This window comes from Colius striatus, chromosome 4 (genome assembly GCF_028858725.1).
Source record: "Colius striatus isolate bColStr4 chromosome 4, bColStr4.1.hap1, whole genome shotgun sequence".
NCBI lineage: Eukaryota > Metazoa > Chordata > Aves > Coliiformes > Coliidae > Colius > Colius striatus.
Window position 1 is genome coordinate 36,125,674 of NC_084762.1, and position 71,887 is coordinate 36,197,560.

The following is a 71,887-nucleotide window of genomic DNA, read 5'->3' on the forward strand; positions in this document are numbered from 1 at the left end:
ACAAAAATCAGTTCCGTTGTAAAGCAAGTGATCAACCCATCTGGCTCTCTTCTCACATGCAGGTGCACTTTGGCTCCGTGGAGCCTCTCTCTGCACACACTCAGAGGATGATCAAAACCATCCATTTTGTGGAAATCCATGCAGATCTCTCTGCTACCCAAAAGGTCCCCAGCGCAGACTGTCCCCTTGCAGCCTCACTTTGTGAAGCACGTCTGGCAAACCCGATGGCACACCTGGAACTCTGCTCATTGCCTTTGTGGCAAACACTCAGCTGGCAAGCAGAGCATAGGCCTGCAAGGCACCAGTTCTGTGCTACCTATTTCACAGCGATATAGTTCATACCTTGATAAAGTCATTTTGATGTACATCAATGTACTGGAAGATCTCCGCCTCCAGTGCTAAAGAGGATGAAGAGGACATTACTGTGTCACAGAGCAGTACAGGGCTGAGATGGATGCTGCATGAAATTTAAGGATAAAATTCAACGTTAGAGACATCCTGCAATATGCACTTTTCAGGCCTAGAAAACGTAGATAATGGCAAACTGCTGAGGCTATTTAAGTGTGATTTAAGTTCTTCAAGCCAGGACAAAATATACTTGAATTATTTTATCACATAAAACCTTCAAACAATTCAAAGTCAAGCTTCTGGAAGGAAAAAAAAAAGAAGAAGAAAAATGAAGTGACTAGGGAGCAGCTTTACAGTTTCTGGTTTATAAGTGAATTAGGGGTAGCATTTTCTAAAGAAACATCCATTGCATTGATTTTCAATGCAAAAATGCCAAATTATATGTATGACAATCCCAGGGGAAGACTTGCAAACACTACCACATATCAATGGCCCAGAGGACTTATCTTTCTTTTTCTTCATTTCCAGAAGGGACAAAACTGGATTCACTGACAAGAGTTGGGTATTTTACTTGAATAAGGGGGAATAATCCTGACACCAGAAAGTATTAGATAATAAACAACTTTTTGTGGCTGAATAAGAATAGTGTCGGTACTGAAACACTTGATAAATGCAGAAGTCATTTAGTACTTACAAACCTCTCTGCCATCTTGTTTTTGACAAGTGAAGATTTAAGAACTGTAACATTTTAAAAAGTGGGTTTTTTTCCTTCCTGCAATTTTCCCTTCCTGTTTCCTTGAAGTTCTTGCTGTTATTTCTTGAACTGGTGTTAGCAAAGTAATATTTGGACAGCTAAATATTTGGCTGGGCTAAATTCAGAGTATTTACTGTATCAATTTGTGCAATAGGATGGGCTCCAGGGTCAAAACCCAACATTTTGATTCTAAAAATATTCTATACTGATAACAAAAGTTGCTGGTCCACCCATAATTAACTTTGATCCACTGCTAAGGTAATACGCTAGAGAAATAATAACAATAATTTAATTATCTTCTTCTGACAGAGAAGAAAGATTGAAGACTCAAGCATAATGAACAAGAGGATGAAAACATTGCTCATTTTGATTGGAGAACCTGTCTGTATGTGAGATGGACCTCATTTTCTAGCTTTCCCTTAGAAGCAAGGTGGTATCCACATTGTGACACAGGTCACTCTCTGAAGGAAAGCTCTGAGAAGGCCTGTGACACCAGATGTCATCCCCAGCATGCAGTTTTGCCAATTTTCCAGGACAAGGAAGCTGCAAAGTGCCGCTACAGAGATGACTCGTTAAATGAGACCAGGTGTAAATTTGGGTGGGATTTTTGGGATGGGTAGATTAAATGTAGGCATATTATTTAAATGCTAACGATTGCTGGGAAGAAAACTCTAAAGTGATGATCAAAATACCATTATCTTCTCACATTGTTTTCTCCATAGAAAGGTAAGCCCTGCCCTCTGAGAGGAGACTCTAATCAACCATTCTTTTTTTTTATACATTCACATCACTAGTCACAACAGCAGAAGCAACTTGACCTAAACTAAAAGGGATTATTACAGGAATTTTTGAAGCAAGCATGAAAAAAAAATGAGGACATTTCAGAAGAGATAAAGCAACTTCTGGGAATTAGCAACAAAGATGTGCTGGAGAATGAGATCTTGGAATTTGGTAGCTAGTGCTATGGTCGTCTTTGGATAGTGCTTCAGCAGGTAAGGCAGGGGTTTTGCAATAAGCATCCCAAACTTAAAATTCCCAGTCCGGCTATTTCCTTCAGCCTTGGACTATGCAAGTGGCTGCAAATATTTGGCACCCAGAATCCATTTTATGGGTGCCATAGGGCAATCACAGACAGTGGTTGGGAAGACATTCCAGGCTGCACAAGACAGACAAGACAAGCAGTCTCAGTCTAGGGTGATGGTAACTGTTTCCTGATGAACATTTTGTTGACAAAGACAAGATGCTGGTACTTGCTAGGATGGTGCTCAGGTAGATAACAGGAGGACATTTGAGCTGAGGCACTAAAGGGTCATGTCTGAAAGGGGCGCAAGGTACAGGGAGATGATCTGTATTAAGTAAAAGCTTAGCATTGATACTATTTATGTTGTTTACTTCTCTTTTTGTTACCGTGTGCTTTTCAGGGACGAGGCAGCACCTTTGCTTGTGTGATGTGGCTCAGTCTTGCTTTAGACAGCAGTGGGGCCCAGTAGAGCAAATTTAACCTTTGCACTAGTCCTTATTACAGATATGACATCTTCTACCTCTGAGTTGAGTCTCACAAGGGATAGCTGGTTCTCACACAGTCTGAAGAGAAGACAGGACCTTAGATGCATATATTTATGAAGGGCTCCAAAAAAGTGCAAGGCACTGCTTCTCCAGAAGAGAGTGATAGAAACAGGCATTGTACAGTGTGGGCATTCATCCAAGAGTATGATTAATCCTGGACTTGCCGTGAGCATCGCCAACAGACAGATCAAGAGATCCCAGCATGTGACGATTTTAATCAGTCTAGAGAATCTAAATATTCATCTGGAGAGACTTTAGGACTCTTACCTTCATTTACCACAAAGCATGCTAGATGCCTCATTTTCACACGTATATCATTCATTCTTTCTACCTTGCCATTTTCAAAGCTCAGTTTGGAAAATATTTTCAACAGAGGCCACTGAAGACACTGTCATTTAATCTTAACATAAAAAACCAGATGGGCTTCTCCAGGTTCACTTACTTACAAAATATACCTTTTGGGTATGCCACACTTGAACAATGATAACCATAAGACAGGTCAGGATATGGCTGCTTGAGTAGCCAAGCTCATGCAATAGGTAAGTATCAGTGTCTCTATCATATATGATTTTCCCTCTTTCTGATCAACTATTACATTTTGCTGAATTCTATGCATTTTCACTGTAAAAAAACCCAACATGTATATATATAGTTGACACTTTATAGTGACTTAAAGAAACACATGTTTTAATATTACATGAAGGTTAGAATCACAAAAGGGCTGCTTATAGAGGGGACCTGTACTCTGGTGGTAGTATCTTGCTCTTTTTATTCGTGGTACATATAAATGACCTGGAAAGATACAGAAGAGAGACATATGTCTTCAAGTCATGTTTCATTAGTTTTTAACTGTTTAACAAAATGAACCAAGGAAACTGAAATGCTGTGAAGGAAAAAAACCCAAAGCATTCAAACAAACAAAACATCCTAGGAATATGTGAAATAATTCTGTGATATTTTCAAAACAGAGTTTAAGTGTATAGAGTAATACAAAACTACTTTATTTCATTAAAAAGAAAAAGCACGAACAGTGGCAAGGTTGGAAAAATTAAATTGAGGAGATACTTACCCAGTCCTGTAGATTACCAGAGTGCACCAAATACTAATAATTCAAACAAGAAATTAGAAAGCAGCTATGTTGTGCTGTACTTGATGGAAGGGAGTAGCAGATGGAACTACATGTTAATGCATTGCTAATACATAGCCAATGCTGCTCAAAAGCATTTGGATTGTAACTGAGAAAGCTTGTGTAGAAAAGGGAGTCAGTTTAATAACGCAGTAGAAAGATTTCAGGCATAGTTAAGATGGCTCAGTGTTACAAGAAAAATTATTTGAAAGGATGATAAAGCCTGAGGGAGGGGAACATCAAACAAAGACTTCTGTGTTCAATTTGAAGTATATTTTATTTGATCCCATTTTAAAGAGCAGTTGCTGCTTTATGGAAAAGTGGAGTATGACTATTTTTAGAAACGATATGTGACAGGCAGTTTCTATTCCTTCATTCCTTAGTAGTAAGAACATTTTGTGTCTCACTTCCTCTCATCTCGTTAACTACTGTTAAAAGAAAACTCTGTGTTCTTAGGTGATGATTTAACAGGAAATTCAAGTTAAAGAAATAACTAAGGTAACTCTTTGATAAAATATCAACCTAACTTACAAACGTTTGAGATGCAGCTCCTGAACATGTTTTGATGTCCTCCTGGCCCTTCCTGAAGTGTATGTCTCGTGTTTTCCTCCCTTCAATGCTGCATTTGAGGTGTGTGAGTGGGGAGGGGTACCAATGAAAGCTGAACGTTTTGCAACCATCCCAGAGAAAAACAAAGTCAGAAGTTGCCTAGTTTGCAAATAATATAAAGAACATTTGACATGAAAGGAGATGAAGATGTGTGTGGCAGTGGGAGCTAATTTACCAAAACAACAGTGGTCTCTGTGGAAGGGAACATTATCTCTAAGCAATCGCTATCAAGGAAGATTACTGAGATAATAGGGTTGTTATTTAACTTCCTTCAACAACATTCACTGGTAAGTGGCCTACCTTTGGTGGAAGCAGGCAGCCAAGCCTCAGTCACTGCTCCAGATCCCCGTAAGAGGAGGACGACTCTTCACATAACAGTTCTCAAGCACAGCCCTGACCACTTGCAGACCCTGTTGTAATGACCAGGAGCTTCAGAAGTCACGGGGATAATGCACACTCACAGAGCCTGACTGCTGTTCAAGGTGATTAAAGAAGAGGCATCAAATCCAATAAACTCTGAAACAGCAACAAAAACATTTGATGGAAAGTACAGGTAAGATGTGGCACTTGCTGGCAGGTTAACACTGCAAAGCCCAGCGCTGTTTCCAGCAGTCAGCTCTTAAAAAGTGTTGCAATATGAGCTGCCTTAAGGGTTTTTCAGAGAACTGCAATGACTAGCCCTGCCTTTGCTCAAGCCAACTCCTTAGTGAAGAAAATGAGACCCTGTTTATGAGTTCTGCTTTGCTGTAATACAGAGGATATTTTAAAAAAACAAACAAACAAACAAAAAAGTCCTTACCTATTTGTGCTCTTGTACCACCTTTACAGCTGATGATGAGAACTTGAACTGTAAAGATCTCCTCTTTCACCTGCAGAACAAGGATTTTTTTTTCTCCCTTGACTGGTATGTTCTGCAAGTATGAAGGGTTACTTTTAAATTAAAGATTAACTTTTGTTTTGGATGCTTAAGTCTGCTTCTCTATCATCTAATAATCCAAGCAGAGTAACCAAATCACTAACATAACAAGCCATGAGAAATTTTCCCACCTCTTTTTCTTCCTGAAAGTCCCAGATCCCAGCATCAGAAAGCACTTCAGTGTTGCTATTAAGTATTACTGCTTTACAATAGTGGTTTTGAGGACTTAGAAGCAGCAGCTTTTTTGTTGCTTTGATTTGAAAACTGGAAAATTTCTGTTAAGAAGAATTTCTCCCAGAAAATAGTATTTCATTCTGTTCCCACTAAGAAGTAATTAATTAGTTAACCTAAGAAAATTTTCTGAGCTTGACTGCTCATTGGTTTGTAATAAGATAAATCCTGGTATAAAAACACCCTTCTTGGAACAACACTATGCTATCTGTTGTGCTTTTAATTGAAAAAAAAAAATACTAATTGGAAAGAACCCTGGGAGGTACAGCAAAGTACCAAACTACATGTACTAATATGTAAGGCCAAGCTACCCCTCTGGCTCACAATGCCCTTAAAATGCTGTGGGATCTAAAAGGAAAAGTAGAATACATATGAAAAATATTGGCTACATTCTTGCTGGGATAGCATTTGCTTGGGATAGCATTTGACATCCATATCTAAGTGTGTTGTACTCTTAGATGTGGATAGCCTCACCATCTTCCTGCTACCAGTTCTTCCATAGCAGAGGGTCTCTGACCTAGTAGCAAATTTTAAGTGTTTATATTTGCATACAAGATGCTTTCCTTATGGTCTTCTGTCTATTTTGAAAAAACCTCTGTTTACGTGATCGGATTCAATAATAAGCTTAATCTTCAAAGAGAGGTGAAGGTCCCATCTTAGAGCTTTACAAAGATTTTTTTCTTGAAGTAATGGTTCTTCATTTAATATATGAAAGCTTGTTTGCAAAAGAAAAGCAGAATTTTGGGGGCAAATTAAATGTTTATTTGCATTTATTTAAATTAGCTCATTTTTACATGAATTCTGCCTTCCTTTAGCCTAACTTTGAATGTTTCACACTGGAGTTACTCCTGAATTATGATAATATAAGTGAAATTACAAACAGGTTTACTAAATTGAGTCATTCAACTATTTGCTTATCAATCACTTTATACTACTAAGAAACTGTACTATGGTGGAGAAAAAAAAACAGCAAAATTATTACTTTGTAACTTAGTATTTCTTTGCTAACTGCTCCTTATTTTATAACCTATAATTTGGAACAAGGTTTAGAGTCCACACTGCAAGAGATTTTTTTGTCATGGTCATTATTCCATTTATAGAGTGTCATAAACACAACCAACATGTAATTTTAAATGCAGACAGCTTTATTTCCTTAATAAAAACACTCCCTGATGGTAGCTTATTAACTATGCAACATTAAAGAACGAACTTGAATAATTTGGCTGAGTGCTGGCATGGACAACTCCTCTTTGGAATACAGCAAGCGTTTAAGCAGAAGGAAACAGATTAATTACAAGAAAATAAAAGCAGCACTAAAGGAACAGGATAAAGGAAAAAAAGGACCAATGTCTTTGTTTCTCTCATTCTTTTAAAATGTAAGCTGTCCGGGACAGGAGTCTCATGCTTTCTGTTACTACATCAAGGCAGCAGCCTCATTTGGTTACAAAGTGATGATATAAATAAGAGTACATTCATTTCATTGGCACTTCAGCAGAATTATCACGTCTTAATTGTTACCTTAATTAAAAAGGCATCTTAAGTAATTATAGTATTAAGTTTGAGTGAGCAAATGTGTAAGAAATCTGCTGTTAGTAGCAATATTTCACTGACAGAGAAACGATATGACGGTTTTCATCGCTACCTTGTCACTCTATAAGCAACTACCTCTAGCTCAAGCTGGCTAGTTTTCAATTCTGGAAGGCAGTGCAGCAAAATGAGAATGATTTTGTAACGTCATAATCAGTGGTACCTGTTATTATTGCAGCTTACTGTCATTTGTCAATATCCTGCCCTCATGTAATTTATCATTGTCTGCTAGAAGTGTAAGTGTGGAATGACAGGGCCCCTTCACACAGTTCTAAAACTATCTCTCTCCTACAAGGATTTCTACTTCTGCTCCCTGTGCAGCAGCAGCAAGCCCTTCCATCTCGTCACTCCTTCCCGCTTGACACTGCAGATTTGCTAGACATCATCTTGTAAGATAATCATAATTGATGTCAAAACCTGGGGCCACAAGTTAGGCAATATGACCCATTGCAAGAGCTTGTCAGAGAGTGTCATGAGATCGCACTGAGATAGGTAGACACCCAAGACCCTGAGTTAGTAGTCGTTACCTGAATGCCAATAATCACACTTGGGATGTCAGTGGAAACAGACTAGTTTAGAAAAGACTCTCTTATGCAGGCAAAAGATTGCACAAGCACTTCACAAGGGCTGGTGCCTACAGACTGTCGTCTGTATTGAGCAATGATGCTCAGCACCTTCCAGGAGCCCGGCCACAAAGGCTGCAAGGAAAAACAGTACATGAAGCTTTCTCACTGCCTAGTGGCTAATTCAGCAAGTCTGTGCACAGAGATCTCACAGTGAGCAGGCTTCAAGTGATGCACACTGGAGAGGAATGAGGAAGTTCTTGTCCAGCAGCTTTTCCGGTACACTGCACTGAATGCTAAAGTAGGAGACTCTCCTAGTTTTCCAAGAGCAAGCTTGTAAATTCATTTTACTTAATGATTAAGCAAAACTATTTTCAGATATTAATCACACTGAAGAGATGGCAAGAGGTTATTCCCACCTTGGTATCCTTCAGACAGCTTTGCTCAGACAAACAACAGCAGTATTCCCTTAAGGGAGATTAATGCTGTCCATGAAGGTAAGGTTTTTATCCAGCTAATAATTCATGATCATTCCCAAGCAGATATCAGAGACAGGCTTTATGAAGTCACGGGGTAAAACTGATACTAACCATGTAGTATTTTGTTTATGCAGCTCTTCACACTGCCTTCTCCCAACTTTCTGTGAGGTCCAGGAATCAGCAGAGGCAGGGCACAAGTCACCGAGGTGGTGGTGTGCATGGTGTTTCTCAACATAAATGTCTGGACTACCACAAAGTTAACTAAGTTTGACACTTTGCTGACTTCTTCATCTCAGCTGGTTGTCCCAGGAGCAGCAGCTTCCCACGAAAGGCTTGTAAGTATTTTTCTATTGCAGCCCTCTGGTTGCTACTTGGGAGAAGGCCGATAAAGCAGAGAGATTCTTCTCTTGACAAATACAGTTGCCCTTAAAGAGCTTAAAAATAAAGGAATCTCCTGTTTATACATATATGCATATCTATACATAAACTACACACACACACAATACTGTTGGTAACATGTGGCATATTGCCTTGCAAGGTCTTTGTGACAGTGACCTCCTTAATGAGGAGTGTGAGATCTCACAGCACACTTCTATCAAAGTTACACTGGCTGTATCAAGAGTAAAGCACATACTTCAAGATCCCAGAGCAGATGCCAAGGCTTAAACTGAGGATTCACACATTTCACAGGCTGTGCAACTCATGCTATCAACAGGATATTTTGTGAAAGATGTGAGGGCATCTCAAAGCCAGAGGCAGAGGGTTCAGAGGGTTTAGATTTGCAATGCTTTCCCTACATGCAAGTATTTTTCCTCTCTTCCATGAAATCTTTTCAAGTAGAGAAGTTTCTCATTATATTCAAAGACTTTCAAACAAAAGTGTAGCATGTGCTTTGATGTGGCTTAAAAGGCAATGATGACTTTGCATATTTTTGTGATGTGAGAACCCAAACATTTAGGGATAATGTTTTTATGCCTCAACTTCTATGCAAATGACAGTTCTGAAAAATTTTGGATAGAAGTTATTAATCTCACACTTCAAATGTCTAAATCCTTATGTAAGTTATAAAAGTTTGGTTGAAATATTTGAGTTAATTCATGACGATGCATGAAGTCTGTATTCCCTCACTGCACTTGAGGGAACAAGGTTTTACAGTGACTTAAAGAGAAACAGGAAATCCCACTATAACAACATTTTCAAAATGCATTTAAGCCCTGTGTTTCCACACAGCTTCCACCCTGTGTACCTCTTCTCTTGTCTGGAAACCAGCCTTTAAGGGGAACACAGATAGGAGAGGAAGAAAATATCTTCTCCCTATTTGTGATAAACTACCCACCCTTGCATGTTGGATATGCATTGCCTTGACACATACTTGATCTACATGATTCTTGCTCTCAAGTCACAACTAGTATTGATAGTTCATCAGCTTTGGTTTTCAGCTGTCTTTAATGAGGGTTTCCTGCAAAAGACCCTGAACATAAGGTTATAGCTACCTACCTTTGAGAGAGGGTGTTGGGCTCTCCGTCACACCCACTTGAGTGTTAGGCCAGACCTCAGATTGCTCCCTTTGCTTGCAGAGCCATCCAATAGTATGGATCTGTGTCCAGTGCACTGCTATGGGCAATGCTCTCCACCACAGGGCTCCAGGCTCACCCCAAACTCATCATCCAAACCCCTCCCTAGTAGCAGAGCACTGCTGGACACCCTAACCAGCCAGCTCAAGGTTTTTAAAGCCTGACTCAACCACAAATCACACCAGTCTGACATACTGACGGCTTTGGGTTTGCACTTATTTGCATGACCATATCATATTCTTTGTCTGTTTCTGACATGCTGGGACAGACTTAGTCATTGCTACAGCTGGTTATCCTTTATTTCAATCCATGACATGCAATTACATAGAAATTTTCCATAACAAAACACTGAAAATAGAGGTAGCAGGTTTTTTTCCACTTCTCTACATGGAAAAACCTGTGTCTTGTTGCGCCTCCATCAGAATACAAACATTTTGTTTAGCAGTTTTTTTATATTTCTTACATCACAGGTCAATATCTTAGATTACAGAAAAGCACACAGTAAATGGAAAACACTTGTAACGTCCTCTTACTTTCCAGAGCTCCCTCCCTCATTAAGGCTACACAGACTAGCATAGTTTGTTTTCATGTTGATATCCACAGGGGAAACTAGTTGAGCAAGTAGATTGCCACAACAAAAATTTCCCTGAGCAGCGCACATGACAACTTATGTAGGTACTTTAACACAAGAAAATGGGGACTGAAGATAGTGGCATAATGAAACAGATCTGGTTTTCCTGTCACATTTAGAGAAGTATAAATATATTTGTTAGCCTTAGTTCCTCTACTTACAAGTATTCTGCTTTCATCTACCTGATCATATGTTATTGGGGTAAAGGAAAAGTTATTATTAAACATATTGCTAGAGGAAGCATATACCTCCATTTCCAAAGCACAAAGAACTCAGAGAAGAATCTAACTCTGGAACATGATGGATTTAAAGAGTCTGAACTATCCATTTCCTACCTTGTTAGTGTCTTCAGCTGAATACAAAAGTGTTGGATATGTCATATTCTCCACTGGTGTGCAGGCTTCCCAGTTACAAGTAAACACATCTTTTATCTACCAAGACATGCTCTTACTTAGCTGTGAAGAGAGAAAATGCTCTATGGATGTATTAGATAATTCAGCTCTCACAGATGAGGCTTTAGGTGAATCCTGCAAGCAAAGGCAAAAAAAAAAAGTGCTTTTTTTCCCCCTCTCCTAGTCAGCTTTCAAAGAGCCACATTTCAAGCAAATAAAAAAGTTTCAGCCTGAAGTAATATGACTGATTCCTTTTGAATTATCTCAGCATGGTGTCATCTTATCTGAAGATTTCATTTGTTCCTGTGACTAGTAATTGGGCCTCAAACCTGCAAACAGATTTAGCGGGATCAAGCTCTCAAATTCAGAGCACTGCGGAAACATGGAGAGAGTCTTTATCTTTAAACCGAAAGATAAATGGATGTTATCCAGGTGACATGTGCCACTAAGTAATGAAATAAGGGGTTTACAGAGTGGTTTTTTTGGTACTTGGTATGTTCCTCTGCTAACAGCAAGATATACGTCACTCTTTGCCTCTACCAGTCTTGAAAAAGTCTCTGAATATTGATAAATCTGTGGAAAAAAATGAATGACAGGCCAAATTTATGAAGTTATGCATAGTTTGCCAATATAGCTGTCTTGCCTGGAATAACCAATTCTACCTAATCACAGGCTACAGGAAAAGTTTTTATGCCATTTTTCTCTTTGTTAAAGTTGTAGAATAACCTAGTAGGTGTAAAGAACCCGGGATAACCCATTGTCATGGTTTGACATGACAGCCTTTTCTGGTATGGGGGAAGGGGCTGCAAAGATGGCTCCTGCAAGAAGTTGCTCACAACTCTCCCCAGCCCAGAAAAGGCTCACTTCTGGGGCTGAGCCAATTAGACGCCTCCACGATCACTTTTTAAGAAGAAGCCGGAAGGGGAGGTGTCCTCCTCCATCTTCTTTCTTTCTTCTGCCCCTTCTTCTCTTCTTCTGGCTGGTGGTGGTGCAAGGAGTAGGAACGGTGAGAGAAACAACCATGCGGACTCCAAGGTCAGTGATGAAAGGGAGAAGGTGTACTGTAGCAGAGACTCCCCTGCATTCTATGGAGAGAACTGGTGAAGCTGAGATTTATTTTCATTTCTTTAAAGACCCCGCATCAGCGGTACAGACTCATTCTGATAATGAGCCCGCATCAGGGGCAGAAACTCATTTTGCTAAAGCTGACCCCGGACCAGGGGCAGCGATTCACTTCATTAAAGGCCCCGAGCCAGGGACAGTGATTTTGGCCGGAGGAGGCCTTGTCCCGAAGGAGGGGCCCTTTATCACTATGGCCGGAGCAGGCCCTGTCCCGAGGAAGGGACCCAATATCCACAGCTGCAACTGTGGGGAGGAACCCACGACAAAGCAGCTCATTAAACTTATGCCCAGAAGAGGCCTTGTCCCAAGAGAGGGACCCTGTAACTGCAGAAACTGCAACCGCGGTGAAGAATCCACGCCAGAGATATTCACCAAGGACTGTGTCCCGTGTGAGGGAACCTGTATCGGCAGAAGCCACAGCTGCTGGGAACAACCCACACCAGAGAAGTTTGTTAAGGACTGTGTTCCGGGGGAGGAACCCCGTGTTGGAGCAGGGGAAGAATGCCAGGAGTCATCCTCATCTGAGAAGACAGAAGCGGCAAAGCCCATCTGTGAGAGACTGACCACATCCCCCACTCCCTGCCCCCCTGAGCTGTTGCGGGGGGAGGAGGTAGAGATATCGGGAGCAGTGAGCTGGGCCCGGGAAGAAAGGAGAGATGGGGGAGGGAGATCTTAAAGTGCTGGTTGTAATTTTCTCATCATCCTACTCCCTTTTTGCTTTTATTCCGTTCTGTTTCTTGTAGAATAAACTTTCCTACTTTCCTCTCTAAGTCGAGTACTGGAGTCTGTTTTGCCCAGAACCATAATTGGCAGTGAGCCCTCCCTGCCCTTGTCTCAATCCACAACAATCTTGCTTATCTTTTTACTCCCATTTCACTGGGTCCTCCACCATCTTAACGAGGGTGGGGGTGAATGGGGGCATCGAGCAAGAAACTGTCGTGGTGCTGTTGTGCTAGCTGGGCCAAACCACGACACCCATTAACTTCTATTGCAACAAATAAATCCTTTTTTCAACCAGATTAATTAAAATCTGTATTTTTGTCAAAATCTTACAGAAACTGAAATGAAACTTTACTTGCTTCTTAACAGAAGAAGACAGTTTCTGAATGTTTTATCATTTGAAATCACCATATCCTTTACTTTTCATTTAGATGCAAACTTAAAGCAGGCTCTCAGGTTCACAGACCACTTTGTCATTTTATCACTCTAAGTTCTTACATTCAGTAATTGAAAAGGACTAAGAAACAGCATGCCAGAATGTTCATTTTTTTTTGATGGGTGCAGACTCAGGTGCATACATCTCAGTTTATGAACTGATAACTAAGCACTTCTGCATATATTAACCTCACTTCTGTCTATGAATATAAGTAGATGAAACGACTAATGTATGGCAGTGAAGAAAATATTAAATATTAATGTATTTAATATTAATATTTATGTTGATGACTCAACTACTTGTCATCCTATGGGAACACTTTCAGAGTGGGTAATGTAATACAGTGTAGTTTTCTATTAATTTAATATCCAGTAAATCTGCTGTTCTCATTGTCCATGGCAAAAACATCCCCAGATGTGTTTACTACTTTTCAGTGTATTTCTATATTAAACCAATAAATGCATGGACTTATCTGCAGTTAAATACATTTTATTCTCCCATTTCTCAAATCTCTTCCCCAAAACTCCTATTAACTTTAAAAAATAAGGACTGCTGAACTGGTCTCAAGGTATGTAAATTCCAGCTATGCATGGCAGACAGCTCCAAGTAAAGCTTCCAAAAATTATATATGCAGCTCTACAAACTTGGAGAAGTACATAAGCCAAATTCCATTCAACTCTTGATTTCCAGATCAGTGCAAAGGAACATTACCAGACTAAAACCTCAAAGCTAATTAACTCTGTCTGTCCATACTCTAGGAACAAGTATTTATATATTCATGTATATATTTCTCAAGAAGCTTTTTATTTCAGAAACCTGCTCTCTACCTGTATTTCTCCCCAGTCTCTCCACTTTCTTTCAAGTTATCTTTATTCACATCTCTTGTTGCCAGAATTGTTGTCAGACAGAATATGCCTGAGCTCACGATGCAGTCTTCTACCTTCTTGATTTGTACTTCTAAATCCATCCAGCTGGAATTTCAACTGCCTTAAAATAATCACAAGCAGCACTGTGCTTCCTTGAACAAAGCTTAGGATAGGGCTGACAACACATTACAAGGTATTTCTGAAATACAAACAAGATTCCAAGCTGTGCAGAAATAGATATTTTCTTTTCTATTAATTTTGTTTGGCAACAGATTCTTGAAAATGAGGACATGCAGCCTACATTGTATTTTGAATTTATATTGCATTCTTACAGCTTTGAACTTGAGTTCTCCAGCTAAGTATTCAACACATACAATAGAAAACCTAAAGAGATTCATCTGGAACCATTTGAGTGTCTTTTTGTCCACTGCCTTTAACTTCTAGTATTTCTGCAAACTAAAAAGTGTGTTCCAGAAACAGCTGCTCTTCTGCCAGAATTTTTATAGGTTGCTATTCATCTAGAGGAGGTTAACAAAGAGGGATTTGGAAAGAAAAAGCTACCTTCTCCCACTCCATTTAGTGTTATTATACTGTGGGACCAACTTCCAAAACTGACAATTATTGAATTGGCAACTACATACTACAGTTGAAATTAAAGGTTCATTGCCTACTAGCATTTTCCACATCAGCATTAGAAGTAGTACATTCTTAACACAAAAAGCAGAAGACACTCAGTCAAGTCAACATATAACCGCCACATTGTAAAGTGAAAGCCTGGTCGTATTACTGGAACACTCCATGGGTTCCCCCTTGCAGGATCAGTTCTCCTCATGTGAATGATTGGGCAAAAGAGGAGAAGGAAAGCAGAAAAAGCAACAGTAGAGGAGAAATATGGGAAGCAAAGGCCAGATATTCTGTACTCTGTGTGTACCATCAAAAAAAAGCTACCTGAAGAAATGGAATTTCTGCATGTAAAACGTTTCTAATGATGCACCAGTATACAGCTGATAATGGAGGAAAAAAAGCTGTCAACTCATTACTAATACAGCAAGGTAGTTTAAAACAATACTTTATCAAAGGCACACATAAACAAGTACTATAACAATATTCTAGCTTGCAAGCCTTTTGCAGCTGTTTCACTGCTTTCACACTTGAGTTACATTGTTGGTTTCCTTACTGCAAGTCTAAGGAAGAGTTTAACAGGTTTTCTTCAAATTAAGCAGCAGCATCACAGAATTCTCTCTACTCGTATTTAAAAAGGTCCCTAAGAAGACAACATTTATTCTCAAGTCTGACCTTGACCCCAGTATTCTGTACATGAACATTAAATCCATTAAGCACTTCAGAAGTGCGAAATTTAATCGTATATCTTATCTTGAAATCAGGAATTGGCTACAATTTTGCATATATTAATAGCTCAGAGCAGCAATTCCATTTACCTCTGTCAAAAGGAGCAAGAAAACAGCCCTCCAAAAAGTCTCCTTTACATCAAGACATTTAGCATTTTGATGTAAGCTTTTATTTATCTATACAGACAGTAACAGTAGCTGTAGCGCGGCTTTGCTGCTTATTTATTAAACTGCTTTTATCTCAACCCACGAGACTCCCATCTTATTTTCTCCCCTTCCCTGGCTTGCTGAGGAGGTGGGGGATAAAGCGGTGTGGTGGGCACCTGGCATCCAGCCAGGCTCAAACTACCACAGTAGCCTTCAAAGGGTCCTTCCTTCAACACTACTCATACATATCACCGATGAATGCTTCAAGTTTATTAAGGCTAGTCTTTCAGCATAGATCAGTGGATTGTGACTGACAACTGTAAGGCACACATACTCACAAGGAACAGCTGACAAAGAAGAAGTGCCTCTATACAAAGACTATATTGAGTACCTAATAACTGAATGTATTTCACTTTCAAATAATATTCGGTACTTTGTGCTGTGTGTCAAATTTGTTGGTGTGGGTTATAACTACACAGATACTCCTCAAGTTGTCTTGGCAGAGTTAACTTTTACCTTTCACAAAGAGACCATACATCCTCTGAGGATTCAGGTCTAAGATTCATATGTGCTGCATGCAAGTCGGATGCTTTTCCAAAAGGAAGGCATAGCACAACAAAAAAGTTGTTCAGCTGTATTTGTTATCCCTCTTTTTTCAGTCTGAAGTGCAGAAGAGGTCCACAGGCTGTCTCCATGACTGAGAAGAATATAAGCCTGCCCAGAGAGGAAGACATTGTATACCAATGTATCAGCATCACCTGGTGTATTTCGTTGACATGCATTTTGAGCAGCCCTCCAGAAAACTCAGAATTGCTATGGATATGCAAGATTAATAGAAAGATGAATATTTAAAAGTACAAGAAAAACACATCTTAGCATTCAGAGCTTGTCACAACCTAACATCGTGATGCTGAATGATATGACAAAGCTAGCAAGGGAGTGGAACCAACATTATCCACTACTAAGCTTTCCTCTGTAGCCTCAGCAGACTCTCTGAAGGGTGACTTAAATCCCTTGCATAACTTTGTTAATTATCAGGAAAGTGATTTATTCTGATTGACTCCTCCTAATGCAAAAGCGTATTTAACATGTGAGTCTCTTCCATTTTAATTGAATGAATTCAGAGAATACTGAAGAAGAGTCATGTTTTTAAGCTTTGTCAGCCTGAACAAACTCACATACTTTATCTAGATTAGCTCTACATTATCTCCACTCTTCACATTGCTTCAAAGTCAATATTACAAAAACAATGTTCTTGAACTTAAGACAGTCTATCATGTAGCCTTATGGAAAAACAAGTTTTGATTTAGTTGGTGCATCCAAATTCATTATGCTAAACCAAAGTCTGTGCTCAAACAGAACACGGTGCTCAGTGAGCCTAAAATGGATTGTCAGAATTAAAAATCAGGGCTCCTTTTAATGTGCATGCTATTGCCTCCCAGGAGAGCAAAAACAAAACCCAATACTTTAAAAGGCAGTTAATTTAGGGATAACAGTTTGTAATAACTCCAACTGCTCTTTTTAAATGCACATTCCATATTAAGATGCATTGTCATAGATTCTACTGAAAACACAAGAAATCCAGTTGGCAATGAGGTATTACAAGCCAGAAGGCTGCATTCTCAATTTTGCAGTAGCTTCACCCTATGCACAACTGATTGTAAAATGCACATTGCAGATTTCCCTCTGTTCTTGGAGTGGGAAAACTGGAAGTAGAAGCCCTTTAGAGCTGCAAATAGCAGCATGTCACTAACCAAGAGGTCCCCCAATCTCCCATCAGGAATCAAGCTATTTTTCCACATTAAGAAATGGGACAAAAAAACATCATTTCGGTTTAGCGCATTCAGATATCCTCTCCCTGCCTTTTTTTTTTGCTCTCCCCTTCCCCCCCGCCAGCTGCCTATATACAAAGTAACCTTTCCTTCTGCAAGCAATCTTCCCCAGTCTCCGGAATTAGTTTCCAAGAAACTGCTGCTGCTGACTTAAGTTACTTATGCAAGGGAAAAAGTAACTAAGTTAGGATATACAAATCTTCTCCCATTTTTAATGGAACTCCAGCTTTCATATAAAGCAAAGTTACGCAGTTCCATTTATTCTTGTCTTGAAGGGGATCTGGACAAGAGAAGCAAAATTATCTTGGAGGTGGAGGGCACAGAGAAAATCATAGAATCATAGAATGGTAGGGGTTGGAGGGGACCTTTAGAGATCATCTAGTCCAACCCCCCTGCAGAAGCAGGGTCACCTAGATCAGGTCACACAGGAACATGTCCAGGTGGGTCTTGACCTCCAAGGAAGGAGACTCCACAACACCTCTGGGCAGCCTGTGCCACTGCTCCGTCACTCTCACAGTGAAATAGTTTTTTCTTATGATTAAGTGGACTCTGTTCCCCATGCCCACAGGGTGATGATGGTAAACTCAGAGGGTATAGCAAAACAGACTTTTATTTTTACAGAGTGATATGATTATTGGAATTGGAAATATATTTCAAGTACAGTTTCAATCAGGATCAGAATAAAGTAGGCAATGACTTAGAGGAACACTTACTACATGATATTAGTACTGTAGCTAGTACTTATTACTGTTTGAATGCTCTGTTCAAAGTTAGCTTATTTTATAGAAAATATTTCATAGAGAATGCTGTTACTCACCCATATCTAAGACAGCAGGTGATTCTCTCAGCTCTGGAAGGTAACCTTGAGGGGCATCCTTGCTCAAGGGGGAAGATTTTCAGACACACTCCATAGGAGAGTGTGCAGAAATCCTTTCACTCCACAGAATGGGATTGAGCTTTTATAGAATAAAGTGATTGACTGACAGTTATCTCGGTGTTGAATTTACATCTTTGTAGACCTAGCAAGAACATCTAGTTTCCAGCAACAATGTTATCTCTGAGATGTCTGTTTCACTGCCCACAAGCTCAGGAATTTTATCATCCTCCCAACTTACTCTTGGAGATAGTCAAGTCAGGCTGGTCTGTAACAGCCTTTCCTGCTAGAAAACAGCATGACCTTCATCTTGTATCTTTTCACTAAGGAGAGTGTCCTGCAGGTGTGGTGCTGCCAGGTTCTGTGCTTCACTGGTGTAGTGGAGTTTGTGTTTAGCTCACACTGTCACATCAGGCACTTGTGTTTTACAATAGTGCTGTTACTCAAACAGCTTGAGCTAAGTGAACTCTCTATACAATCAGCAAGCACTCAAAGATGCAGCAAACCAGATCCAAGTTTCCAGATATCATCAAGGAGCCACCTGAAGCAGGCAGCCTACATCCATAAACTGCCACCATTGGTTCTTTTTGCCTGCATTGTTCATTGAGGCCAGGTACTACTGCATTTGTCATCACCTTCGGCAGGGATAAGAGCTTAGAGCTAAAGCAAGCTCTACTGTAGCAAGGTAACAGATATTGATGATTTCCAACTTGAAATACATACATCTGAACAAACCAGATATCCCATTAAGTCTCCTAAATGCCCATTATTTCAGCAGCTTGCTCCTGTATTTTTCTCAGGCCAAAGTCCCATTTTAATGTCCCTTTCACAGTGTCCTAGCACTCACTCCATGCCAATATCCTGTTGTCTATACAACAGGATCTGCTTCCTAGACTCTTCCACAAACCCCTTAACATGCTTTCTTCTGTTTTGGGCACCCTTCACCACTCTGCTGCACTGTACCTAAGACATGCAGGATTTCACATAGCTGTCTCAAGTTCTGCACTGGAGAGGCTAACTCATTCTCAAGAAATTAGTTACAAATGAAATAGGGCAACCACTGAAATGTTCACTTTCTGAACACAGTTCATGGCATTAACAGTTTTACTCCTGCCTAAATAAGCTTTTTCCTTATATTGTGAGAAACTGGCATTATCTCAGTCCAGGAACTAGATTTAAGTTTTGAGACTCTTTCACAGAATTTCAAGGGTTGGAAGGGACCTCAAAAGATCATCTAGTCCAGCCCTCCTGCCAGAGCAGGATCACCTAAAGTAGGTCACATAGGAACTCATTCAGGTGGGTTTAGAATGTCCCCAGAGAAGGAGACTCCACAATCCATCTGGGCAGCCTGTTCCAGTGCTCCAGCACCCTCATAGTGAGGAAGTTTTTCCTTATGTTTCTTTGGAACCTCTTATGTTCCAATTTGTACCTGTTGCCCTATTATTGGACATCATCTCAAACCGATAGGTAGAAAATAAGCAATATGAACCTCACCAAGAGTCAGGGAACTGTGTTTCAGTGTAAAGTTACCTCATTTAGAGATGCCTGAGTTATCAATTCAGTAACTGAGGAAGCTGCTTTAAGCACTAACTGCTAGGACTAGTTACCCTGTATAACCAAATGATCTCAGCATACAGATGATCCTCAAATACTCATTCTTACCCTATGCACAGGCCATGTGTTGTAGCAGAGTAGTTCCACTGTTCCTGAAAGGTGAGATCCTAGTAGCCCTCTGCTGAGTGTTTGTACAGGTGCTTGGTGCTAGCACATACCCACACAGGCACAGCATGGGCCTCAGGGTGTACTCCAGCTGCAGAGTGCAAAGTTTAACAGTATCAGATTATCCTCAGCCATCAACTTCCCCAACAAACTAAAGAAGGCCGAGAAGTCTCAGAAGCTTCACAGTAAGACTTCCCTTCCCCCAGCCATCCACTATTAAGACACTCCAATCAAACAACAGAGAAAAAGTCAGATGAATAAGACATTCCAGCCTTCTGCCCACCAAGAGAGGAAGCATCACATACTGCTCACCTGTTTATCAGGGTGTACAACCACACCATGCTCCCAGACAGTTAGTTCTCAGGTTTCCCACTTGCACTACTTCCCTAGCTTAACCTGCTAGTGAAGGTCAGGCAATTAATAAAGTGAGGCAAATCTAGTTCAGATTAGCACACATTTGTGAGGATTTGTTTTTTGCATACTAGGAGCTGAATGCTTCCAAAAGCTTGACATTGGATGTCAGTCAGTAGTTGCAATCAGTGGTGCTCTTTCCCCACTTATGCCTACAAATTCTACCCCCTCCCTTGCAATATCATCAGTTGTGACAACCTTGTTTAGAACCAAAATAGAGCATTTTCTGAGCAAGATTTAACAATATGTGCTTCACGCCAACAAGCTGTTATGGAAGCAGAACCTAAGTTTGGATTCCTGGGAAGTCCAGTCTGTGTAGTCATGCTGTTCATCCGCCTCTACAGCCATAGAAGAGCTCCTCTCAAGTCACTTGAAGTTGCTTTCCTTCCCAAGTCATTATTTAATCTTTAGATACCAAGAGCCAGACTCTGAAGCATTATTATTTATTGTTCTTTTCAGGGAGTACAAAGGTAGCTGTAAAAAGATGGCCAGCAGTCATTATCACAGCAGTTTGTTAGAATCCAATTCACTGTAAACTGAAACCTGCAGGCAGGTATTAACTGTAAGAGACAAATTGCTCTTCCAAATCACTCAGCAAGACAGCTGTCTCATTACAGCTTGAACACTTTCCAGTATAGCCCCATAATCTGTCACTTTTGACTACTTACTTACAGGACACATCCAGGAATAATAACCTTAAACTTGGCTGACAGTTCTGCAACTGCAAAATCGGCTGCAACTGATGTTGCTTAAATAGTTGAGGGTGAACCATTCCTTCTCCTTTGCAGGAAATGCATATGAATCAGTAAACCACAACTTTGAAGTGATACCAAAGAGACAAAGATGCAGTTCAAGGCTGCTGGCCAGATAAGGAATAGTCTGTGTCATGTGAAGTAAGCATTTAAAGAAATATTTTTGGTATATAACATTAAGTAGAACTGCATGCTTCCCTCTCCCTCACCAAAATGGTGGAGTGCTGGTAGAAAAGGAACCATGTAGGCCTTGGTAATTGACAACACTAAGAAAATTCAGATTCCTGATCCATAAACCAGAAGGTGTCTAATTTAGTCCTTCAGCTGGGAAACTTCATAGAGGTATGCACCAAGCATCTTCACCCCCTGGACGTAGTTGTACCTGGAAAGAAGACAGTTTCCATTAGCATTGCCTTAGTTTGAGCTCTATTTCTAGCAGTAGTACTTTTTGCAAATCAGTCCTGTGCACTCAAGAGCCTACAGGCATTACTCTTACAAGCAACAGGGCACTACTCCCAACCTTCCCACATAACCCTGGGAAGAGAGAAATGCTTTGGGGTGAGGAGTATCCAAGCCTGGAGAACACGCCTGTATAGAACCAGGAGTACTGAGATCAAGATTCAGCTATAGACTAGTTACCAAACAGTCATTCAATCCTCTGGAAGGCCAAGCAGAGACAAGCTCAGTTCTTCTCCATCCTTTTTGTAATACACGCCAAGACCCACAGCAAACTCAGCCCAGTATAGGGATCAATATTCTCTTACCTATTTAGCTTCTCATTTTGAGAGTGGGCACCATCATCTGCAGCTCCAACAGGAAGCAGCATAACATTCTTGCCTGTTGCTTCTTGAAAAGTAAGGGTAACAGGAATGCTTCCTCCTTCCCTTGTCAGGTCTGGCTCCACTCCAAAAACTAGAAGAATGATACTCTGGTCAGTTTGGAGTTGTATTTCTTTTTTCAGGAAATCCTTAGTTCAGCCATCAAGTATAAATCACACCTGTACCAGGTGCTGGCCAAGTCTTGCTGTGTTATAATCATCCAGACTGCACAGGCCACAGAACCCTAGAGCTTCCTACCCCTAGATGGAGGGCTGGAGTACTGTCACCTTCAAAGTTCACTTCAAACAGTTACACAGACAACATTTCATCTGAAAGCCCATTTGTACTCCAACAAGTTAGATTTGTGCTAGTTGCCTTTCACAACATACCATAATAGTGTAAGAGGGATGCCAGGATGACTAAGCTCTGAGGGCTTTGGCTAAGCAAATTATCTGAACTGACAGTTTCATCCTTATGCAGAAGCAACACTATACCAATGGACTTGTTCCCATGTAGAAGGCATGAGCCTGATAAAGTTTTTTTTCCTGCCTGTTATCTCAGACTTGAGGTTAAGGATTGCACATGACGTCCTTCACTACTTAGTGAGCCAAAATTGTAAGAGCAGAACACTAAGTATTCTGCAAACATGACCTCCTCAGTATTTCTTGAAGTGCTGGAACAAGGACTTTAAGTCTTCTCCCAATGCCAAATGGAAAATCCACTGACCTGCCTTCATGGCCCTTCTACCAGCCATGTAGTGGGGATGGTTGAAGTCTGACACCCAGGGTTTTCCACCATGGCCTAGGTATACTCTGAATTTGTTGGGGCTCTGCAACTCTGCAAACTTTTTGCTCAAGTAGGCTTCAACCTATAAGAAAGATTGAACACACATCTACTGTTATCATTTGCATGAATGCTGGTCAAGACCGTACACTACAAGCAGCTGGGGGACTTGCAGGGAAACACCAGCATTCAGCAACACTTCCTATCACTATTACTTTGTATTACCCCCATGTATCTCCTTGAGGCAAGTTAACAGTATACTGTAGAAGTCAGACAACATGTCAAATTGCTGATTTTGAATATACACCCTGGCAATTAAGTGTCCTACAATTAAATTGTCATTTACTCCTGAGCCCTTTTGAGTTGAGAGAATTTGAATAACCAGGCCACAACAGTCCCACATGGGACCATACAGCACCTCCCTCGATTATCTGAGCTGAGGTGCAAGGAAGATGGCAGTAATATAAACAGAACTAACTGCTTTAGAAACCAGAAACACTTTCCCTAAGCCTGGGGAACAGGAGTAGTTTAGAGACACTAGTTGTTTTGATACCATCAAGCCATCTCAACATACATGCTTTGTGACTTCTTCAGGAATCATGTTTGGCACAAGCCTGATGGAGAACTTGCCAATCACTTTCCTAGGAATCACAGTCTTGGCTCCAGGGGCTGAGAAGGCTCCTTCAATTCCATGGAGAGACAAGGAAGGGTATCTCCACCTATGCATAAGAATATCTCTCTGCAGAAGCAAAGGGAAAGAAGCAAGGTCACTACAGGTTTGACAGTTCCTCAAATTAATAATTCCTGCAATCTCATAAAGACTTTGCAAGAAATAGTGCTTTCTCCCACAAAAGAAATGCAGATCATTCATGACCACTCAGTTACACAGAATATGTTACTCCGATTAAGCACACATTGATACAGATAGCTGAGTTCTCAGCACCTTCAGCAGACCCAGTTTGGCTCTCCTAGTTGCGTGGAATTGAGACATAACCATTCTGCTTCTGACAAGGGCACAGATGACATTTATAAGGTCCTCAAACACAGTGTGTTGGGAGTCTATTGTAAGCTCTAGTCCCTACTGTCTCAAATCAGGCAGGTGCCTTCATCACTGAGTTACATACTTACGATCATCACAGACTGAGGCATACAGTACACTCCTATTTGTATTGTCCATTGGATTAAACTGCCTGAACTCCGCGTTGATTAAAGTGAGCACTATTGCCTTTCAGATACACTTCTGCATTTCCTCCTTGCATTGCATTGGACAGTTGTTCAGTACACTGGGTACTAAATTCAACACATCCATGTCTGTATAGACATCTACAGTATCTTAAACCTGATCTTCACTGCAGAAATTCGAGACAGAAATTGTGGTCTTTACATTACAAGACTGTTTTGTTCCAGGCACAACTGCCTCTAATCTTCTCTCAAAGCAAATTTAACTGTCACAGTTAAGTTTTACAAGACAAGACTAAACAAGCATGTCTGTGTGCTCCCAGACAATATAAACCTGAGCATATAAAGATAAGGTTGACTACAAAATTTACTTAGACCTATTTGAGTTGAATCTGAAGCTCCTCCTGACAGCACTAGAACAGAAGACAGACTCACACATATAAACTTGTCTCTTACAACACTTTTGCTTTCAGATAGAAGTATTTATATCTAGGGTTTAATACTTCAAAGTTAGTGTGTAACATACTTTGCAAGTTTCAATGCTATTAAAAGTATTAATTTGGAGAGCTCCCAGGATGAAGATTTGAGAGGTTCAGACATGAGTTTATTGAACTTCAGCCTGTTCAAAGATTTGGGCAGCTGCTCAGTTCATGGCTACAAAACAGTCCTTGCTTGCCAGCTCTAGGAAGATGTTCAATATATCAACCTTAAGTTCATTACAGAAAGATCAAGCTGTTTTCTCACCCAACTGATAAGTTATTTCTATAAAACTATTTCTGATAACCCATTGAACTTCCTACAAATGTAAGAAACCAGGTACTTTGTGTAGATGTAGTATCTGACCTCTGGAAAAGTGCCAGCAGCTCTTATCTAACATTAAGAGAACAGCACTACATAAAGAAAGTTCTGTACAAATTTGAAATGCTACTTCTACATAGACTAAGAAGCAAATTTAAAGTCTAGACTGCTTGCCTCCAACATGGGATAACCAAGTGTCCAAGTACCTAACATTGAGGAACTGCTAGCATTAAGTATGCTGTCAGCTGTATCAGTAGGTGAAGTGATCCTCAAGGCAATCTCATCTTTTTCAAGATATCAGATGAATTTTCTGCCTACTAAAGCATTTGGGAAATGCAAAAGTATCTACAGAAGCTTGTTTGCATCTCCTCTATTAAAACAGGTAATTTAAACATACACAGCTAACCAGGGCAGACAGGGAGGAGTACGGAATACCTTTGAGTCATGCAATAGTTTTGTTGCTCCTACATCTTTTGCATATTCTTCCAGGTCAAAATCAATGTTCTCATACAATGCCAGCTCCTCATCAGTAACAGATGCCACTGCTTCATTAATCCCTGGGATGAGGATTTTTCCTTTCTTGTCTATAAGAGAACCTATAAAACAAGAAATACTTAATATCAGGATTCAATCTGAAGAAACAAGATGTTACTGCTGGGAACACTTTTCATAGGAAACAGAAATCTTAAGAGTTTCCAGAAGGCAAAATATAATGAAATTGACCTCTACCTCTCAGACCTTGTACCAATGAGCATGGAAAGCCCTTATTGAGTTTGCAGCTATCCAAAACGTGCACTTCCCTGCACCTGTACTTAATTGTATTGATACACATTTGGCTGACAAATTGAAGACAGGATTCCCAAGGAGACAGACATAGCATCTACAGCGTGTGCAGAAAAGATCTGATTTAATTAACATACATACCTGCAGCAAGATTTTAAGGGAAGCTAAAGACAGACCACTTCTTGGCAATACCTTTGTCATATTGCTTTAATACCCAAGACAGTGCTTGTCAGGTAAGCAAAGCTCATATTTCATTGGTCATTGCTTTGCTAGTTTTGGCAGCCTTTAGGAATCCCCATCACTGTAAACTGACTACACTTTAATGGCTTTTACTTCCATTTCAGACACATTCAGTGAAATCTGCTTTATCTTACCCATTAGAGTAATGAGATCCGTCATGGCTTCATGTACCGAACCACCATAAACCCCAGAGTGAAGGTCTTTGTCACTACATTCCACCTAGTTTGAAGTGAATCAAGAATCAGGTTAGTTAGCATGAAGATACTGTCAAAAAGCACAGAACAGGCTTCTACCTGAGCTTTTTGCTGCATGTATTATAAGAATGCATCTCGCTTTGAAATCAGACTGCTCAGTTACAGTACAGTAAAGGAGATTGCTTTATCACTCTGCGGAGTACAAGCCCTTAGTACTGACTGCCCCAGCCTTAGGGACTTGAGTGGTGACATCTCTTCCTGCACTCAAGGAAATATCCTGATGAAGAGAATATCTGTGAGATGGTCCTCCAGTGAAGGTGCTGGCCTAACTTGCTTCATACATCTGAGATCTATCCCTCTCTCCCACCCAAGTATCACATAGGGCAGTACAAGGAAGAGATTTAGGAAATGAGTAGAAACTGTTCTACTTTAAGTCAGTTTCACCTCTCCTGAAAAGGTATTTGCATGATAATTAGAGCTACCACCCTTCAGTAGAAAATCCAGTTTAATAGTGGTTTTGCAATGTATTTCAGCACTTACCTCTATGAAGTAGTAGCAGACACCCCTCAAGCCATAGGTGATACAAGGCTTATTCTTGCCCAGCCAGTAGTTGTCAGAAATGCAAACATAATCCACACCTTTGAAGAAAGTATCTCGCTGAGCATAAATCAATTCATCAAGGCCTTCAGATCCTGATTCTTCCATACCTTCCAGGCAGAACTTAACATTTACTGGGAACTCCTTTAAAAACAAAAAACAAGTGATTAAGTATGGGAAAATATTGGACTCCTGCAGCAATCAGTAATGTACAAAGCAGAAAAATGGACATTGGTATGTTAGCTCCATGACAGTAGAATTTGTTAGTTATAGACAAGATATTACAAAGTTTGGACTGCTGAGGGCACTTCACCACCCTTCATTTGATGGAATTGAAACTCCTCAATTTTAACTAAGATCTAGAACTTCTTGTTCCAAATCCACCTAACTGTGGGAACACAGCAGAAATCTGTTGCCAAAAGTCAGTCACAGGGCTAGGAAAATTAATATTAACTGCATGCCACAGTAGGAGTCAGGGCCACCTTATCTATCCTGTCTACCATATTCTATTCCTAGACAGCATTTAAGAACTGGTAATTCTTCTCACAAGTAACAGCAACTTGTCTTGCAAAACTAAGGAGACACCCTCAACTACTTCTCATTGCACTTTTACATGAACAAATCACAAAGTTTATTGTTACTAAGATAATGTTAGAGCTCAGTGGCAGTAAGACATTAAGCTTTGCCAAGCTAATTTGACATCCTTACATGAAAGTGATCACACTTGATTATTCTTCCTGCTCCAGGTACTTGCATATGCATTTTCCTTCTCAGACATTTCATTAAATCAAAAATGCTTAAAATGCAACCAAAGCATCTACAAGACTAACTTGTCAGCAAGTCAACTCAACCCTACTGGGACATCAGAGGATTTGCAGGACTATTGCATCACTCTTCCAACCAGCTGAATAAGCATCCTTGCCTCACAAGGGTTTGTGGCTTGGATAACATTTATTTCCAGACTCAGCTGTATGTAAAAAAAGCAGGCTGAGTTTTGGGCAAATACCTGGTTAGTTTGTTGATAAGCCTCCAAGGCATTCAGCCAAGCAAGCACCGGACCTTTGTCATCTGTTGATCCTCGCCCATACAGTTTCCCTGTAGAAACAAGATATAAATTAACCAGTGTGGAGAAAAGTTAAGATAAAACTTCAGTCCTCTTGCCTGCAGGTGAAATCTTGGGTAAGCTTTTTAGCACTGCTCACGCCAACTTTTAGTTCCGATTCCTCTGAAGTGGCAGTTTTACATCCTACTTCATACACACCAGTAAGTGGGATAGGTACAGGACTGCAACAGCTCTCCCACTTAGCACTACCTCACCTCTCTGCCTATGCTGCATCCTGGATAGGAGCTGAACATCAGCCCAGAAAAGATGGAACTGTCTTGGGCTATGTTATTCCCATATCTTTCACTATGTCACTCTCTACAAACACAGCAGTAAGAGTAGAGAAACAAGCTACCTTCTTTCAACAGAAACCTATCCAATATCAGCACCAATTCAAGAATTCTTTGTTTGAAGAGCAAGAATTCAGTAGTCAGTGGCCAGTCACTTCTCCAGGTTGTTCAGATAAGAGTTCATCTCCCCAGAACGGCCTTTAGTTAGAGACAAGTTTTACAGGCTAGAGGGAGGTCACAGGAGATGTTGCGCATGGGATCACAGTAGACACATATAGTGCTGCAACTCAGACCTGTGGCTACAATCCCTAAGCACCAGATGTAACCAGTGACTGAACAGGTCAGACAGCTTGAAAGTAAAGACCCATAGGTAAAAAATGCCTCTTAAGTTGTCAGGCTGCACAGAGATAAGCCATAGCCTGAGGCAAGTCTAGCTCCTGCTATCAGAGGAGATAATCCAGTTTAGTAACTTGGACTCTGCTATCTATGACCAAGTGCCCAAGTAGAAACACTAGCTACCACAGAGACTTCTTTTCTTGGCAATGATTAATGCTTGTGCAACAACATGTCCTCCTGCTCATATGACCTTTGACAGTCATCATTGAGCAAATGAAACAAGGAAGAGGCTTGTTGGTGGTACTAGCTTTAAACAGCAAAGAAAGGTTTAGCTTCCTCTTGGCTCTGGCCATGTGTTGTTTCAACAGGAGTTTCAGCACAATTTCTTCATCCCCATTTATGGGAAAGGGACATTTGTCTGAGCACTAACACTGCAGGATACAGCTTCTGCAGGACTCAGTGTAGCACAGTATGCAAACACAAGGCAACCTGCAGAGGCTATGGTACCACTCCCATCTCCAGGCATTAAGCAGATGTGTTGAGTTGAGGGGTTCAAAACCCCTGCAGTATGAAATGACCTAAAAGGCTGAGAGTTGCAAACAGCACCAGAAATTAGTTCTAGAAAGCCTTCTGGTAAACAAGGTGTTAGCATGCAAGGCAACAGTTAAGACTGCTGTAGCTACAAGGAAAATAACATGCAAGTACTACCTGGGCTGTCAGAACAAGAAATGAGCCCCAAGAGCAGCTGAGCCTTTGCAACTCTATTTGTTCACCATGTCCTTTCCTGCATATTTTATCTCAATAGTATTAAAAAAAAATGCACCCATGTCTGTTCTTACTCTCCTTTCCCCTTTCAATCAAGGTTACAACTTCAGAACAGTTGAGAAATATCATACTTGTTAAAGAAAGGCTCATCAGTTCATGAAACCCACTGCTCTTACCTTCTCTTTCTACCAGAGTGAAGGGTTCACTATCCCAGCCATCCTCCAGTGCTGCTGGCTGCACATCCAGATGACCATATACACACACAGTCTTCTTGTGTGGATCTGTGCCAAGTGTTCCCAGAATGATTGGTGGCAGAGGGATCTCTGAGCCATCAGGCAACTAGAAATGGGAGGCAAGAAGTTCTATTCAAGTGTGAAACGTGAGAGGCAGATTTTTATCAGATGGATAAACTCCTTCAACATTGTAGAATTTAAGAGATCAGGAGCACAGATGGACACACAGAACTAAGTTGCTCAAACTGACAGTCAGAAGTGGTATGTCAATGAAGGCATGGCAGCCAGTAAGTTTCCTGACATGACCCAGTTGTAGTCAAAATGTTCCCAGCCACTCAGAACTGCTAGCTGTAAGCTAACAATCCCACATCAGATTTTAGCAGAGCAAGCTGTCTGCATATGGAACTGCCATATCTAATGCTGACCTAAGCATAAATGATAACTGCATTTGATATGGCATTCTGCATTGCTTGGCACTGCACTTTCATCCTATCCACAGGATAGCTCTGGGCAAAAACTTCCTGACAGTGGTGGTGCTGAGTATAACATGTGCCTACACCCAATAAGGTCAGTATAACAGCTGTATTTCTCTGCACCAGCCTATGCTGTTAAGCCAAAGGCAGGATGATAAATTCTGTTCAAGAGCTAACTTGGCTTCATCTGTTGGAATATCCCATAAGCAGTTATCACACACTGTTCTCTGAGAGCATGTATTTCTCTTCAGTGAACATATTCCCAGACAGTGCTCAGCAGATCAAGATCAGCTTTGACTTTTTGCTCATACTGGCTCCAAGCGCAGACTTTTTAATTAACAGGTTGCATGGTCCTTGGTCAGCTGCAGCTCTAAGTGATTAAAGCATTATTGTGAGAATTTATTCTTGCAGTGGCCAGCACTGTACAAACTGCTGTGCTGGAGTCAACTAAGCAAGACCAAACAAGTTTATCAGATGCTTTCCATTGTCCTTTATTGATATAGCAGCAACATACATAATACACAGGCTAGTTTTGTATATGGTTAATATAAAACTAAATACTGAAGTAAACTTTAGTACAGCTGCAAGAGTTTTCTAAATAGAAATGTCACCTGTAATAAGTTCTGTAAAATCAGTTCTAACCCCCAAAAAGTTACACTGGTGAAAGGAACAAGTTTGCCTCTGGATTAATTAAAACTTTTGATAGGACTTCAGGCTGTATGTAGTAGAGCTAGAATTACCCTACAGATTCCCTCCCAAGAGAGCACATGGAAGTTGGCTGCTTCCCCCATGGGATCTGCAGTGCTACAAGTATATTCCAGCCAACAAAAGGAAAAACTGCTCAGATAGATTTCACCCACCAGTCATAAGCACCAGTTACAAAGACAATCTTCTAGAACTGGCAAATGCTCCAGTGCAACAGGACTTAGAATGCCACTATCCAAATGCTAGTCTAACCATTTGGATATGGGTCTTAATTCTGTGAGATGTAGTGACTAGACGCAAAGGAAGAGAACAACAAGTGGATGGATCCCTAGGATGAGATGACCATTAGCATTCTCATAAACACATACATTTCTCAGGTAAAGAAAAGCAGTCCAGATAGGATGAGTCCTATCCTTACTCTTAGCTATTAAGGATCCTTCTGTGTCTGGTAAAGGAGCAGTGCAATCTTGTGACAAATATAACACCTCTGGAAGACTCTAAAAGTCTTCTGGAAGACTTACTGAAACTGCAGTCAGTAGCTTCACAGTCTATGGGTCTAAGGCCCAATATCAGCCTGCTGTTAAAAATGTCTAACACTTGTTTGTAGGTGCTCTTTACATATGCAGACAGAAAAGTATTTAAGATTACATTTAATACACAGTCCAAAATGTAACACATCACACTTAACATACCTAGATCTCAAGGTTTACTATAAACAAAGATTTTAACAGGGAGCTCCAATTGTGTGGCAGGAAGACATGATCCTACACCCCAGCAGGCTACTGCCTTTCTAGGCCACTACCCACAAGACCATTGTCTGGTGATCCTGACCAGAAGGCCATCAGACATCAAGGAATTAGCAGTCTACAGAGCCAGCTTGAGTACAGCCAAGCCTGTGCTGTGCTAGGCTGCACACACAGCTTTGCCTTCCTGCCTGTATGTGCTATGCATGTCCTTGGGCTGCAGGATAAAATTAGCCAGTTGACTATAGCTTGCATGCAGCTCCCACTTGCTACTGGCAATTACAACACCTGTGTGTCCTTGTCTTTATCTAAAAGTGCAGCAAGAAATTCTCTTGTGAATATTCCTCTTGTTTGGGGATGGAACAGAACAGCTTGAATAAATAAAATGAGATAACATTTCCATGAATAGGATCTGCACAGCATGCTGCAGACTGGATGCCCATTTGATTATCCACACTATCCTCCTTTATAGTGGCAGCTTTAAAATGACATCTTAAGCAATACCTTTAAGAGTCTAAGTGCCTTTTTACTGGGATCATGAGAAGCCAGCATGTCCTGGTACAAAACACCTTGTCTTCTACAGAGACTTTTTCTACTAAGCTAACACAGAGATACTCACATACCCTCTGTTTCCCAATGTCCATCAGTTGGGTTGTGCCTCCCAGTCGCTCGATGCCCTTGGCAGCCACCTCCATCATGCGCCTGATCTCTGGCCGCTTCTCAGGCCATGCTGACACACTCTGGATGGCCACCCACTCCGCCAGGCGCTGCAGGAACGGGGCAAACACAAAGGCTTTACTACACAAGTTACACAGACACCACGTCTTTCAGTTCAACTAACACCGTCTTAGTTAAGCTTAAACTTGAGGTAACTCAGTTCTGACCTCTGCTCAATAAAATAATCATTAACACTACACAAAACCTCTCTAAAGCCCCACTTTCCTACAGCTGCCCCTGCAGCATAGCACAAAGTCTACAGATACACACAGTAAGCTTCATAGTATGGCAGCTTGTGCATATTGCACCTTTCTGATTGCTGTTCATCAAGTATCCAGAACTAGCTGGTGTCCTTCAACTTCCCAGAAATACAGTCTTGACTATTCCCCTCAGTGAGATCAATGAGAGCAACTGGTAGAAAAAAAAACAAAAAATCAGGCTGAACACTTGGCATAGTTCTTGCCTGAGAGTTTAAGTGCTATGCCACCAATTCCTTCAAAGGTGAAGGACTGCAATACAAAGTACAATTAAATAGCAAAATACAGAGGCAATCTCTCCCTCTGTACCCCAACATGAACCATCTAAGAAAGCTTTATTCCAGCCTTGTTTATATCTTTCTTCTTCCATCTTAAAAAGGAGAGAGACAACATAAACCTAGTTTGGCATTCGGAACCAGTGTCAAACTTCTTGTACCTCTAAATAAATCACTGCTCACGTGATACAGAAACACAGCATTTCCTAATCAATCTATCACAGAGATTTAAGTCCTTGATCAGAACTACACCTAAACTTAAGAAACAATGCATTCTGGCTTGACTCAAGTCACTCATACCTGCTGCCTGCTCCCCTCTCTCCCCAGTTACTTGGCATTACTCTATTAACGGTCATATTACTATATAGGTGTAAAAAAGCTTGAAGCTGACCACTTAACTTTTCATATCCCGTAGCTGTCTGCTGCAGGACAAAACACAAAGAAAACTTACCTCAATATAGAGGTCCTGGTGTTCATCAATGTATTTAAAGAGAGTTTCAAGCGCAGACATTTTCCGACCTGAGCAGTGATGCTGAAGATTCTGTGACAGAAAAGTAATTTAGCTTTCTCAGGTTTAAGAAACAATAGTCAGTGATCAAGAAGCCACAGAAGACTTTCACCTTTCAGCAGCTAATGCCACACACCAAGCTGTGCCAATGTAAAACCTGAGGCCACTCCTTCCCAAAAAACACAGTGAAGTGGGTAAACAAAAGTAAATCTCATCTCAACACAGCTGTTTCTACCTTTCCCCCCAAACTAACTTTGGAAGTTAAACAGAGCAAGCTTGTCTATAGAGACATGTCAATCAAGTCACATGCTTCTCTTTACTGCAGGATTACAAGCAAAAAAGTTACTCAAAATGCAACTTCAAAGAGTAGATTACATTATAAGAGTGCAAATGAGAGTGTGCCATAGACTTAATGACAGTAGCCAGGGCCAAGAAAGCACCACAATTACTTTGTACACCACAAAGGAGGTTAAAAAGCAGGCAGCTTAAGAATTGTGTTTCCTTCAGCTTTCAAGTCCTAACCTGCCACTCAGCCTTCCTAAAGAAGGTCAGGGCTAAAACAGAAACCAGCCCCAGCAGATGACAAGCAAGTGGTCAGTGACTAGTTCAGTGCTACCACTTCCTCATTTTGTTTCAGTGTCAACTGATGTTCATGTGAGAAAATCCTCTCCAGTTTTCTGGCTTCCTTCCCAGTCCAAGGTCTGCATTAAAAGACATGTTAACCACTTAACCAATAAAATCAACAAAACTTAAGCTTTCTTCAAGTTTTAACTAAAGATACAGCATCTCATCTAAGCCAGGAAAACAATCGGCTTCACAAACATGCCTCTGAAATCTAACTGCCTGGACTATAAGGAAAAACTCCAGCACTTGTGTAATACACTGAACAAGCATGTTCAGCAGCACCAACTGCTCTGACTCAGTGTTTCGTTTAGTCAGCTTTATGCCAGATCCTTTAAGCCTTTCTTCCACTTCTACAGGAAAGTCACAATACAAATGCAGTAGTTGTTAAAAACATTTGACTGTTTGTCTAAGGATTTCTTGAAAAACTTGACCACTCTACATAGCTGAAGTAAGCTGTCCCACACAACACACTGCAACACAAGCACACCCCAATCTACAGAAGGCTCACAGAACACATTTTTTTCAGGCAGAGTTGTACTTAGACAAATCACTTGTTTGACACACAGAAAAACCCTTTCACTCACCAGAAATGGTTTCTAATTAATTTACAGAATCCATCGCTTTTGAATTTGGGTAATGAGTTTCATGCACCAATTAGAACAACTCCAAACCACCAGATAGCTCATGCAGTCTCTTGAATAGCCACAAACGGTGAAAATAAATGCTTTCAAGAGGACTATATACACATAAACAAGTTAAAGTAATGCTTCTCTCTGAAATCTGCTTTCCCTACGAAAGACACCATCCTGACACGCAGTTAGAGCTCAGGCATGATTCACTGAAGTCTATCCCACAAAGCTTCAAACTTGGAAAAGCCCCTGGTGCTTAATGCACAACACAAGGCTGGATATTACTTCCCCTCCTCCCACTAAAAATCAGGGACAGAATTTCCCGTAGGTCCCTCCAGCAGGAGAAACGAATCCTTCCTGTGTGGAAGATACTCCACAACTTTACCTTTCCAATAACACTGTAATAGTGGCATTACAAAACAAGACAACCCGGGGAACTTCCAGTGCACTATCACAACTTTGCTCTCCTTATCCACAGGCAAGATGAGTACCCCAGGTGAGAAAATCTACCCAAGTGAGGTCTGCAGCCATCACAGAGCACTCACCATCCTCTACAAGCCACTACAAGTCGCAGCACACAGCCCCACGTCCACATTACAGCCCAACCCCTTTGAGCTGAGGTTGATTTAAAGGACAAATTCGTGACTTCATAAGGTTTTGCGGCAAAAAAAGGGAAAGATCATCACAGGCCCAGCTCTGCGACTGCAAGAGAGATGAGCCTCACGTCGGGAGCAGGGCACGGCGCAGCTTCCCTATGGACAGGAAAAGGTTCACAGGAAGAGAACAGGCGTGGGGGGAAAGGGCAGGCAGGGAGAGCCGCCCGGGCCAGGGCATGGTGCCGGGCAGGCGCATCCCACCACAGGACTCCGGGTAAGGCCCGGCCCGGAAGCTGCGCGCACGGCATCCGCCGGCGTCTCCGAGCAAGGTCGCGGCGCCGGGGCAGCCTCGCGCACCACGACCAGACGGGACGGAACCGGATCCGATTCGGCTCGGCACCCCGCCGCCACTCACCGTCTGCCCACGCCGCACCGTCCCGCCTCCCCAGCACGGCAGCCAGCTGCCGCCGGGGCCTTTAGATAGCGCCGCGGCGGCCAATCCGCGGGCGAGGAGAGGGCGGCCCGGCGGCGTGACGCGGCCCCGAGGCGGGGCCGGCTGCGGGAGCGGGCGGGGCCGCGGCACGGGCGGCTGCCGCTGCGGGAGAGCCCGCTGCGGGCGGGGGCGTGCGGCCCTTCTGCGGGGGGGACACTCTGGTGGGAGGGCTCTGTGCGGAGGAGTCCCTCTCGGGGGGTTGCCCCTCTGCAGGGAGGGTTCCTGTGCGGGGGAGTCCCTCTGGTGGGGGTCCATCTGCTGGGGGATTCATCTGCGAGGGCCATCACCTTTTCCAGGCAGCCCAGTACCAATGGCCTTCCCACTCCCCAGTGAAACCGTGATGAGAAGGGCACAGAGTACATGACAGAATTATGAGATATAATATGGGAGATAATAAGGACAAATATAGTTTGAGTGAATGTACTGTGGGGAAAATTGGGGGTGTCTTGGACAGAACCTGTGTGGACAACTGAATTATTCCAATCAAAGATGGGTGTATGGTGGTTTAGATGGATTAGATAGATTTAAATGGATTTACACATGGGTTAGGTAGATTAGGAAAGGAAACTGCAATATGAATGGCAAGATGCAAAAGTGAAGATGGCCTCATGAAGATTTTCCTTAGCTCCTAACAGTGTTGGAAAGGCATGGAGCCATTCCACGTGCAGAAAGATAAAGGTTCAGGCAAGGCTTGCTCTCACCCTGCCTCTACCCTAAATCAAGCAAGGCCTTACGAGATGGGAACTGCAGAAGCTGCTCTGTTCATGAGCAGTTGACCAGCTGTGGTATATATAGCTGTTAGCCTGGTGTGGGTTTGGTAACTCCTATTGTTTTATAGAAGTTCCTAAAACAGTTTTCAAAATGGTAGTTGACTACAGACTGTAGTAAAGTATTTGCCACCTGAATTACTGAGGGAGGTTCACCACTCAGTCAAACCTGTCAGGCACTGTGGCTCCCCCTGCCACACATATCAGGAGATGTGCTGATAAAATTTGCTGAAGGCATGAGGCCAGGAGATGGAGTCAGAACAGAGAAGAAAAGTAGAACAATGTGATGACCCAGAGGACTGCAAAAATCCAGGATGAAATTCAGTGACTGGAAGCTCATGAGCTGGAAATGAGCAAGAGGTAATGGGGCTACCAGCACTTGGACTCTGCCTGAGCTACAGCTCCCACTCTGCCACAGCCTGGCCTGGAGGCAGGCCTGAAGCTGGAGATTCCTGGGCTGATACCCAGCCCAGTGTCCCTCCAACCCCAGGGAGCTGCCCGATGGCCTAGGGCTGGGGCTGCCTCGCTCCTGGCTGATGGATCCCCATGGGTAACCCCTGCCACTTCCAGCCCCAAAGAGCAGGACACCTTGGCACTGCTTTGTGTTGGTGGAAGAGTGGTTGGCAAAATCTACTGCACATGGACAAATGGAGCTTAGAAACTGGAATAAAGTTTCTATTCACACTTATATTAAGAAAAACCTTACACAGAAGCTATAGGAAAGAAAAAGATATTTAAAAAAGAAAAGAAACTGCTTTTAAAAAGTAGTTTATTGTGCAGTTTGTTGTGTTTATGAAAGCTATTATGTGACATGACATGTGACAGTTCCTGGTGACCTCCTTCCATTCCTATGTTCCTACATGGAAGTAACTTTTGGTACTCTTTTCCCACGTCTGAAGCAAACTCCACAAACAAAAAATGCAAATCAAGGACACAAGCAGCAAAATAAAGTGTTAGGGAACCACAGAGGGAAAATATTGTGTACTGTATTATCAAAGTATTTTGCAAGCCTGTATAGGTCTAAAATCACAGAAGATTATGTGAAGAAGAAACACAAAAACCTCACAGTGGCTTATCCAAGTGAAAACAACAACAACTTCTTTGAAAGATAACAGGCCCAGTTATTTGCTTTGAGGGTCCTGTAAATTGTCTTTATGGAAATGCAGTTTTGTTTTACAAGGCTGTTGATTTGGAAGTGAAAAGAATATATGCACACATAAAAAAATCCTTTGGGAAAGGAGCAGAAAGGAAAAGGAAAAGACACATTTATCAGAAATGGTTTAAGGACAGAGAGTGACAAAGCAAGGTACATTATAAAGAAAAATGTAAGGATGCTCAGCCTTCGTTGGCCCAGAAGAAGCTATCTAAACATCTAAGCTGCACTATTTCTTTTCTTACTTGTTCTCTTTGAAACAGTTTTGCTCCAAATAAATAATTTGTGAATACTTGTGCCATTGCTTTTGGATCACAGAGGTGCAGTGTGTATGAGGCAGATGAAGTCATAGCACCATAGTAGGTTTCAAGGCCCTGAAACCTAAGCACTGGTCTGAGGAGAGGACAACTATGTGAATCAGCTTTGCAGAACAGCTGCAGGCCGATGAGCCACAGGCTGTGGGAGGCCAAGAGGGATACCATTGCCTTAATAGATATGGTCATCCTCACTAAAAATTCTCTGTGAAGCTATGGACAGCAAGCTTCTATGCATGCTCAAGTAAACACACAAAATCTCACTGTCTTCTGAAATTAATTCAAGCATCAGTTGTGTAGCTATAAACAGGCATATGGTATCTAAAATGCTCACACTATTCAATTTGTTTTCCATTTCTCCTGAATGAGACAAATATACGATAGTTACTTTACTGTATTTCTGAGGGGAAAATATGAAAAAACCCCATAAATAGCTGTAAAATACTTGTTTTCAGCCTCTTTATTGCTTCTTACTATTTCCTGTTCCATCTTTTCCTCTTTATTTTTCATATCTCTGCTTAGGTGTCCAACTCTCTGAACGCCGGGCACTCACACTACATTAGGTGGGCTTGAAAGGAAAGATGATGTATATGGATTTGCAGAACAATGCAGCTTTGTTTGATTTACTTTTTTCTTGCACAAAATAGTTTTTGCACTGGTGACAGTAAATTTAAAGCACTAGCATAGGCAGGTGGCAACAGATATTTAAGGACTTCCTGACTGATTGCTTTAATCCCTTCTAAAGTTGTGTCCTGTTTGTACCACACTCATGTACATGCATCTACATGGACATTTTGACTCCATTAACATTGCTTAGCCTAAATCTGAGCAATGACTTGAAACTTTTAAGACAAAAGGTTTTGCACAGTCTTCCTTACTTTCATAATTTCAAATGCACAAGTAGGCAAAATGTGTTAAATTCTGCAGATTGCACTCATAGGTGTGCAGTAGTCAACCTGACATGTCCAGGGGTTTGACTGAGATTTAGGTTCTCTGTTTTTCTCAGGTGCTTTACAAGATGGGTGGGTGTTTCATACTACCTATCTCTATCACAGGCTGCATGATAGCAATTTAAGATCCCAGACCACCTTTAAGGATAAAAGAGCTTTGAAAAGTATATGTTAACACTCTTCTTTTAGGACTGTGATACCTGGGAATACCTTGTTACTGAGATGTTAAAAAACACCCTTCTCTTCCACTCTTTTGGAGTCCGAAAGCCGTTAACATGTCACCAAGCTCTTTTATTGAATATACAGAATGATTCTGATGTATCTGTAAGATTTACATTCCTCAATACCTTATACTAATCCTTGCTGGGTTTTGTATCCTCTGTGGAAACACACACATTAATGTGTAGACTCTGTGGGAAGAAGTCTGTAATAATCTGAGACACATTAGGTTTTCTTCCAAATTAATTCCTGCCCTTGTCCTGATAACAAGAGAGAGATTAAAGATATTGACAAACTGAAACAAATTAGATATGGATAAATTGGACTGACTGGTGGCAGCAGGCCACCAAGATGATTAGGTGATGATTAGGTGGGCTGGAGAACATGACATATGGAAGTGGCTAAGAGAGACAGTTTGTTCAGCCTGAAGATGAGCTGGCCAAGTGGTATTAAGTGGATGTCTACTATTAACTAAAGGAAGAGTGTAGAGAAGGAGACAGATCACCCTCAGAGGTACACAGTAAAATGACAAGAGGTGATGATCACAAGTTGTGGCAAGAGAAATACTGAGTAGATACAAAGAAAGAAATTGTCAGGGTGGAAGTGGCCAAGCACTGGAACAAGTTGTCCAAGAGGCTGTGGTGTTTCCACCCATGGAGATATTTGGCAGAGGGTAGCTGGGCCCAGATGAGGTGACCTAGTGAGAGTGACCCATCACAGGGACGCAGTCCCACAGAATCTGAAGGAGGCAGTCAGAGCTGGGAGCAGGTCACAGGGTCCTTTGACAAAGACATTGATGGGGTCCAGAAATGTGGCAAATGATGAGCCACCTCCAGTTTCCAGACAATGTCCTGTCAAGAGCAAAAGGAAACGGAGCCAAAGACTGGGCTGAAGGTGCAATGTGGATGCAACATGGGTTCAAAGGCCATGCAGGACACAGGGACAAAGATGGGACTGGAGATGAAAAACAGTGCCCTGAGGCACAGTCAGTCCTGATCAGCTCCAGGGCTCTCAGCCTATGGCCAAGATGTAGGTTTAAGGTCGATCCAGGAGGCAGGGCCAGAGGTTTGGGCAGGATGCTGGACTCAGTGATATCCAAAAATCCCTTCCAACAAAAACTAATTGGTTATTCCAAGAATATACAGCCTGACCAAGCTTGAACAAAAAGGCTTGGAAGAGGTATCAGTCAAAATTTATTTTGGTTTTTTTCAGCTTGTTTGCACTGATACTTGAAGGAAAGCTTGGGGTAAAGGGAGAATCCCAAGTGAAAGCCTGAGGCTAAATTAAATGTTTTGAGAGTTAAAGGTAATTAACTTGAAATTTTTAAAGAGCTATTGCAGCAAGGAAAAAGGATCAATTCTCCAGTGTGAACAGAACAAGAACAGGTTTACATCACACCAATAAAGTTGAAACACAGAATCCAGAAACATTTTCTAACAGCAAGGATTACAAAGCATTATAATGCTAGGTCTGTCTGGGATGGAATTAATGTTCTTCATAACAGTCCATACAGTCCTGTGTTTTTGACTGGTGACTAAAAACAGTGTTGTTAACACACCAGTGTTTTAGCTGTTGCTGATCAGTGCTTGCATAGTAACAAGACTTTCTTTATTTCTTACTCTGCCAGTGTCTTCACAGAGTACCAAAACTTGATTACTCTAAGCCTTCACTAATCAATAGTTGCTTAACTAAGCCAATTCAGGACACCACAGATCTTGAAGTCTCTCATCTTAGGCACTAGATTTATCCGCCAACCATTAGAGTGTAGAATACAAGGATCTTGTTATGCAGTGCTGGATAACTCTTTGCTCCTTTTTTCCCCCTGGCTTTATAGAAGGTGGCTTTGCCCCTCCATATATGTGCTGTTTTGCTAAATCTGTACACTTTGAAATCTCCATTTTCCACATCCTCTTGTCAGGATGCAGTATTGACATGTTGCAAATCTTGCTGTTAGGAACTCAAAATAAACCTGAAGACTGGCTAACTTGTCTGAGGAATGGAGAGATTGACAGTGAGACAAACAAAATGAAACTCTTCTAAATTTAACATGTAGATTGCCCTAATATCAATGTGCTTTTGGCAGCATGTTCCCCCATTGCACTGCCCTAACATTGCCCAGGACCAGGCACTCTTTCTGTTTTGGGGATCTTAGGCTCCAAGAGGGTAGTTATGGTTCCCTCTTCTGATTTTGAGTCATAGATGAAAGAATAGGGGGAGAGGCTGTTGGTAAACTGTTCTTCCTCGGCGTCTTGGAGGATTGACTCGCAGACTGCAGAGCCAGCATATCTTGGAAAGTCATTGAACAGGCATGCCAAATGCTTCCTTGTTTGCTGAAGTGTTAGTTGCGTTGTTCATGTCTACCCCTTGCCTAAAAGTCGCTTGAAGCCCCCTCTGCTTCTCCCTGCTTGTCCTGACACTCTGCATTAATAAGACAAGGTAATGGCCCAAATGGGAATGGTGGGATGCGTGTCACGTAACAAACCAATGTAACAGGCAGGCAAGCAAAGGGTCAACAGCCCAGCTAGATGCGGTCTGACTGCAAGTGAGAACCACAGACCTCAGAGAATGCTTCAGTCCAGCACTTTTCTTTGGAATGACCACAGAGCCCAAATGCCAAAACTTTCATGCTTTTGCAACTTCATCCCAACCGCCCTGTATTTCATCCCAACACCAGGCCTAGTTTATCCATGCTGAAAGCTCACGGGATATTCTGTGTGCATAAGTAGATGTCATTTTCAATTTCTCCTTGAATATATTTTCGAGTGTTAGGAGGCTTAATTTCAGTCTTTATAAGTTGTTGATTTGCCAAAGTGAAAGAGGAATATTAAAGTGACTTGGCCAGCGCGGCACACTCTCTTCAATGAAATGAAACTGAAGTGCTTCTCCAGATGGAATTTTCCTCCAGGGTTCAGCTCTGCAGGACTGCTCTTCAGTGTCTGTTGTGTTTTCCCCGTGGTTGCTTTCCCTATCCTTTGGTGGATCTCCCTTCTTCCCAGACTGAGTATCACATCCAGAATAATGCAATCCTTGCTTTTGATTTTGAGAGACTTGCTATGATTTCTTTGGTAAAAATGTGTGTGTGTGTGTGTGTATCTGTACATGCAGGAAACTGAGTTTCAAAACCAAGGAATTTTAGTATCCTTTAATAATATAATCTCTATGTATTCCTCCTTTTATGTACATTAGTGTAAATAAAAGTAATTCTACTGATACTGGGTCAGGCCTCTTTTTTTTCCTTCAGAAGAAATCTCTTGCTGAGGGTGTGGAACAGGGACTCCTTCTGCAAAACACAAAGTCTTCTGAGGAGAGAGATGACTGACAGATGCTGTTGCTGCTAGATAATTAAAGGCTAAGGATAGACAGGGTAAATAATTGAAGAATAAGGATAACTGAAAAAAATGCAAAAAGGGAAGAAAGTGGGATTATACTAAAGAAAAATGACAAAAAAGGAAGACAGGGAAAGGATTACATCCTTTCAGAAAAAAAAGTAAGAAAAGTAATACCAGTTCTGGAACAAAAGTTCCATTATAGAAAAGCATTTTTCAAGTTTTTATGTAGTTCTGCTTTTAAGATAAATGACAAAATTTTGAATGCACAATTGTAGGTAGGGACAACGGGGTGGCTAAGTTAAATGGGAGTTTTTCCAATCACACATTCTTAAAGCTGGAAGAGAGTTTTACTGCCAAAGCCGATGGAAAACTGTGGGATAATTCTTGCTAAGTGCAGTAGCCATTGGCTCCAGCCCATTACAAATTAAGTTGGTTCAAAGAATAGGTTATTGCTTTGTATAATATTTCTCAGACAATTTAGTTTCTCATCAAAAGACAGCTCACAAAACCCAATGTAGTCTGGTAGGAAGAGTTGTCTATAGCAGAGGAAGAGATAGAGAGGAATGTTATATCTCCTAAAAGACCCATCTTCTGAGTAAACTGTACACACCATCTTGGCTTTGATGAGATGCAAATTCTCCTCTCTGTCCTTTTTGTATGAGGAAGTGCTTTACAAGTAGGGTACAAAGACTGTGCCTGGGGAAGAAGCTGTCTGAAGCAGGAGAGAGTGCCCCTTGTTTATTATATAGACCATTGATGCCTATGTAGCAGTGACCCCCTCATAAATAGGCCTATCCTCCAGAACCATTCACATCTCGGAGGATGCTTCTATGTAACAGGAGGAATATCATGTAGCAGTGGCACTGCTGCTGCTCAGGTAACCGGACAGGTTCCCTCGTGAAGATTTGTTGCTCAGGAGTAGCACAAGGGACTCCGTTATGTAACGGATTCTTAACCTTGTATAATTATAGTTATATAATTATCTGTTTGTTTTAAGTAGTACAGCAACTAAATTATCTTGTCTTCCCTAAACAAATGTCATATGACATTGCTTATGTGCAAATTAACATTACCTAAAGAAGAGCTAATTACTTGCAAAGAGTGATAGAAAATTGAATTTCCTTAATGGATCGCTTTGCAGTTTCCTCCATGCCCAGCCATTCATCACTCACAACAAAACTGCAAAGAACAGCTTCAAGAAAATAACTGAAAGTAATTAAGTTGTACAGATCTGATAATGAAAGTCATCCGTGATCCTACTAAATCCTCATTTCTATTTCAGATTTGGATTTTTACAGGAGAAATCACTTGCAAATGAGCTATGATGTATCATATGTGATGGTTATATTTAATTTGATTTTTAAATATAGAATACTTGACAGCTTTGAGCCAAATGAACAAAGCAAAACATTCAGAAAAACGCTGTAAACGCAGATTGCTTATATGATTGAAGAAAAGCAACACGGATTCTCTCTGCAGGGTCTATTTATAGTTTATAAAACCTTTCATGTGCAATTTCGAAAGTATCCACTTGGTGGTCACTTGTGCCTCCAATGGAGACGCCCTTTTTCATCTCCAAGAAATCAGCTATTTGCTTTTCATTTCTCTTCTGGTAACTGAGGGCGTGCAGACCTCTGGAAACACCTGGGTTATATTTTTAAAGCTACGGCATAAAAAATGCACGTGGGTGGCCCTTGGCTGTCCTTGATCAAACTGACAGCAAAATAAATTTAAAATCAGCCTGGTGCAAATTCCTAACATAAACTTGTTTCAGGGAGTCTGCAGCCATAGAGCTAGACTGATTTTAGACTATATGACAACGTGGTAACTTTTTTGTCAGTATCAGTCGTAGAAGCATCTTCTTAATATACATGAAATATACATTTAGTCATTAGACTAGAAAAGATGACACTTGGCTCTCTTACTCTTTTGAGCTATCACATATCTAAATGAACACAGCCCTGTGAATGCCATTGGCGAATTGTGTTAAATAATTTGCCTGTTTTAATGACTTTAGATCACTTGTGTAAATAACATAATGCAAAAGGCCACAAGGAACTAGCTTGTTAGACGGTGATTTGTTGTTGTTTGGCTGTTTTTTTCCTACATAACCTCAAAATATTTCTGTGATTGCTTCAGACACTCATAAAGGGAGGCTACAAAGAACCAGATTCAGTATTGGCATAATGAGATCACTTGGCCTGAACTTGGTGCAAATAATAGAGTATAGAAAATCTGGAAAAGAATTGCAGCATTTTCCTTTCTTTGTTCTCCATTTCACACACTGGACAGACACACAACAAGCCACACAGAGGCAGATTCTGTTGGAAAGCATCCTCTTTGGCTAGAAAAACTGTTCTCAAGTCATCGACTTCAATCTCAGGCAAAGGCAATTTCACTTACAATTCCACTTACAAACTGATTAAGCTTCATCTTACAGCTAATCAAGCTGGGTTGTTGTTTTTTTTTCCTGTTGGTAACTAGTGGCACGAATCCACAAAGACTGTAGCAGAGAAACAGTAGGCAATGGTGTGTCAGGCATCATTTGTGATATGTGGTCAAAAATTCCAGAATATTTTTACATCTTGATTGTTTCATCTGATTCGAAGAATGGCTAGTAAATGACAATCTGCCACAGTCATTGCCAAGGTATCTCACTGGCTTCTTCAGGCGATGCTGTTTCCAAATGAGAGGGAACAGTTGGCATGAGGTTAATAAAGAGATTAATTGGAAGAGAATATATGAGAAGAGCAGGACAATTAAAATTTGTGGTGCGGAATCTAGAAAGTGGTAAAAGAGAAGGAATGAATAATATCTTCATCTTCGTTGGGCAACAATGCCTAAGAAATATCTGCTGAAAGCAAAAAGCAAACAGGACAAAATATATTGCAAATTCTTTGTTCTCTATATACATGGAAAAGCTTTTTCTGTCTAAACACTTTCCCTTGTTTAAATCAGTGAATTACTCTAGGCTTTTCACTTGTTCCACAAAGCTATAGTCTGTGTTTTATACTGTGCCTTTTTTCTGCTTCTGGTTTGCAATGTGACCCAATACACTCGCTGCACACTGCCGCAGTAAAACTTCTGTGAGTAGTTTGCAACGTATTCTTTTTGATTAATGACATAAATGAGAAAACACATTTGTATTCCTCTGGTACACTCAGTACTCTGCAGGAGAATTTCACTGCCTAAAGGGCATGTTCAAACCTATGTCAAACTTTGTGGTGTGTTTTCAGTAATTCCACTTTGCCAAGGGAAATCACAAAGAAATATTTATACATTAAAATATATTTTCAAGGTAGATTTGAACAGTGCTTTAAAATTTCCTGAGCTTCTGGCATGAGATTCATGTGTGCCCTATGAAACATTAACAGAAATATACCCAATTTCCATTGACAATCTAGTGCTGACGACAAAAGGTGGTGAAATCAATCCAATAGAACAATAATTCCTAATGAACTAGTTTTACATTTCATTAACTTGAGTGCCAAGGTAGTTCCTAATGACTGAGTTTTATTTTTTTTCTTTTCAAGTCTCATAAAGAAGTAACTAAATTAGGAAAATAAGGACTGACAGCCTACTAGAATCTGAGCTGGTGCAATGTAGTTTGTGTCTGAAGACACCATGCAAGGCCCCTCTACCTGACTGTGCCAAGTCATCTCCCTCCTGGCCACTGAAGCCTGTGGCTATTCCAGCTCTGAACTGTCACCTGTGATGCACGATTTTGAGATGTGCCCAACACAGTGATGAAGAGGAGACCAACTAGACGCTGTCACAGTGCTCTAAGCAGTAATTCAAACGTCTTGGCAGTTTCATTGGGTAGGCGCAAATATGGTTAGTCCAGGATTATTCTTACTGCCCTTGATGTCGCTTGCTTTAATTCACCTTCTACTAATACTTTTCCATCAAGCTTAATTCTCAGTTAAAATGATAATAGGAATATAGCTTCCTTTAGGAATACAGGAGTGCAACATGAAATAGTCACATTTTAACATACACGGGAAGAAAAGTTCTTCTGATTCAGAGAAATTTTTTTCAAGGGAAAATTGCTGTGAGACAGAGAGACACTGAGATGCATATTTTACAGATGGTGGACTAGAATTAACTCTGTTAGTCTGAAAAGCCTTGAAGTTTAGGAAAATGTAAAACTAGCTTTGAATTCTGCAGCTAGCACCAGATAGTTATTAAAGGCTAAACCCTCTGATCCTAAAGCACCTAGGCTTTTATCTTTTTACTGAATCCAGGCTTTCTGGGTCAATTCTTGATCTCTTCTGAAGACATCTATGTATATGTGTGCATGTGTACAGGTACATACGTGAAGATATATGTACATACACATATGCTTACTGGACTTGTCCAACTTTTCACTCTCACTAAAGTTGATAGCGTACTTGAAAGTTCAGAGACCGAACAACTAGAGATAAACGTTCCTATCTGAATGCTCTGCTGAAACCTTTTGGGCAGACAGAGCTTTATTCCCTGCAAATGCCTCCAGTGGGATTTAATGCAAAATTAAACTGGTAAAGAGCCTAGTGTGTCATGCAACTTGCATTTGCTTCATTAAGTTCCTCTCACCTTATACTCTTTTGTTATTATTATTTAAACCACTAAAAAATGTATTTAGACTATAATGAAAATGATTATTTTTTCTTATTCCATAACTTCAAAGCAACAGACACGTCTATGTTAAAAGGCAGAAGTGGACTTGTCATATATAGCAGCTGTTCCTTAACCAAAGAGAAGGATGTGAGCTCCTTATACACCCTGAGATCCAGCAGATTTTAGCTGGTAAGTTGAGAGGGAATTAAAATTGTTCTCAGGAACCCACAGGTGCTGCCTACTGGGCTAACTCTCCTAATCCAGCTACCAAGGAAGCAGTGAACATATAGGTCTGGGGTGAAAATGAGGGCAGGACCATTCCTTTCAGCAGGCATTTCCATTCAGATCACCTTATTTGTACTATCGCAGTGCATCCTTAAGGTTCGGACATACAGCTGAGCCAGGAAGACAGCCCTGCCTTCAGCATCCCAGAGTGCCTGGCTCTGCAACGTGCCTCCCTGCAACAGTTCTACTGGCCTGCACGGCAGCAGCCTCAGGATTTTCCAACCTGTCTGAAAATAATCTCAGCAAAGAACAGCTTTACAGTTTTCTGATGCGTCAGTAAGTTGAGTAAACTCACAAGACATGTCTTTTACTGGAGGAAGAGACTGCATTAGGCAGGCAAGACCAAGACAGGGAGGTAATGATGGAGGAGGAGTAAACGTGCTTGTTTCTTTCAGTAGCAATTAGAGCAGCTCAGCCATGACACCTAACCAGACCTGAAGCCTCCATACTTTGTTCCTAGCTCAAAGTCAGGAGTAATTAAGATTTGTTTTCAGAATTATCATTAAAATACAAATGATACATATACTGTATTTCACAGATGTGAAATAATAATACGGAATATTCCAAAGGGAATACTGACGTACAGAGAAGTCAAAATCCACACTTTAAAAAATAAAGTGTAATATATATATATAGTTTTGGCAGTGCATAAACCATTACCCAGAGAGCTTGGGACCAAGCAGTAGGGAGATCTGATGCTATTCTGATGGTATTCACCATCTGAATACCTCCTCCAAGTGGGGGACATCCCCCTCCATCTCAGGATTGTTCCAGACACGACAGGTCTGCAGTTTTTCCTCCGAGGTGGCAGCAGCAGTTGGCGACAGTTGGCGGTGTTCAAGCCTAGCTGGTACTCCTAGAGGAATGGCTAAGCAACTCTCCCTTTTGCTCTTCCCCACTTATATTGTCCTAGAAATTTCCAAATGAACATCCAAAATTGGTCAGAGACAGCTTCTGAAAGTTTTTTTTATCAGGCTGAGAAACGACATTGAAAATTTTCAGTTCCTAGTTGCGTAGTTGGTCTTTGCTGCTCTCTGCATTCCCACGAAACACGGTACCTCAAAAAGAAGCTTTGTCTATGTAAAAGGATCAGGGAAAATAAAGCAGATAGAAAATGGCCATAGACAGCCTCTGCAGGTGAAGGAATGAAATGGTAAAGAGAGAGAACAAAACACACTAATGACAGAAGGTGTGGCTAGTGATATTGATTCTACCTCTGAGACTCTTTGGATATGAAAGAGATTTTGGTCATCTTGTAACCCCTCCCTACTGCCAGTCTCTAGAAAGTTGTGATATTTTAAGCAGTGTTTTTATCTTTTCATTTTCTTTTCTACCATAGTCTGACAACACTTAGAACCTGTATTTCAAGCCCTATCCTGCCTTGCAGGGCAGAATTGTACTGACCTTGCAAAAGGTGTGGATAGCAGCAAGTTTGCTGTTCCTGTGCTCGCCCCCTCACTGTTCTGAGATGTAAAAAATTCCATCATGTCAATAATCATAGTTTTCTTTCTAATAACTTGTACAAGTAGATGTTTTCCACAAAGCTGGATGGGATGGGATGGAACATGTATCCCTAAACGCAGCTCTCCAGCAGTGAGTTTTCCCCTTATTATATTAATTTACTAACAAAATGTGCATCAGAGCAACTTACACAAGTTGCATGTTAGAATACATCAATTGAAACATTCTGCAGTTCTCCATCCCCAGGCCAGATTCTGCTACTCTTACTCATTTGGGTAAATAATTTACTCTCCGAGTGGTTTCATCAACTGCAATTCATCTTCCTTCTATGGCAGTGCAAGTAGCATGAGCTAATCATCCATACAAGGGAAAGAAAACAAAATCAGGTCCTTTTGGGTCATATCTGACAATAAACCTGAACCAGATACCCTTGTTTCATCGGGATGTACTTCAGAATAGGAATTCTCCCACTGAAAACTGTGATGGTGAGATGTTATCAAGTGAGAGTCAAGAGAGAAGCAAGTGAATGCCGTGATCTAAACAGAGGAAGTGAACATCTGCACCTGGACTGAGGAAAGGATGCCAGGATCTTACTTGCCTCACAGGAACAAACATGAGGGTCTTTGACCTCTTTGAAATGTTAACAAAATCAAATAGACTGCTGTCACATGCGGTCGACCCCTCCTCGGAGATCCCTCTCGCAGCCACAGGTACTCTCTCTGCCAGAAAGCGGAGAGACTACTGAATCCTCCCCGGCGCCGCTGGACCCAGCACACCCTGCCCAGCTCCGCTGGCTTTCTCCACTGGCTGCCGGGCGAGCCAGGAGATGACGAGGGTGCCGGGCAGGAGCCAGGAGCCAGCCCGTATCTCCGCCGCCGGGCCGCGGATCGGGCAGGGGAGGCTGTGAATGCTGCTACAGAGTCAAGGGGTGACACTCCATGGGGGAGCTGGAAGGTGTGTTAGTGAATGGGCACCTGAGTCGCTTATCTCTCTATCTCCTTTAGTCCCAGGCGGATAAAACTGGAGAAGTTACTCCAGAATAAACAACTTCTCCCTTCCCCCCTATTTGAAGGGAGGCGAAGCTTTCACCAGAAGGAATCGTCCGTCTCCAGGCTGCCTCTTTCAAAGTGCCGGGCAGCCGTCTGAGTGGGGAAAGGTTCCACTAGCAGCCTTCACCCCCCTTCAAAACCCCTTTTATTCTCGGGTGAGAAACTCAGAGGGGGAAGGAGGAGTGGGAGCGGACAGAAGCCGCCAAGTGACTGCAGGGGCCGCTTGGCACTGGGGAGAGCAGACAAAAGCCGGCGGAACTACGTGGCTTAAATTCAAAAGGAGCGCTCCGGGCTCCGCGAGGGCAGCACCGGACCGGGGAAAAGGGGGAGGGGGCCGGGGGCGGGAGCGGGGCCGGTGCCGCGGTGGGCAGCCTGAAAGGGAGGAGGGCGGGCGGGGGGCGTTTGGCGATGGGCGCCGGCGAGGAGCGGGACGGGCGTGCGAGGGGGGAGCGCGGAGCCCCTGCACGCCGCGACTGCTCGATCGGGGCCGCGGCGGCCGGAGCGACCGCCCGAGCCCTGTCCCGGGAGCGACGATGAGGGGCATCCCGGGCTTTAAGCGGCTGCGGCTCAAAATCTGGCGGCGATGCACCCTGGTGCTCCTCCTCCTCTGGGCTGCCTGCTGGATGGTGGTGAGCGCCTTGCTCTTCCTCCTCCACAGGAGCGTTTTCTCCGAGCGCTGCACCGACGAGAAAAGCCACCGGATCCTGGCGAGGCTGGTACGTGTCCCGGCGGGACGCGGGGCATCCGCTGGGGGCTGCCCGGCGGGATGAGGCGCCGGGGATCCGTGAGGGCTGCCGTTAGCCGAGCACTCGCTTTCGGCCGCTCCGCCGAGGCGCTCACTGCCGGCTCCGTCCCGCCGGAGGGGCCGCGACATCGGCGCGACCCCGCTGTGTCCGCCCGAGCGGACTCGGACCCGGGCGCGGACCTGGCGGGCGGGCGGGCGGCTTCTTCCCTCCCCGATTCCCTCTCTGTCTCCATCTCTGCCTTCTTCTCTGCCTCTCTTCTCGGAGCTGGGGCAGGTGCCTGCAGGCGGCCGGCGCGGGGTTGCGGGTGCGCTTCTCGGGCGCTGTGGGAAGGGCCGCTCGGCATCCTGCACGCTCCGAAGCCGGAGGGAGTGGGCGACGACGCCTCCCTCGGATTGTTTTTTAGTTATTTACTCTAAAAGGTGTTTGCACAGGAGTCTTCTTTCAGAAAGGACACGCAGCATGTAACGCCTCCTTTAAGTCTGGCAGGGGTTGGCATTGAACATGTAGTTATTCAAAAATTCAATAAAGGATTTCCGAATAGTCATTAAAATCTCCTTTAAAAAAAGTAAATAAATGATAAAAACCCGAATTTAGAATTGTGTATGAAACACTTCGAGAAGAGGAGTAGCATGGGTTAATGCTTTGAGTTTAATTCTATTTCTCAGTTGAGGTATTTGTAGTGACAGTGGTTAGATGCAAAGGGAAGAATCCTAATGGAAATTATCTATTCCTGCAGCAAGCAAAAAATTATCATAGATTTCCCCTAAATTCTGTATAATAAAGGTTGAAAAACTATAGGCAGTGATCCTGACTGTGTTTTTAATAGCAGTGAGATCAGTTTCTTTACCACAGCAGTCAGCTTGAGGTACAACTGAGCTGAGGATTGCAGCTGAAGGAATGAATCCTTCCTACTGTCTGAGAAGAACGCAGAGGGATGGAAGTGGAAGGAGCCACCAGGCTCAAGGAGATCCAGACCCTTGCCTACACTCTCATCAGTAAGCAGATGAACAGAGACTTGTTGCAGTCCTTCAGTTTGCAGAGCATTAGGCATGACTTCAAAAGCCCAGGCAGGGGTCATATTTCAGCCACAGGCTTGGAAAGTTGTCTCTATCACCATGTGATAGCTCAGCTTCAGACCCTTCTTCTAGAAAAAGAGTAGCTGGGATTGCTGTGCTCATCTGTTTCCATATGTGAGTCTTCTATAGCATTGTCAAAACTTGTAAGCAACAATTTTCCCAGGTGATGTTAGAAAGGGATGGCATAATTAGCAAATGAGCTTGTCTTCATCAGCCCTGAAATAGATCTTTATGTATCTTCCCAGCATGGCATGAGTTTCAAGTTATACAAAGTGCAGTTACTGTATGAAACAAATAATCTGATCGCCTGAGTCTCACGCCTTTTACTAAGCAAAACTCAACTTCCGAGAAAACCCATTTTACTAGTCATCTGTAATATTTTCAGTAGGAGAAAGGACAAGCGATTTGAAGCAAGTGGGTGAAAACTGCACAGTTGTGCACAATTGCAAGTGGTATTTCTGAAGGTTTATATACTTCTTCTGAGTAAAATGTGCATCTATGCAGATGTATACTGCACGGAGGAGGCTGGAGAAGCACTCGTCATTTTGCAGAGACCAGCTTTTAACTTTCAAAAGGAGCCCCCTTACTCTTTCCTAAGGCAGGTCTCATCGGCACTTACACTGAACACAATAAATCATAGCGATCACTTTCTGGTTTATTCTGGAGAAATCAATTCATTTTGATGCCTTCCAAAACCCTGCTAAATATTGCATTTACATAGGAGGAATACTTGATAACAGGGCATGACCCAGTCTCAGGCCTGGTCTACACAAAAGTGGTGGTGGTACAGTAAGTTATTGAAATGTATACAAATCCTTAGTGAGGTTTACATTAATTTTATCTTTTACATTAATTTAAACCTAGCTTTTTAAACTTACTTTGATAGTTGTACTAAGGATATAAAAAATTACGCAGCCAGTTTTAATCAGACACAGATGAGTGAGTCCAAACCATGCTTATATTTGCATTTTTGTGTACTATAACTGCTTTTCTATAAGGTTTTCGGCTTAGTATCACTTTCATATTTTAGTTTAAAAAATCTGGCACTTAGTGGCATTCAAAGAGCACTCATTAGGTAGATTTAAAACTATCTCATTGACAGATCTCAAAATGCAGTCATTAAGAAGGGGAGGGCAGTGTGGAGGATGATTTCTGGAAGATTCTTTGGGAAACTGATTCTTCTTTTTATCAACATTCATTGTGATGTTATAAAGTCTTGTATGGTGAAGTTTGCTGTTACTGCAAAGGTTTCTGGGTTAGTAAAGAATGAGCAGAGCGTCTTTTCATGGCAGCCCAGTCTGAATCACCTGGTTGAATGTTTTCAGTCCACCAAAATGTGTTTTAATACAGTAAAATGCACACAGGGGAGCACAGGAGTACAAGCTGTACCAATAGAGTGGAAGATTTTCTTGCAAAATTATTTGATTTTGCAAAGCATGTTGGGGTCAAGTAATTGCTTCAACATGGACTACCATTGCAGACTGTGCCTAAAAGGCTGACACAATCTCTGAGTGTCTCCAAAAAGGAGAATTAGGGAAGGGCTGATGGTTGTATTTGCAGCACTGGACAATGGCATTCAGTTCTATGTCTGTCCTTCTAAGGGAGGTGGAGGGGAGAGCAAAGAGAAGAAACAGAAAGGGGATAAAACCACAAGAATCGTCCAAAGGCTAAAAAAAAAATTGGACTGTAGTAGAAGGGCTGGAGAGCTAATCTTACTTAGTGGACTATGCTTATGGCAAACATGAACCACTAGAAGTTGGAATAATGTGGAGGCAGGGTGATAGTAAGGACATGATGGTGCAGTTAGTCTTTACTGACCTCCTAGGTCACAATGAACTGGTAACTGAAGAGAGAAGCCATTGAGTGAGTCACAACTCACTACACTCTGTGAGTAGAGAGAGATACCTTGACGGTTGTTCAAGCTTCTTGATTGTTTCTTTGAGGAAGCCTTTCAGAAATCCTTGCCTGCTTTGGTGACCAGCAGAGAATGTTACTTCTGGAAGGCTAGTCTGTGTTTCATCACTGTGAGGCCAGGAACTCCTTGGTGATGTCCTGTTTCACAGATCCATTTGCAAAACACTGCACAAGTTCAGTGTGAGAAGAATCCAGTTTAGAGACTGTTTGTCAGATGATAGTTTAATAAAGATTTATGGGTCCAACTGGAGCAGTGGACAAGTCCTAAGCAGCAGCCAGGTTAAAAAATGACTCATCTTCCATGTCTGGGAAATGTTAAGTGAGACTGCTTTTTCCACAACTACTTTTTCTCATTACTGTTGTTAAGAATGATGTGATGGCAACACATACAAAAAAAAAAATAAGCTTCATGTTCACATGCTTGGCTGTAGGTCTTCTGGGCATGTGTTTTTCGAGCTGCAAGAGGTCCATGCATACAGACCATCTAAGAGTGAACTTGATGGACCACAGTAAAATTGTTCAGAGGCAAGTGTTTACCTATGTGGCCCCAGTTACAGAACTAAGTCATATATTGTCTCACTGTAGCAGAAGAAGAGTTAGGTTGTGGTCTTTTCTATAGGATAGCAATGGTTTTGAATATGACTATACTTACAGTCTCACAAAATTCCTTCTGTTTGCAGTCTTCATTTTGAAATTGCTGAAAGTTCCAGATGGCAACAACCACTAAACAACTTCGGTAAAGAAAATTAAACTTCCTACTTAAAAAGAGTGAATACATTTGTGTGGCATTCACAGGAGCAGATTTTCAAAAGCAAGAATGTTGACAGCCCAGTCAGCCTGTTTGGCCATGCTGATGTGGATGTGGATGCAGCTGTGTGTGTTTCACACAGGTATATCACTCTGGACTTGGTTTGCCTACCTGGATCTTCTTCCTGACATTGAATGTTCTCATTTGGGCTATAAGAACATCAGAGTATGAATAAATTTTATGCCTGTCTGAACTGCCCTCAGAATGTTGTTTTAGTCAATCTATCATCATTCCTGGATATTTGACTCAATCCTCCACCCATTCCCCAGTGTGTTGTTTAAGGCTGGACTCTGGCTGTTGCCTGGCATCAGGACATATTCCTCTGATACATACCTCGGAGATTGTCCTAAGGAAATACATCACTCAAATTTATGATCATGTTTCTCATGCATGTAACAGCAAGTCACAAATGAGGTGTGGCTCAGGCAGCCATTGCAACTATTCCACTGCCAACTTGTTTAAATGAAAGTTCAAATGCCAGAGAGCAATGATGAAGGCGGACAATGTCGAGCCACCTCCCAGATGTTTGGCTTTCTACACCGCCACAGTCTATTCCCCTTTCACCAGAGACCTCTGATCTCCGCCCCCCTTTACTGTTTCTCCCAAAACAGTCCCTGCAGCTGCACTTCTGAATGCCCATAGGAAAATATTGACTGCCTACACTTTTGGAAATGACGATATGGAAACAATTATGGTTTGAGGGAAGGACTGGTGAGGGAATCCTTGCAATTCTTGTATGAATTTGCAGTGGCCACTTCACTATCAAGCAGCAGTTCCCATGTTTCCACAGGCTGATTTTTTTTACAATTAAAAACTATTATTTATGCTATTAATCTTAAAATATTCCTTCTGATAATTACACAGAAAAAATAAAAAGTTGTTTTGTCTGACAGCATTCACGTTATTAAAAATTCTGAAAGTCCTTGGTCCAAGAGGCGTTGGGTGCAGCCTCTGTGTTTCCTGGTAGTGCAGAAGGAGGTCCTTACAGCTTCATTTGAGGCGTGTTGAGTGCAAGGCTGAAACATGCAGGGCTTTTTTTGGAAGGATGCAGTAATCTAGATACCCACAGATTTTCCTGTAGTTTAAACAGGTATGTCTAAGCTATGCTGCCCTTAGAAGTCCTACATTACACTGGAAGTTCTCTCCTGTGCCTTAGAGCGTTACAGCCCAGAATCTCACATAGTGCAGCCCAGTATGTTCAAAGAGTGTCTCACTGAATTCATATGGGGCAAAAACTTACGTGTAACAAGTTATCTAGTCCATTTCCTTGTCTTCCTTGTCTGTCCTTTACCATCCCAAGAATCCCTGTTTGAAGCAAGAGACCCACGTAGTGAAAGGTCTCTATAGACTTCTGAAAAGCCGTTGAATTGCCCAGGGCTTATAGGAGTTACGTGCTTGTGGCACCAAGCCACAGCCTGCTGCAGGCCTCTTGAGCTTAGGATTTGTTGCTCATTATTTGCTTTCCTTTTACATGGTCCATGGGCTTACGGTCCTGCTATGAATATTCTGCTCTTTCACTCCAGTGTCTTGACTACAGCAGCGGAGCCCTGACTGGCGACCTCTGTGAAGATCTGTGTGTGGCACAGAAGCTGGTGTACAAACACTGCCTTTACTATGACAGAGGTAAGAAGGTCATCCAGGCTGACTGGAGAGGCCAGCCCATCATCCTGAAATCCAAAAAGGAAATCTTCTCCAGCTACCAGCACCTCAGTATGCTAGAGGAGGTGGAAATGCAGGATATTCCTGAAACGGAGCTTCTGCTAATGGTAGCTTTGGAGGTCAAAAATGTCCTGGGGCTAGAACTGTCTAACACTACCATAGGGCCCTTGTGGACAAGGAAGAAGGGACCACATTGGAAAGCACAGGTGGCCAGCATGTGGTCCTTGCTCCAGCAGGAAGAATACATCTACTTCAGTTTGCTGCAGGACTTCAGCAAACACGTGCTGCGAATTATTGGCTCTTGTGGACACTTTTATGCTGTGGAGTATCTCACGGCTGGACATGCCTGGCACAAAACTCTTTTTCCCTTGGAAAACATGGTCAATTCCTCCCTTGCTGGCCACAGAAGCAGGGTGAGAGCCATCATTGACATTGCACTCAGCTTTCTCGACATGGTGCAGCATTTTGATAATGATTTTTCTCACCGACTTCACCTGTGTGACATCAAACCAGAAAACTTTGCTATCAGGCACGATCTCACGGTAAGTTGAGTCTTTTGGATGGTGTTGCAGCAATTTGAAGTAAAATTCTAGGCTAAAAGTAGCGGTGTAAAAATACTTCCCCCCTCATACAGCTTTTGACCAAGTTTCTGCAAAACCAATGCATTTACAAGTGACAGGAGAGATTCCCTACTGCTTTTCCTCTTCGCAATGTGCACAGTCATGTTTCAGAGAACTAAATCTTGCTGCTTGTTTTGAGAACTGCTTGCTCAGTTTTCATTTTCTTCACCTCCTCAAAGGCACTGGCACCCTCGGGTTGCCTTAGATGTGGTGAGGTATAACTCCTGAAGGCAAGGGGACCTCAAAAGCTGTAAATGAAGCTGTAATTTGCTTGTAACTACTTCTGGCGTTGATGCTGAAAGGAAAACCTGTTGGAGTTTGAAAGCTAAGGCTGAATTCTCTGGCCTGACGCAAGGGGAACTCCCCACATGCAAGCATGCACATTCACGCTTTAACGTTCAGCTTATCTGGTCTGGAAATGATCTGAGGACAGCGACACGAAACTTCATGGTAATTGGTTATTCTTTGACTTTTTGTTGTACAGCTGTAACTCAGACCTGAACAGATGTGCATGTTTTCCAAGTCGTGGTATAGCTCAGCACCACATTGCTGCTCGTATCTTGTACTCATTCCGTGAACAAAAGTTCCACTGGTCTGAGTGGGAACTGTGTGTATGGACTGGAGGCAGTGAGTAAGTGTTTGAACCAGGCTCACAGCCTGCAGTGACATCAGTGGAGTTTCTGAACTGTGGGTGAATATAAAGTGATTCCAGGGACTTTAATGTTATCTTCAGTACTCATAGAGTGTTAATATAACACTTGCATTTTCAGAGTACTGGACAAACATTGCTGAAACATATAGCCATTAAGAGCAATTAGAGTGCTTCCCCTTCATGCTTCCCTTCCCTCTCATTGTTTATTCAGGTGCAATACAGCAGCTGAAAAGGGAATGGGTAAGGAGCTACAGCAAGAAACTAGAACAAGGGTACCAGTATTTAAGCAAAGTGAGGTACAGCAGGGATTCCTCAAGGCAGGCTCTGCCCATCTTTTTCACTTACACAGGGCTGTGACTGCAACTGCGTGTGGCTGAGTACACACCAGAGCATCTGGTTTGCAGCCTTTCAGGAGAAGAGATTTCACTTGGGAAAAGAGAAGGAATATTAGATGTGTCTTCCCTTACTACTCGTTTTGGTGAGGCTTGCTGCTCCAGGGTCTTCCCATGGCTTCTGGGGTCCAAAGAGTCATCTTCTGGTATGCAGGGTACAGCACCCTAATTTGGTGTTTTCTAGGAAAACCGATTAAAAAAAAAAAAAACAAAATGATGAGTTGCTGCTCACGTGTGGCTCTCCCAGCTGTAAATTACTTACAGCCTGTTGCTGTCACCTGTTATTATCCCAGTGGTCTGGAAGACAGGAGATACACATGGTCAGAAAGCTGCAGTGGCAGACAGATAGAGCTCCTGATCAGTGAAAAAGGCAAGAGAGTGAGAAGCAGAAACTCCAGGAGGTTTCATTAACCAGCTCCAAAACAGGTACACAACAAGGGAGTCTCATAGTTCTTTTGGCCTCCATGTGTGGTTTAAACACTTTTTATACTTGTTTGTTTCTTATGCTCTGTATAGGTAATGAGACTGGTAATGCCCAAAGAAATGTGCCTGGAGTGTAATAGTTTTACTTTGAAGATGGTTTTCAAATGGTGGGGATAAGCCTCCAGCCCTCACTCCAGCGTTCACATGCTGTTCCTGCAGCACGGAGATGATAGATCGCTGCCTGGTAGATCATCCAGGCTGCCATGGAGCTACATAAGAGGCAGAGTTGGAAGGAGGTCTGGGTGAATATACAATGCCCTGGGAGAGCTTCCTATCCTACCAGTGCTTTAGAGAGAACTATAAAGATCATAGCACCTTAAACATCTCTGTAAGTCAGGTCAGGAGCCATGATGGGTCCTTCCTACATTTACCTAGGTACTTTCGTCATGAGTTACACAAACAACACCCAAAATGTAGCTGTTCATAGGTAACGTGTCATCCAGATCTGTCTTCACAATGCCTGTCTGGACACTCACACATTTCTGTAACACATAAACTTCAGTGAAACCCTTTGGTGTTTGAACGTTTGGGAACCAGGGCTGTTTTTCCTACTGGAGCAATTGATCATATTGTCAAAGATGCTCAGTTCTGGCAGAGACCCCACCTGGGAGCTGATGCAGCTACCCTAGGACTGGGGAAACTCTGCAGCACTTTTACTGTCTCTTCTCCAAAGAAGCAAACAGCACAACTACAGAAAGCTTAAGGAGGTAGAGAAAAAAAGAAAAAAATATTGCCTGTCCAAACGAGTGAAATTCCTTAGGCTACATCATCATTATCAAGCTCTCCAAGAAGCTCAAAATACTTGTTTTTTTTTAAGCTGTGCCTTATCTGTTTAAAATTTTCCCTGGGGAAAAAGAAATAGAAGAAAATTAAGATTAGACCTTGTTCTTTCTTTTGCCTGTAGAAGGTTTATTTGGCCTTCTACCAGACCAGACAGCTTTAGTTCCTGGGGTTGATCCAGCTGCTGCTCCAGCCATGCAGTTCAGCTTCCACTGTTATTTGGCAGGTCAGATCTTTAAAATGGAGACTATCTTTTGAGCCAAGCAGCTCTTCAATGCCCAGATCCTGGTCATTTCCCTCCGTGAATAAGTGTGCGAGGGAGCATCTCCGAGCCTCACTGCCAAGTGCAAAGTGCAGCTCTGAAGGTATGCTGCTTGCTACATCCATGGCACTGAAGGCAGGCTGCTTTCACTGTGGTCACACAGTTTGTCTCATGGCAAGCAGCTGCCATCCTGTTACTAGCTTCCTTTCCTCTATTTATTGCTGTGGTTAAGCGAAACATTGTTGGGCGTAGTGATACTGGCAGGAACTGATACTACAGTGCTTCACTCGCAGAGCAGTCTCAAACCTAGCATGGGCAGCGGCTCTGCAAATTCACTATTTTGCAAGCCTGATGTCAGGGAGAGAAAATTGGTTGATGCCTTCAGTCCTTGCTTTTTCTGCTAAGACCAGATACTGTCTGGACTCTGTAACGAACCTTATTTCTGGACAAAGCAGCACAGAGCCATGCACAATAAATGAGTCAAACCATAGCAGACAGGACTGGGCAAAGCTAGTCCTGACTTTCAAAAACCTCAGGGATCTTCTTCTGCAGCTGAACAGATGCAAATCCACTGAACACTATGGCAAGTTTGCAGGAGCAGTACCAGGTGCAAATACTTCTGCACATCCCATTGCTTCTCTCCACTATGGTAAAGTGGGGGTTAAGACTAAATAGTGAATTGGGAAATGATAATGTCTGGCCTGTGGATAATTTTCTACCATCATATAGTTAAAAGGCAGAGGTGCCATCTGCTAATGCTGTAACAAGTAAATCAGTCTTCAGGCTGGATAGTCCAGATTTAAGGCAAATCCATCCAGTTGACCTCAGGAATGCGTATTGTGCACAAATAATTTTCCCTTTCCTGATGTTGTGTTAGCTGTTTTCATTTAAAGACTACTGCAGCTCAGTTAAGCGAAATAAAGCCCTTTCATTATGATGCCAGCACAGCATTTCCCAAAGTAAGCAGCAAACTTGTTTTCATCCACAGGTGGTGGCCATTGATGTGGATATGGCCTTTTTTGAACCCAAAATGAGGGACATCCTCGAACAGAACTGCACAGGAGATGAAGACTGTAATTTTTTTGATTGCTTTTCAAAATGCAATCTGAAAATCAGAAAATGTGGAGCGCAGAGAGCCAATAACAACTTGCAAGTGAGTAGACACAGCTGCTTTACACATCCATTTCTTTTAAAATTGTACTGACTACAAAATGCATAGTATATGAGATGAAGACAGTCAGGTTTTCAAACTTACCCATGGAAGTGCCAGTCCCATTCAGAAATACCATCCTGAGTCACGTGACCAGATCTTCATGTGTGCTACTATTTATTTGCCATGTTTTTGTGCAGCTGTCAGCCCAATGTCTCAGGCAACAGAGCTAAGGAAAGAGGGGCAGAGGGTTAGCAGCACTGTCTCCACTAATGGTAAGAGTGGGGCTGTCCACGTATTAGCGATGGCAGGAATATGGCTGTGATTCACCACACTGCAGGCTTGGTATGCAGATGTAGTGGAGAGAGGAGTCTGTGGAGTTTTTGGCCCTGCAGCTCACACAGTTTCCTTGCAGCTCACACAGCTTGTGCTGGTGGGAAGCACAGGCACAGCAGAGGGGCTGGAGGAGCACAGCAGTAGCTGAGCAGCCTTCTGCCTGCTTCTCCCACTCACTTCACACCTTGTCTTGCAGAAGTGCAAGATTCTGAGAAGAAGGTGGGTTCCTCAGCCTTGGTGGATGCTCCTTTTCTGTACCTTTCTCTTTGAATGGCTCGGAGGCATTTTATATTCACATGACATTTTACTACAGTCCTAGAAAAGCAGCAGAGCATTAGTTGTAGCTCCTGAAAACAACAATCTGGTCTTTTTCCTTTCCTCAGGTAATTTGTGACAAAATATTCCGTCACTGGTTTTCCCCAAATCCCAGAGGACGGTTGGTTTCCTTCCCCCTGCAGCTGCAGCTGCAGAAGGCTGTGCAGGAGTGTGCCGAGCTGGGACACTTGGACACTGCCGGGCATCAGAGGACTCTGAAATCTCTCTCCGAACTGTACCACCTGCTTCGGGTCACTCAGCAAGAACTGCAAAGGGCAGAGTAGACACAAAAGATGGAACTGCAGGGGCCACTTCCCAGCCATTGCTAAGGGATGCTGTATGTGAAGCAGTCTATGTTTTCTTTTTCTCTCTTCCCTCGCTCCTGCCCATTGGATTACATCTGCAGCACAGAGAATGTTTTTCTCCTATGCAAATGATATTCAATGCTGCAGGTGCAGCACGTCCTGTTAATATCCTTTCAAGTGTGAAATTGTTTTACATTACATGGATTCTGTTCTTGCTCATTTTCCTGAGCTAGGCTAGCCCTCTCCATCAGCATTCAGCACATAATTTCCTTACCAAGAGCTGTAGTCACTACTCAGAAGGCATATATGTCTGAGTATGGTGCTCACAGTGGGGATGCATTTACAGAAGAAAAGTCTTAAGTGCAGCAAAACTACTCTCAATAATTAAAATGGTGGGTGTGGATAAGTATATGCACAGTGTTTGTTTTCATTTCCCTGTAGAATGAGGTTTTTGTTAAAGTAGAGACAGAGTGCTCTGTGTGAAATAACAATTCTAAACAGGAGTGCGTAGAAAGTTGGTTTTGTACAAAGCTGTCCTTTCTGATGTCCTCAAATGCATTTTCTCTCTGTGTTGCATAACCTGTGCCATAGTTTTCTGAGGAGAAAGTATACAAGTTACTTCGGACTTTTCTAGAGGAAAATAATTATACCCTTGTTGAGTTCCCATGTGGATACTTATAATCTGAAGTAGAGAGGTATGAATAATGCCACTGAATTTTCCAATATGAATAAGCCCTCCTGCATTTCTACATTAGAGCACTTGATGAGCAGCACTCTGTTGCCAGAGAGCAGAACTACCCAGGAATGCCAACAATCTGTCCTTTGCATTGAGCAGAACAATATCCAGTCCCAGAGTTTTCTTATACAGCATTTTTGAAATCACAGAATCACAGAATGGTTTAGGTTGCAAGAGTTTGTTAAGTTCATTAAGTCCAACTGTTAACCTAGCACTGTCATGTCCACCACTAAACCATGTCCCTAAGTGCCACATCGCATCACCCAGGATGGTAATTGAACCACTTCCCTGGGCAGCTTGTTCTAATGCTTGATAAACCCTGAAGTGAAAAAAAAAATCCCAAACATCTAATCTAAACCTCTCATGGTAGAACTTGAGGCCATTTCCTATTGTTTCTGTCACTTGTAATTTGGGAGAGGAGACCAATGTCACCTCGCCATAACCTCCTTTCAGGTGTTTGTAGAGAGCGATCACATCTCCTGTCAGCCTCATTTTCTTTAGGATAAACAAGCCCAGCTCCCTCAGCTGCTCCTCGTAAAACCTGTTCTCCAGACCCTTCACCAACTTCATTGCCTGTGTCTGGACACACTCTGGCACCTCAATGTCCGTGTAGTGAGTGGCCCAAAACTGAATACAATACTCAAGGTGCGGCCTCACGAGCACAGAATACAATGGGACAATCACTTTTTTGGCCTTGCTGGCCACACTATTTCTGACACAAGCCAGGATGCCATTGGCCTTCTTGGCCACCTGGGCACATTGCTGGCTCAGCCGGTTGTCAATTAACACCCCCATAACACTCCCAGTCCTTTTCTGCCAGACAGTTTTCCACTCTGCCCCAAGCCTGTAGCGTTGCCTGGGGTTGTGGCCCAAGTGCAGGACCCAGCACTTGGCCTTGTTGAACCTCACGCAATTGGCCTCAACCTATCTATCCAGCCTGTCCAGGTCCCTCTGAAGTGCCTTCCTGCACTCAAGCAGGTCTATGCAGCCACCCAATTTGGTATGCTCTGCAAACTTACTGAACAAAATGAAAAAAGGATTTTTTTGGTAAGAATTCATTATCTGGCAACCAGTAACATAAATAAAGATCCCTAGGTTAACTTAACATCATTAACTTTGCCTTTCAAATGTGTGTAGCTGTGGCTGAAGAATGTAACACAAGGGTTCAAAACACAGTGTATGTGTTTAGACCAAATAGCGGGCAATATGCCCATGAGCTGGTTTTCGCACTAAAAACCTCACAAACAGAAAAACCGACAGCCTATGACAGACCTGAGCTCAGAATTCTTCAATATTAAGACTGAAAATCTTGTTTTGTGGATGTGAGACACATAACAAAACCTAATCTGTTTTGTCTTCATATTCCTCAGCATTATGAGAGCTCTGAAGCCTGAGAGCACTAATTATACATAAACTTTCAATTTTTGGAGTAGTTCTTTAAAGGAATGTTAAAGATTGCCTGTGACCAAAAAAATATGAGCTGCTTGACACTGAGCCAAAGCTAGCTCAAATTTTGACTAGTGCTAGGGGTTTCTTTTTTCTATTTCTTACAGTAAACTACCATAACTTCAAAAATCATATAAACCTTCAGGAAGCTCATAATGAGGGCAAGGTTGGCTGCCTTGCCTGGGGCTGCACTGAAGACAAGCTGCTGCTAAGCCAGTGCTAAGCTTAGGAGCCCCTGACTCATAAAGTTGTACTCTGCCCACACTTTTCTAACCAGGTAGACAAACAATGTTTCAATACTTTAAGATCGTCCTTTGCAAAGGAAGGAAAGCAAAGGGAAATGAGAAGAAACACAAATTCCTGAACAATGGAAGATAATAATTAAAGATAGAATTAAATTATGACAAAGGGTTGGGGACAGATCATGTGTCATGTAGAGAGAAGATGAGGAAAAAGAGACAAAGGAGAAATAGGAAAGATTAAGATATATCCCAGTTTGTGAAAGCATGATTTATGATGTAAGATTGAATAAACTAGCTCTGAGGAAGAAGAGACCGAGGAGAAGCATGGTATCATTCTTGAAACAGAAGGAGGATGATAAAAAGAGATCAGAAGAGATCTTCCCTGTCCCGATTTTCTTGGTGGATATGATGAGCAATGAGCTTAAATTGCAACAAGAAAAATTCAGGCTAGATATTTTTTATAGGCATTCTAGTAGTAAGAAACAGTGGAGATATAATGCAATTCATTTGGGAAAACTTCAGTTTTCATAAATTCTGATTTTTAACTAAAGGCAAGAGTGAGTGCCTGTCAGAAATGACATTTTTGCAGTTGTGTCTGATCTTATTTTGAGGTAGCATTTTATCTATGAATCCTGTGATTCTGTTACTACCAGATTATGTTTGTGCTTTTCTGACTCCCTCACAATAAAATCTACCCTTCTGAGACATGGGGGTAGGTAACTCTCCTTTATCTTAGATATGCAAATCTATGGGGTCCCCTGGGAAGGGAAGGCACAGGGATCTTCAGCTGTGCAAATGGTGCTACAAAACCTAGTGATGTCATCAGGGTTTGCGTGTTTCCCAAATCACCTTCCTACTGAAGGCACTGATCATTGTGAGGTCAGGAGTGACTCAGTATACCCCAAATGCTGCTGAGGAACCTGATGATCTTATACGTTATTGCTCTCCTGTTTCCCTGATCCCATTAATTCTTTACTTCTTCCCAGGCGTGGAGTGTACCCTCAGGGAAATGCAAGGGTCATGCAGACAGGTCAGTGCTTTACAGCAGTGTTACACTCCACCATGGCAGGGCTTTGCCTCCCATTTTCAGATTTGCATTCCAAACAGGCTAAATTGTTGTTGGATGTGATGTTTCAGTTTTAAAATGGGTAGAAAAAAAACAGTGAAATGAAACCTAGTGGCAGCCAAATGCTCAGAAGGTCCTTCTCCTTGGCAGGATTTAGGAAGGGAAGCTGACTTTAACAGATTTCTCCAAACCCCTCAGGGCCTGGCTGCAGCCACCTCCACCTGTCAAGAATCTCCTTCCTACAGAAATACTTTCCCAGGTCATTAGATTTCACTTCTTCTTTTCAGGATGCAGAGAATAATCCTCAGAAACCTCTCAAGGGTGACACAAATGGGTCATTTGTACTTGGCTGGCCTGTGAGATTGCATATCACCTTTAATGGTGACTGGAAAGACAAGTTGAATCTGACAGGCTCTGTGAACACAGGGATGGATTCTTCACTGCCCTGCCGCGCACCTTGTAAAGTCACTCAATCCTGGGAAACCTGAGAGAAAAATGCTGCCACCAAAGCAGATTAAATATTCCAATTTATTAGCACAGGTACCAAGGACCAAAACAGGAATAAAACTGTAGGCATGCCTTTATATCCCTGGGGCAGAAGAAAAAAGAAAATGAGGACACTGGTTTAGTTACCTTGAGAAGGCAAGTGCAAACTGCATTATTTTACACCTATGTTTTATGGTGGAAATATCTATACAGGTGTTTGACAATGAAGGACCAGGTTCACATGTCACTTCTGACAAAGCCCTTTTCATACTGCCTTGGCAGCACTGCCCAACAAAAAATAGCTGTGGCATAAAGAGATATGTAGCTGGTGTTTACTTCACAGGTCAGGATGGTCGCATGTCCAGGTCAGGAGGGTGTTCAATGGGAGTCCTGTATGCTGTTGAACCCAGGCTACTGGCACAGTTTGTTGTAATACAGCACCCAGCAGTGATAGCTGGGAAATTCTGCAGTGGCAGAGTCAGAAAAATGACACACTGTTAAAATTTACATCACACTTACAAGAGTTAAGTGGAAAAAAAAAAAAAAAGCAACCACAAAACAAAGACACCAAACCCCTCAATTTAAAATGCTTCAAAAATCAATTTTGAAAATGTCTAAAATACTCAGTTTTGGCAGTTTACGTGTGGAAAAACCTGCAAACTCTTTTCCCAAATGTGGTTAATTAATACTGAAAGATTTACAAAATAAAAATATAAAGACTGAAATTAATCATGGTCTTAAAAACCATGTTTCATCTGAGCTACACAGTGAAGCTTGTTAATATCCTCATCACTTTCTGATGTTTAATTTTTATCTCAATTCAGATGAGAATTTTCATGAAAGCTCAAAATCTTTTGCAGAGACTTTTTCACCTGGTCCCAGTGCTGAGATCCAGAAAAGAGAAGCTTCCCATAGAATCATAGAATCATTACAGTTGGAAAAGACCTTTAAGATCATCGAGTCCAATCACTAACCTCACACTGCCAAGCCCATCACTAAACCAAATCCCTGAGTACTTCATATAGTTTTTGAAGTTACCTTTGCTTCCTGCTTCATTACTGCATACCATTTATGATCCTAACTTGGGCTGTAATGGTATCTGCTTAATTTCTCTTGCTTTTGTGTATCTCCAAAGCTCCTGCCTACTGAAACCTCTGTTTGGCACCTAATTCATCACAGCTTTGCCGAACCATAGGCTACATAAGATTCTTCACACCCCTCCATATAAAAGAACACTCCTCTTATATAGGTTCCCTAATAGTATTTGGCTGCACTGGGAATGGCACTTCATCAACAAAGGCTGTTACCCTTCAACTGATCTCAGCAACATCTCTTTGCTTGGTCAGTCTGTTCCTGAATCCTTTTCACCCTATAAAAGTGGCATTACTTCTTGATTCATTTCTACCACTTACTGCACTAGCGCCTTACTCAGCAACTTTCTCCTCATATTTATGGCTCTCTGTGAAACAGGAATGGCATTAAGTCATTGTTTATTCCTTCTTTGCATCTTAGTTAGCAGCACGTGCTTCATCTCTGCAATAATCTAAATACACTGTCTATTCCCACATTTTACAAGAGGTCAGTCTACTTGGAGATCTACTTCAGAATTTTCTGGGAAGATAATTTCAACGCTTTGCTCAAGATTTTCACAGAACAACTACCTAAATGCAGATTTTTCTCCATTGTATGCCCAGCAAAAATATCTGCAGGCAACAGTCCTGCAATAAAGCGATATGTAAATAGAGCAAAACTCCTTACCTCAAAGGATTTACATGGTCTCTTTTATATTTTGAGCTTGGCTTAATAGTGACTAACCCAGAACAGCAGGTCACTGCTATGGGTACATTTTTTGTATAGAGACTACTACTCCCTAGTGTGAATCCAGGGACCTCCTCCTCCACTGAGAGCATGTAGACACATTGCTAGAGGCAGCGCTAGAGATAACAACACATATTTGAGGCTAGAGGAGAGGAGTGAGAAGAGCTTGTTTTCTTTTGGTTAGAAACATTGACTGAACAAAACACTTCCTACAGGTAAAAAAATGGAATCTTGAACTTGAAGGAGTTAGGAACTCCTTACTTGTTTGGAGTTTGTTGCCTTTCTTCTAAGGTATAGACTCAAGCTGCCATATTTATTTGTTTATGTAGTGTTTTGTTTTGTCTTTTTTTTTTAAAGGAACGAATGAAGAAGCCACATACCATCTGCTTGTCTATCAGCAGGTCATATTGTTGTATGTAATGGGCAGGGAGGTGATAAATTGCATCTTTTAATGAGTTTCAGGCTGTAATCATGGAGCCTTGCGGTTGTAATATTAGTTTACCTATCTGAACAACCAACTGTAAAAAAAACCCAAAGAACCCATAACCAGTGTAAGTGGAAGCACACAATCAGATTAGCCATCTTGGCAGACACCCTTGGAAGCCTAGTACAGGTGAACAGTGAAATCCCTCTGTTGGGGCTGACCTGCAGTGACTCCACACAATAAGCAGAGTCACTCTGCAGGAGTCTCAGTCACTGCCACTTTTCTGGATCCACAGAGAAATCAGGAGAAAGGCTTCTAGGCTTTCAGTAGCAGAAAAAGTCAGCAACATGTGGAGAGGAAAAGAATTGTTTGGAAGAATGAAAATCCAGGACAACTTAACTCAGAACTTAAGCTAATAAGAGACCCTGTATTGAAAAATCTGAGGATGTCGATCAATTGATTGGAAAAAAAGAATCCCAAACAGTTCTATTGTAATTATTAAAAATAATAAAGAACAGCATCACGGGTGATATAGTGCAGGTATCTCCAAAGCCATTTGTTGTATGTATCTAAGGATCTGTCAAGTAGACTGTGGAGCTGTGTAATGATGTCTGCAGCTGAAAGGCTAGGCAGAGTAAAATAACTTAGCAAAAGGTTAGAACTACAATTTAAATAAAGGCAGAAAACTGCCCTAATTAGTAACAGTCTATGTCGGCCAAAAAATAAGAGTGCTTGTCTCAATAAAAGCATGATTATGTCTATAAAGTATGGCAAAAAGTTTAAATCCTTGAAAGGCTACGATCCATAATCTTGTGGTTTGTTTAAAGCTTTGATCCCACAGACTTGAGCTCCTCAAAAGCAGAGTGATTGCTGACCTCCTTGAACTCTGGGATTATTATGCCCTTCTGCAATATACTTTGAGGTACTTTTGTTTCTTTCTCTAAACTGGAGGGTGCATTTCTATACTACAAATGTGCCTAAGTGGTGATGGCAGCCAGAAGGATGTGCATATGATCCGGCACATAATCACTTCCACAAGCCTCTGCTGCTAGTGCTTTCAAGATACATGTAATCCAAGCTGGAGACTATTGTGAATACCTCTCTTCTTCCCTTGCTGGTTCCTTACCGGTTTGCTTGTAGCAAGTTAGGAACAGAATCCCTCCTCCTGCGTAAATTGGTTACATTCTCTCCAAGATTCATGCTACATCAGGAAAAGACCAAAGGGCATGGATTTCAGGATGGGTTCATTCTCTTAAAGGTACAACATACACAGCTGCAGGAAAGAAATTAGGTTAATTTGTATTTCTAAAGAAGCGCTTCTCTGGCTAAAAATAAGTAGATGAAAAAATAGATGTTTCAACAAATATCCCGTGTACATTTTTTAATTACTATTTGTCTATATTTCCATAATCTAAAGCCCACTGCTCCTTTCCCATTCAAAAGAAGGTTAAAAAAGAAGATTGTGTTTACTACTGCAAATATCACAGGTATGCCAATTATTTCTTTCCCATTTCTGTGTCTGACATTTCAGGTTGTATTCTTACCCTTAGGAACTGGATTTTTCCCATTATCCAAAGAGCGTGAGTATCGGGAAAAGCACAGTTTCCAAAAACTGGGTTTTTCTCTCTTGTTCAAGGCTTAACCGTGCTAATCTTTGCAGAGTTGTCACTGGCTAAATGTTTATTACATGGAATCAGGACCTGACTAATGGACTCAATATCTATCAGTAATGAAATAAATACCTATGTAATTACTCCAGTGCTCCAAATTTTGCTTCTAATGGGGCAGTACCAGCATCATTCTGTCTGATTTTAAATCACACGTGCACAGGTAAATGCTTTTCCAAACACACTAAGATACACTTTCACATGGATTAAGTTCACAACCATCTCTTGGCAAAACTGTGTACCTGGACTGGAGCATTGAGAAACAAAAAAAGGAACCCTACAAACTTATATCCATGGTCTTCTCTTTAATCATCTTATTCAGTTGTTTGTGGAGTAAAGGCAGTATGCGCACACACAGACACTTGTACATCTGTTGAGCAGTAAATTCATGTAAGAAATACTGAGCAAATGCCTGGTATTTGTATGTTTCCTATAATATTCTATATAGATTGGGAAAATGTGAGCTTAATTAGCAACATAAATGACAATCATACAGTGTAGAGAAATAATGAAAAAATTAATTGAATGCTTAACCAAATTCTTCACCCATTGATTTCACTGGGCTTTCTAAAGTGACTCAAGAGTTAAATTTCTTGGATGACATTCTAGTCTCCAATTCAGAAAAAAATCAGATGAACAGTATTATATCTGCCAAAGCAATATTGCTGAAGAGGCATTAGATAACGCAAATATACCGCATCAATTTCCATTGACATTTCAGTAGATTTCTCTTAAAAGCAAAGAGCCAGCCAAGAGCTGGACAGGACAGTGATAAGCACTACTGGAATGCCTGCAAATGGACTCTTCATTAAACAGCAGGCACGGATCTTGAGTCTCACCTCATTCTTTTTGCGTTCATTTTCCCTTGCATATGCATTTACATGTATTCATGTGTGATATTAACATGCTCTAAGGCTCAAGTTGGACTTAAACCAACATAAATCACTGGCATTTTGGACTGTGCTCTTGATTCATGTCACTGAGTGAGAAATTCCTTGCATTTTAAATGGGCAGAGGCAGGAGTGATATGAGCAATAAGCTCACATAGTGAGAATGAGATAAGTTTTGCTATAGCACAGAGCTTTTTTCTTTCTCTAGCAGAAATCTCTGTGGAGAGGATGATTCATGGCTGTATCGTCTCAGAAGTGATCCAGGGATACTCCTCAAGGGCCACAGCACAGTCCATCACTATCAGCCACAGGCGCTGCCTCAGCAATGGTGTCTGGCATGCTGGCAACTTGGCTGCTGCTCAGCTCGCCCCCAAACACCTCCTCTCGGCTCTAGGGCAGAGCAGGGATTTCAGAGGCATGGGTGCTTCTTCTCTCCTGCACCTGGATGATGAGAGTACAGTTTGAGCTAATCTGCTGGTTGAAGGCTGTAGCTCAGCCACTCTTTCACAGAACCACAGATTCATTGAGTCACAGAGTAGTATGGGTAGAAGGGGACCTCCAGAGGTCATCTAGTCCAACCCCCCCTGCTCAAGCAGGTTGTCCTTGATCAGGTCACACATGAAAGTGTCCAGGTAGGTTTGGAATCCTCCAGAGGTGACTCCACACCCTTCCTGGACAGCCTGTGCCAGGGCTCCCTCATCTTCACAGGAAAGAAGTTTCTCCTCAGGTTCAAGCAGAACTTCCTCTGTTGCAGCTTGTGGCTGTTACCTCTTGTCCTGTCATTGGGCACTACAGGAAAAGGACTCACCCCATCCTCTTAGCACCCACCCTTTAGGTATTTATAAGGTATTATAATATTTATAAGTCTATAGTTTTTATAAGACAGCAACTGATCATGAGGTTATGAATTGCAAGAGTTTTCTCTCCTAGTTCTTGAGTGGGAAAAAAAAGCTGCTTCTCTAATGGATCTTCCTAGAGTGCTGTAGATAGAGTCTCTAGCACCATTCATAGCACTAGAAGTGTCTCCTCTGGGAAAGTGCCTTATGATGGAGGCCCTTCCAAGTCCTGGCACAATGGTGGGCACTGTGTGAGGATCTCAACCTGCTACTCGCTCTCCTGCTTCTCTGACTCAAGGCTGCAAGAGCTTTTCCCATGCTGAGACTGGCACCTCAGAGCAATGCCTCATTCATGTCAAGAAGGGTAGGGAAAGCAAACATAACAGACGCATCACCATTTCTTGTCTATCAATTTCACCCTGTTCCCACAGCTCCAGGATTTTGACAGCCTCACACAAACTTTGCTGAGAAAGATCTACTGTCAGGGCTGAATTTAATACTATCTGCTTTTCCATGTGGGAAACAGATAAGAATTGTCTGAATAATTTCTATGAAGAAAGGCAGCTTTGCTGGAAAGCACAAAGGAAGAGAAAGATTTTGTTGGGCTCCATCCTTTCATATTACAGAGAGCAAAGCAGAGCGAGGCTGTGTCTAATTAGTAGCGCAGGAGTTCACCAAGCTGTCAGGTCAGATGCTGTCTCTGAGAACAGGGATCTCAGTGCAGGCACACAATGCAGGCACATACACTAGAAGGATAGGACATCTGAGTAAGTGTGCAAACACATAGCTATACATATTTAAACTAGCTGCTCTGAGTGCATGTTCTCAAGGTACAATGATGCTGGAGTGCAGAGCAGGGCTGGAGCAATGCCAAATCAATAGGCATGGGCTTTTAAAGGCTGCTTGTAGGTATCTCTGTGGACACTTATGGTATGATGAAGAGCCATTAAAAGAAGAAAGTAATCATGTCTTTTCACTAGAAGACAGACATACTCCTCAAAAATACAACCTCTCCCTTGGTTAGGAATAGGAAAGATAATTGTCAGAAGAGGCTGGTAGAATTTGGCACTTTTAGGTGCCTACAGCTGACAGGAACCCGCAAAGAAGATGGAGACAAACTCTTCTTGGAAGCCTGTGGCAGCAGGATGAGAGACAACAGGCGCAAGCTGAAACATGGGAAACTCTAATACAGTATTAAGAAGTTTTATACTGTGAAGAGGGCCAAGCATCGGGACAGGGTCCCAGAGACGTTGTGGAACCTCCATCCCCAACATATTCAAGCTTGACATGACAAAGCCCTGCAAAATCTGTTCCAATTGGACCTTCTTTGAGCAGGGAGATGGACTAGGTGATCTCCATGTCTCACAGTCTGTCAGAATGCAGCATTTCAAACACGTCAACCACAGTTTAAAAATCAGAGGAAGATAATGGTCTTTCTTAACTGTTATTACTCAAAATAACCAAATGTTGTAACAGTGAATATTCTTTATGTGAAGGAGGCAAAAGCACA

At 42.0% G+C, this 71,887-nt stretch overlaps 3 protein-coding genes across 4 annotated transcripts in view; 1 reads left to right on the top strand and 2 right to left on the bottom strand.

The window, feature by feature from the left end:
• CNDP1 (carnosine dipeptidase 1) overlaps nt 1-453 on the bottom strand; it is an 11,380-nt gene extending 10,927 nt beyond the window's left edge. Inside the window, exon 1 of the mRNA XM_010204379.2 lies at nt 343-453. Within this exon, the coding sequence (XP_010202681.2) occupies nt 343-420 (78 nt within the window). The 5' untranslated portion in view covers nt 421-453. The remainder of the gene's footprint in view (nt 1-342) is intronic.
• A 20,226-nt stretch (nt 454-20,679) lies between these two features.
• On the bottom strand, nt 20,680-35,148 carry CNDP2 (carnosine dipeptidase 2). 2 transcript variants are annotated; one of them, XM_061995707.1, is made up of 12 exons: nt 35,065-35,148; nt 32,744-32,833; nt 31,667-31,810; nt 29,066-29,228; nt 27,403-27,491; nt 26,340-26,540; nt 25,740-25,824; nt 25,018-25,178; nt 23,180-23,344; nt 22,549-22,690; nt 21,769-21,916; nt 20,680-21,386 (listed from the first exon to the last, which is right to left on the bottom strand). In XM_061995707.1, exons 2-12 carry the CDS (start codon nt 32,801-32,803, stop codon nt 21,317-21,319), a joined length of 1,428 nt encoding a protein of 475 aa, XP_061851691.1. In that variant the 5' UTR covers nt 32,804-32,833; nt 35,065-35,148; the 3' UTR covers nt 20,680-21,316. The 2 variants fall into 2 exon arrangements, with proteins under 2 accessions (XP_061851691.1, XP_061851690.1); XM_061995706.1 differs by lacking the exon at nt 35,065-35,148 and adding an exon at nt 34,599-35,016.
• A 14,568-nt stretch (nt 35,149-49,716) lies between these two features.
• On the top strand, nt 49,717-61,197 carry DIPK1C (divergent protein kinase domain 1C). The gene is made up of 4 exons (XM_061995719.1): nt 49,717-49,984; nt 55,336-56,013; nt 59,649-59,813; nt 60,530-61,197. The coding sequence occupies exons 1-4, from the start codon at nt 49,802-49,804 to the stop codon at nt 60,743-60,745; spliced, it is 1,242 nt and encodes a 413-aa protein (XP_061851703.1). The 5' UTR covers nt 49,717-49,801; the 3' UTR covers nt 60,746-61,197.
• The last annotated feature ends 10,690 nt before the right edge of the window (nt 61,198-71,887 follow it).

Coding starts and splice junctions, on each gene's coding strand:
- CNDP2 (XM_061995706.1), bottom strand. Junction 29,229..31,666: donor TGGACATTGGGAAACAGAGG/GTATGTGAGTAT, acceptor TCCCATTTCTAG/TTGCCTGATGGCTCAGAGAT. Junction 21,387..21,768: donor CAAAATGAGAAGCTAAATAG/GTAAGAGAATAT, acceptor TCTTCTTTCCAG/GTACAACTACGTCCAGGGGG.
- DIPK1C (XM_061995719.1), top strand. CDS start 49,802: ATGAGGGGCATCCCGGGCTTTAAGCGGCTGCGGCTCAAAATCTGGCGG. Junction 49,985..55,335: donor ACCGGATCCTGGCGAGGCTG/GTACGTGTCCCG, acceptor CTTTCACTCCAG/TGTCTTGACTACAGCAGCGG. Junction 56,014..59,648: donor CTATCAGGCACGATCTCACG/GTAAGTTGAGTC, acceptor TTTCATCCACAG/GTGGTGGCCATTGATGTGGA.